Source organism: Colius striatus, chromosome 8 (assembly GCF_028858725.1).
Source record: "Colius striatus isolate bColStr4 chromosome 8, bColStr4.1.hap1, whole genome shotgun sequence".
Classification (NCBI taxonomy): Eukaryota; Metazoa; Chordata; class Aves; order Coliiformes; family Coliidae; genus Colius; species Colius striatus.
Genome location: NC_084766.1, coordinates 37,963,271 through 38,035,068, shown reverse-complemented (window position 1 = coordinate 38,035,068; position 71,798 = coordinate 37,963,271). Strand labels below are relative to the sequence as shown.

General features: G+C 44.7%; 2 protein-coding genes and 1 long non-coding RNA gene across 3 annotated transcripts; 1 reads left to right on the top strand and 2 right to left on the bottom strand.

Moving 5' to 3' along the window:
- Positions 1-29,834: 29,834 nt before the first annotated feature.
- GLRX3 (glutaredoxin 3) lies at positions 29,835-48,906 on the bottom strand. Its single transcript, XM_062001663.1, has 11 exons — positions 48,685-48,906; positions 44,785-44,893; positions 42,050-42,124; positions 41,236-41,437; positions 36,456-36,628; positions 36,300-36,361; positions 34,228-34,285; positions 32,455-32,507; positions 31,606-31,645; positions 31,432-31,524; positions 29,835-30,009 (listed from the first exon to the last, which is right to left on the bottom strand). Exons 1-11 carry the CDS (start codon positions 48,753-48,755, stop codon positions 29,959-29,961), a joined length of 987 nt encoding a protein of 328 aa, XP_061857647.1. The 5' UTR covers positions 48,756-48,906; the 3' UTR covers positions 29,835-29,958.
- A 113-nt stretch (positions 48,907-49,019) lies between these two features.
- LOC133625973 (uncharacterized) lies at positions 49,020-56,918 on the bottom strand. Its single transcript, XR_009819196.1, has 4 exons — positions 56,104-56,918; positions 50,603-50,704; positions 50,297-50,362; positions 49,020-49,327 (listed from the first exon to the last, which is right to left on the bottom strand). It is a non-coding gene; the product is annotated as an uncharacterized LOC133625973 (long non-coding RNA).
- A 73-nt stretch (positions 56,919-56,991) lies between these two features.
- C8H10orf143 (chromosome 8 C10orf143 homolog) lies at positions 56,992-65,779 on the top strand. Its single transcript, XM_062000739.1, has 4 exons — positions 56,992-57,072; positions 60,936-61,073; positions 61,226-61,291; positions 62,267-65,779. Exons 1-4 carry the CDS (start codon positions 56,992-56,994, stop codon positions 62,294-62,296), a joined length of 315 nt encoding a protein of 104 aa, XP_061856723.1. The 3' UTR covers positions 62,297-65,779.
- The last annotated feature ends 6,019 nt before the right edge of the window (positions 65,780-71,798 follow it).

Genomic DNA, 71,798 nt, shown 5'->3' with positions numbered 1-71,798 from the left:
GGGGTTTTTTTCTTCACTGAAACTGTCACATCTTTCAAGGTTGATATCAACAAGTTCAGAGTCTCCCCAAATGTTGCAGTGGCCAGAGGGAGTGAGCAAGTGGTGCCTCTGACACAGGGTCCTTACTGTTTTGACCTAACACTCAGATTAAAGCATTAAAAAAGCCAGTACACAAGTAATAAAAGAATTCTTCATGTAGCTGCTGTGATCTCCACTTCACTCAGCTGAATTGCTCTGAGAAAGATTTTCCTGAAAGAGCTTTACTTGCTTTTGCTGCCAGTAGTAATTAGGAGCACAGAGCTAAGAGCTTGGATTTGTACAAGGACTACTGTCCCTTGTACTTCCAAGACTCTGCCCTACACTGGTTCATTAATTAGTGCAGCTCTAGTAATCAGTGTGAACATGACACTGCTGATGAGAGGCAAACCCAGTCCCCACTTCCCCCAGCAGACAGCCCAGGAGGTCAGTGCACAGCACAGGTACAGAATGAAGCACTCTCTCTTTCTAAGTCACTGCTGTGGCCCTCTTGCTGAAGGCCCATTGCCAGAGGCAGCCAGGGAGCCCTGTCTCGGGGACAGAGCAGAGGGGGTTCCTGGCAGAGGCACAGGCAGGTGTGTGCCCTTTTCCTAGGACCCCCAGACCTGATGCCATGTGGCAGGAGGGCACCTGCAGCACCATGGCACTGCTGTACGTGGAAAGGACCAGCCAGGGCTGACAAGTGATGCCCAACACCACAGCAAAGTCTCTGCCATTACCACTCAGAACATCTTCAGTTCCCCAGGAACCAGGATTTTCATCTCCATTTATCAACACCTGCTCAAAGACACGCAGCTAAGGCAGTATCCCAGAAGCATATCTTGTTTCTATACACTTATTTTCCTCAGAGAGCTGCAGAATTTCTTTTTTGCTTTTCATGCAAACCATGCAGCCAAGGTCCTGAGAGATTCAGCAGCAGCTTTTACAGCATCCCACTCTGCAGAAGACGGGTAGAGAAGCTGCTTCCCAGTCCTGGCCAGGGGTCCATGCTCACTGGCAGCCTCTCCTATAGATGCAGAGCTGTGCTTGTAAGGATCACATGAGGTGGGTTTGCCTATGCTTTTGTTTACTCTCGCTTAACAAATTCCAAAAGCCATTTGAAATTTGGATAGGATTCCCTGCTAATTGCTCTTATCATTTTCCTATCAGCAGGTAGAAAACTCCCTGTCATCAGATGACACACATTTCCATGTGGTGTTTCTTTTCATTGGTCTTTTCCAGGATTACTTTCTCATGGCATTTACAGTGGCAGTGGCATATCACACACTTTGGAGTGCACCAGCACGGCACCAGCCCATGGCTTTTGCCCCTTCCACCATGACAGAGCAAGCTCTTCCCATCCCTTGCTTTTCACTTCTCCATCCCCAAATCTACTCCTGCCTTTCAGATCTCCTCCCAGTTAAATGGAAATTCTAGGCAGGCTTTTAAGCACATGAACTTTAGGGCAGTATGAGCTCACTGTAACATCAGTTTTCCTTAGGTACTTGTAGTTTTGGGGTGAGTGATCACATCAGTGATCCCATACCAGCAGCAGAAAATATGAGTGACAGAACCCCTCAGCCATTATTAACCATATGGTTAACATATCCACCAACAAATTTGCTAAAAACCAAAAGCAGCTAAACCAGAGCCCTGCTGGCCAGAAGCCTGGATGTCCCCACCTCCAACCCCCCATCCCTTGTGGTGGGAAGCCACACAGATGATCAAAGGCTGCATGGGAGATGTGCCCCTTCCACCCAGCCCTGCCCTCCTCTGTGCTCACAGGCTCTGCACTCCAATGCACAGAGACAGGAGAGGTCTACTCAACCTCACACACACACATACACACACACAGAGCATTTTTGCCAGGGAACAGGGGTGCCCATCACATACACCCTACATTCTTGGAAGCAGATGGCATGGCAGTGCCCAAAGACATCACAATTTAAACACTCCTCCATTCCCAATTTACAACAGACCTCATGTCATCTCAACGATTATTTTTCATAACAGAAAGCTCAGCTTTTACTCAACAGATTTGCAGCAATTAAATCACACTGGCACTTATCTTACATTTCTTACCTAGGGAAATGTCTGTTTGGACCAATAGAGCACCTGCTGTCTTATCAGATGGCCCTGCAGTGAGAGGGAAAAAACAGTGTCTGAATGATGAAGCAAAAAATTATGAACTGTGTTGATTATTTACTGAGAGATTGTACTGCCCAAATTCAGTGGCACTGAAAATTAGACATCAGCATTATAACACCAGTAAGAAGAGTCACAGTTTGAAAAAAAGCCTACCAGATGGTGATGATCAGCAATCCTAATACTGACTGAAGTATGCAAGCCAGGTTTTACTCTTCTATTTACCTCCTCCTGTAAGCATGAAGACACAGATCACTACAAGTTTCAATGAAACACTGGAACAAAGCACAAAACCCAGGAGAACTGGGGCTGGCAGGAGCTCAGATGTCTCTGTCCAACCCTGCTCTCAGCAGGTCCCCGCAGCAAGACACTTGGAGACCCATCCAGGAGGGCTTGAGCATCTCTGAGGACGGAGATGCCACAACCTCTCAATGCCCATCCCTGCTCTGAGAGATGAAGATCCTCAGAGGAATCACAGGTGGTTCCAAGAACTGAATGGATCCACCCTGAACAGCAAACAGTGGGATGTGGCACTGCCCCACCACGCTATCCCACTGCCACACCAGCAGTGCAGGAAGCTTCATTCCTGAAAGGCTGCAAAGCTCGAGCTTTCTGCAATAGTGGCCACGTTCTGAAGATCCTGTACCCACACCCTGACTTTATCCTGGCCCTAGAACCAGGCTCTGCATTTCCAACCCAAACTAAATAAAGACCTGACAAGCACTCAGCTGCCTGGAGCACAGCTCCCTCTGTTCAGTACGTGTTTACCCCAACCTGCCTGTCCTCCACACATCCCTCTCCAGTGATCAACACAACATCCCATCAGTGCACAGGAACTGGTGTTCTTTTCCCTTACCCCCCCTCCTTTTCAACCTAAATCGTTCCCTCTGTACTTCCACAACTCAGAAATGACAGCAACCATCTGCTGGTTTGGGGCTTTCCCTTCCATTTTAAAATTGCTTTTGAATTGTGACCTTGAATACCAAGATTTTGCCTAAAGCAAGATTTTATTGCCATGTTATCAACTCCAGAAAATAAAACCTTCACATTATAAAAAGAAACAGACCTTTAATTAACTATAATGATAGTTCTGGGTACCATTATCACACATTTTAGCTACAATAAAAAGCTTCTAAGAGAGTTGGCAGCAAGTTCAGCCCATATTTCTCCTTCCTTCCCAGCACCCAGACTCAAAGGAGGCAAGCTCTCAGCTCCCTCCACAAAAAGGCTCTGAAACCTCTCAGACATTGGTGTGGTTGCAGTGAGTGCTGTGTTAGACCCACACAAGCTCACAGGCTGGGCTGACAGCACGGGTAGCTCCATGGCAAAACTGATAGAAGATAGAGGAGTTTGTCCAAAGGATAATAAATATAAATCAATAAATCAGCCCCACGGTGATAAACACTCCTGTCTGTATCCTGAAGAGCAATGGCTTGGGGAAGGGTGGCCCCAGGCAAGTCCCTCTCCAGGTCACATCTCAGTTCTGGTTTTCCATCAAGATTTTGCAATAATTCCATTTCTTACCCCCAGCCCTTTGGGAAAAAAGAATCCAGGTAAGAAGTGCCATCTAACATCATTCCAGTTGCAGCCTGGGGTGGAACAGGCAAACCTCCTGAAAAACCCTTTTCCTGGAGAGCATTCCGACTCCCAGGTTTTGGATTTTGACATAATCTGGGCAGAGGGAATTGCTTGCCACTAGCTTTCAGTTTTTCAACTCCCAGCCACAGATGAGTTATTTCTCTCCTCCATCTGCAAGTTTTTTGGGGGTGAGTGGGAAAGCATTGATGCCCACAGCCAAGGTCCCACCTGAGGCTGCAGCAGCAGCAGCTGATGGTGGAGCATCATCACTTTTCACAGTCATGGGTCAAGGTTGGATGGGATGGCAGGAGGACATCTGGTCCAACCCAACTCCTTGGTTGCACAAAAGAACCTTCCTCAAAACACTTCCTGCAGATAGCAACAGCTTTTATCCACTCTAAAGAAAGGCAAATCACTACTTACTTTGATTACAGCCAACTGCATCACCAGGTGCTGGGTGTCATCCCCTCCGGGCTGCTTTTCCAGGCACAGTGTGCAGTGCAGCAGGAGCAAAAGCCACTGCCCTTCAATACAGCAAATGCCAGATTCCCCCCCTGCCCTGATGGCAAAGCATCTTCTGAATTTTCCATTCTATCATCAAGATGGTTAGCATGCAAATTCTAATTTGTGTCACCATTTTTTGCAGGCGACAATTACACGGTACAAAACGTGTTTACATGCTGGATGCAACCGAACCGCAGGACTGAAATTACAGATCAGCCTCAGCATTTAATTGGACACAGTAAATTTAATGAATAAAAAGGACTAAGGCAGCATCAAAACAGCAACATTTAGCACATAAAAATTAGCATGTATGCAAAGAGGAACTGCTAGGAAAGGCTCTGCTAATGAAGAGACATTTGTTCACAGCGAACCATGAGAATAGCACAGGTCAGAGAAAACACCAAGCAACACCAAATAGCTGTTTAGCTTTATGTCTCATTATCTGTACTTTGGCTATACCAGAAATCTTTGCAGACACAAGGGAACTGAACCTTGATCATCTGTGGAACTACCCTGGGCAGCTGATAGGGCTCCTCACGCGACTGCCTGTCCTGCAGCATGCCCCTGAGGAAGGCGTTTTGTTGAGGCTACTCTTCCACGCCTTGGTACTGGTACGTGGGTTTAAACACAAGTGTTTAATGGCCAAACCCACAAAATCTAATTTGAGCTCAAACTAATTTCTTCAGCTAGCTTGCCCTATAGGTGAGCAGTCTTTGCTAAGCAATAATGCAAAAGGAGCAAGAGAGAGGGATGAAAGCCAGTCTGCTCTTCCCTGACCCATGTTTTCCTGACTCCTCCCTCTCTGGGGGAGGCCCGTGGGGTTTTCCCGTCTCCCACACACAGTGAATTCTGGCTGAGACTGCTTCAACTTTTTAATGAAAGTTGCTGCAGAAGCCATGATGACCATAAAAAGTTTATCTTGTCCTTTTACCCCTGTTTTCTGTGACTTTGCTGGTTTGGATAGAAGGAGACTTTCCCTTGCAGCTGATAATGAAAGCCACAAAACAAGCAACAAAGATCTGTTCTTATTGACGTTAGAGATCCCCCACACCCTGGCAGTCTGGTTTGAAAGCAAAAGTAACTACAGTCTAGAATATTGATGCATATCTCAAATTTGTTTTGGCTTTCCCAAGTCACTTATATGCCAAGTAATAATCATTACTTATGTGCTTCTCTAATCAAATGGTCGGGTAATCTAGACAATAACTCCAGGTGGACACTCTCTGGAGGGATTCCAGTCCGAACTGTGAGGCTCCCCAGGTGTTGTAGCCCCATTCTCTGCCACAGGTCAGGACAGAGGTGACTTTACCCAGCACTGCAGCTCCTTCACAGCTAATCTCTCAGCGATTGTTGCCAGCACAGTAAGAAATATCAGTAGCAATTTATTTTCTTAATCTACATCAAAACCTTCCAAAACAGCCGAAAACAGATTTTTAGTGCTCCAAGATTGCTCCAGCATCAACACGGAGGAAACCCCTGCTACTCCTGAAATGAATGGTTTCATTTTCTAGCAACCCCAGCATCTGAGTCAGAGGAAACAACAGAGGCATTACCAGAAAATGCACTACTTGACCAGAAGGAAAGCACTTCAATATTATGCAGGAAAGTGTCTCAAAGGGCACACTGGGGTAAAATATGTATATGGTTAAACATGAGTCATACTGTGGTATGTTAGCCAGAAACAGAACAATCAATAACAGCAGTTTAAGTTTGCAACCAAGAGAAAAAGCCATGGTTGAGTGAGCGTTGAGAATGCTCCACTTGCTGCTCGGAGTGCTTCATTAGGTACTTGTGGATGCTGCCTTTGAGGAGCTACAGAAGTTCAATGGGACAGTAAGGATCCAGAGCTGTGGGACCCTTTGATAACTTTTCTCAATCCAGAGCATCATTTTTTAAACAGTACCCAGAGCAGAAGTGTGCCTTTCTGGCATTTTGTGAGCTGGGTTGCACCTCATTGTACCACGATTCAGAACTGGGCATGTTCAGCTGCTGTGTTTCACTCATTTAAAAACAAAACAGTTCAAGTGATTGCAAATACTTCTGGTTTAAATTGAGAATGGCAACAGAGGCCCTGCACTCTTCTCTCTGGAGTACACTTAAGCTATATCATTCTAATAGAGTCCTCAGTTGCCTTCCATCTTTTTGAGCCCTGTCACTTAAAGCAAAGAGACATCTTGATCCCAAGACCCCCTGTCCCCAGCCCTCAGCAGCTCTCTGTGTCTGTGCTAGAGGTGCACAGTCACACTCACATTCTCACTGTATTTCACTGGTTTCCACCTTGCTGTTTCAGAGCTACTCAAGATAAATGCTAGCACAGCAATGTGATCTACACTCACCTCCAACTTTGGAACCCACACACTAGCTAGTGTGTTCCATCAGACACCAGCCACAGCTGATATCCAACACATCATTACTTTTCCAACAGCCTCAGAGAGCATTGCATGAAGTCAGTTCTCCAAAGAGGCCAACAGGAACACAAAGACAACATTGGGCTAGGCTGGGAAGAACTAATTCCTTTGCCACAGAGTTTGCAACACTTGCAGAATCTAAAGAAAGAAGAAGGTATTTGTATAATTAGAGAACACAGACACCAGCTGATACAGACACTGTCCCTCAGCAGTCTGCAAGAAATTCCTGCCAACCAAAGTAATCACCCCTGACTTCAGAGAAAGCCAAACACCTGGAGAAACAGTATGAAAGGTGGAGCTGTTTTTCTTGCCAGTATTAATAAAACCAGGCCTCAAAGGTGAAGCTAGTCACTGGGAACAATTATGCTGAACCCATGAAAAGGCACAGCAGCACTTGCAAGCTGAAAGGGCCAGATCAACATTGTTGAGCTGCATTATTTCCTGAACGTCTTAGAAGTGCATGAGAGAAGTGATAAACTCTAGTAGTTTCATTTCAAGGCAGGAGTGGCAAGGCCATTACTTCCTCACTCCCAGCACTTTCTATTACCTTGCAGCCTTCCTTAGCTGCAGTAAATGCTCTTCTCCAGAAGCACTAATAGAAGACTGAAAGCAAGTTTCTAACTGCTGCTGTGTTCTTATCCACCTTCCAAAGGATTGCTAAAACAAAGCATTCCCCAAGCATCTTTGCCTAAGAGAGACAATATTGATGGTATCTTTGGTAACTTAAAACTATCTTGAAGCCCAAAAGTCAAGTTGGAGCAGTACAGAGGGAACAGCAGTCAGCTAGGCACCATTAGTTGTGATGAAAGAAGTTGCCACGACTTAAAAGCAGAAGGACAGGGCAATCCTTGGGTAATTGGCTCGCTCTGAGCCAGTGACTTGTTCTGTGGCTTTCAGGCTCACACCCATATCACTGACAGCTTGTAACACCTGAAAACCTGCCCCTTAGAAATATTATGCATTAATAGGTCTTTAAGTGCTGAGTTCTAGGGTAGAGCAGAGATCCCCTCTTGCATATCTCTGTTACTAAGCACAAAATAGCTTCAAAGATGTTAACCTTTTGCACCGCTTTCCTTTTTACTTCTGCCACAGTCTATGAAGACACAGCTAGGTAAACACACAATCCACCAGTCTCTGGCTGAAGGAGGTCTTTTCATCCAGCACTTCCCCAGCCTCACAGTGCTCAGTGTAATGCACTTCCATACAAAGCAGTGGTGGAGGCCAATATTGAACAAACCCAAAGTGTCAGAGGCCATCAGTGGAAAATCAACAGCACGTTCCCAAACCTGGTTTTACAGGGAACAAGATCAACAGACAAAACCCAGAAGTAGATAAGTGCCACAGAAAATAAAAGGCAAAGACACAAGAAAGTGTTTAAATACCTTTATGAAATGATGTTGGTCTTGAAGTGGAATGCAGAAAAAAGTGTTTGTGAAGACTAGCTATAAAGCTTTTAAGGAGACACTGAGAAAGAAAGAGCATCACATCAAATGGACTGGGCAGGGAGAAAACAATTAATTACTGCAATAACAGAAAGCATGATTCAAAGTATCTTCTAGGTCTGCTCACTCAGTGAGGGGGCTTCAACTTTCTACTTGTCTTTGAAAGATACTTTGTATGATAGCAGTGGCTTTTGCAGTTCTTGCTGAGTAGCACTTAGTATTCAGCTTGGTATTTCAATACTAAGGGTACATTTCTAAAGATGCCCTTGCCTGCTTTTAAAAGAATAAACTGTCCAGAAGAAACCTCTCATAGGAGTTCCCCAAAGTCACTTTTACCTTCTCTGAGGAGAGGACCAATATCTAAACTTCTGTTGTTGAGTCAAGAAGTGACAGATGTGGAGTACTGATATGGGCCGTTGCTGCCCACCTCCTGACACATTCGTCCTCTCCACAGTGTAAACATCTCACAGGAGGGATCGTGAGTATCTCCTCATTAAAATCCTTCATTTTCTCTGTGACTTACTCATGTTACTGACAGTTCCTCCTGGCAATTACATATGTGCTGTTGACCTCATGTTCAGTGAGCAACGAGGTATGTTCTGCACATAAACAGCCCTTCAGATTTGTGAGGTAAAATCAAGTCAACACAAAGAGACTCTAGATAACCTGACCATAAACCACAGACACCTCAAAGTGCCTGACCAACCTCACCGAGGCCAACGCTAAGCATCTGCCAATGTGGCAGCAGTTTCACGGCTGCACGTGTTCCCCAGCAGTACAGCACGAGCAACACAAATTCAGTCCCTTGCTCACATCTACCAGGAGAAGAGTCCCTCCACCACAGCCCTCTGCAATTCACTGACTTTCTGCTTTCTCTACACATACTTTTTTCCCCCCAGAGATTCGAGTGAAGCTGCTGGTCAGAAGCACTGTCAATTCAAACCAAATTCTTTTTGGTTCAAACCTTCCTTCGTGGGAAACCTGTCCAGCTGAGTCACACACCTTTTCCAACCCTCTCTACGGTAGAAGCAACAAAAGTGATCAGATGTCAGGTGACACATGCTCTGTAGTACTTTGCCTGCATCTCTGCAGTTCTACAGCTTAATAGGAAATCAAAGCATCCAGAGACACCTCAGTGGTCCCTGGTGGTACTCCAGAACCTACAAAGTCTAAATTAAAAGTGATTTTACACTGCAATAGCACAGCATGTTCTGAGGATAGTTATGCCTTACTCTCATCTGTACAGACAATCATTAAAAGAACCCAGATACATTACTGAATTCTCTATGATCATAGTACAGAGCAAAGATTGAGGTGAAACACTGAGAGATGCAGCATCTGGCCTGTCCTCAGTGAGGAGATCCCCTGCTGAGTAGCGCCAACACCATTCTTCTGCAAACAGGCTCATTGGCAGCAAGACCTGCACATGTGGGTCACGTTCATATTTGGTCAATACCTGGCTGAACATGAGCCAGCAGCGTGCCCAGGTGGCCAAGAAGGCCTGTGGCATCCTGGCTTGTATCAGCACTAGTGTGGCAGCAGGAGCAGGGCAGTAACCATGCCCTTCATGAGGCTGCAGCTCCAGGGCTGTGTTCAGTGCTGGGCTCCTCACTCACTGCCACAGGGACACTGAAGGGCTGCAGCTCCAGGGCTGTGTTCAGTGCTGGGCTCCTCACTCACTGCCACAGGGACACTGAAGGGCTGCAGCGTGGCCAGAGCTGGGCACAGAGCTGGGGAAGGGGCTGGAGCACAAGGGGCTGGGGAGGGGCTGAGGGAATGGGGGTGTTCAGCCTGGACCTCAGGTGTGAGGTGTGTCGGGCTTAAAGGTCTTTTCCAACTGAAAGGATTCTCTGATTCCTATTATGGATGCCTCAGGACAACAGCACATGAAAGGGTGTCTGATCCCAACTACAGCAGCCTCATGCATTCCCCCTGCAAGGTGAGTGAGGACACTGACCTTGGTCAGGGGCCAGCAGGCAAGTCCCATGCAGCTCTCCATCAGGTTTTCTGGGGGCTTTTAAAAAACAATATAACCACCTTTTGAAATGTTTTCAGGACACAGGTAAAGCCCACTTACAAAGTACCACAGACCAAAGCGTCTGCCTTCCATGGCACTATTACTCACCCAAGCTCAACACTGTCTGTAGGCCTATGAATCAAGTATAATCAACTTCTGTTCTGAAAAGAAACAGCTGCTTTTCAGTTTAGTACTTCCTGGCCTCCCACACTACAGAACCTGACGTAGGAAAAGTTAGATTTATTATGTGCTCAGGAATTATTCCACTGTATTAAGTACCAATATCAAGTGGTCTCGTTGGAGACTGTATTACCATACGAGCACTTCAGCATCTGCATGATACAGTGTATTCTAGGCCCTTAGAGAGGTAAATAATTGATAGGAAACAACTCATTTTTCATCTTTGCAGGTTTTTAAATCCCTTTTTAATGTACATCAGAGCATTCCTAGGGCACCACAGTGCTAAAGGAGGCAAGTTTTGTTCAGGCAACTAGCTAATCAGCACTGTGGCAAAAAAAGCGTGTCACGGGCTGGGTATTTTGATGGGTGCTTAGCAACATGGTCATAGCTAGCTTTATTTTTATTATGGCATTTCCCAGAATTACTATGTGTGCTAGCAAAGCAGGAAATTGAATATTAGCTACATATGCCAAATGAGGAAATTACTCTGAAAGCTCTTTGAGAAGCGTAAATCTGCTGCCAGCTAGGACACAGCATGGGTACCGAGACACACCACAGAGCAAAAGCAAGTCCTCTGTTTTGGGGGAACACTGAGCTTTTGGAAGACACTGAAGAACTTGTAAACAACTGCAAAAAAACCATAAAACTGAAAGGTTATCTCTTCCTGCTTTCCCATTGCCTCTCCTGACCTTTGGTTAGTATGGAGCAAGTATGTGAAAGAGGAAAAAACACCCCACAAACCACAAAAGGCACAAAATGACAAACAAACCACCCCCAAAACCTCACCAACAGAAAAAGTTAAAAAAAAAACAAGTTAGAGAGGTAAAAGAACTTGTGAGAGAAGAGTGAAGGCCGTGTTAGAGAGAAACAGAGCAGAGTGGCTGATCAGATTTCCTCTGTGGTAGCGTTAGGAAGAAAAAACACAGTGTTGTATAAAGGATCAACCAGACTATCTGCACTTCTGATCAACCTACCCTTCAGAGAGACTACAGAAAAAATCAGGCCATTAGCAATTCACTCTGTGCTCCGTAGGAACCCTAATTACACAGGCTGCTCCCAAGCAAGCTCCCTCTCCCCCATCACAGCCGAGGAGCTGCATCTCCCCCGGAGCGGCTGCGTGTGCCGTGCTTTACACTTCACCCACCGCGACTCCCCGCAGCCCTTTGAAATGCACAGAAATCACATCAGCTCTTCCCTGGCCTCTTGCTTCAAGAGTAATAATTTTGCTCCTATAAAGTTCATAAAACCTAATTGTGGGGGGAGAAAAGGGCACCCATGTCACTAAAATGTTGTCTTCTCCAATGATAATTAGCAACCATGAGTTAAAGTCCCATCTTGTTTACATCCTAACACACACCTCGCCAATTAACTGGATCTGACACAGCTTGCTCAGTACGGTTTCTCAGGACCCTGCTCCTGTTTCTGTTTCTCTCACATTTCCATTTTATTTCCTGAGTCTATCCTGATGTTGTGCAGCACATGACAAGCCACTGAAGAGCCCTAGATCTCAGGGCTTTGAATTGCACAAGAGTCAAACCCCTCCTGACAAGTCCCCAGCTCCTCCTGCCTGGTCTTATGGACAAGTTAAATCTTCTCTCTCCTCCTACAGCTTTCTGAGCTCCCCTGGTGACAAAGGTGAGGATGTATGTAGAGGTGAGGACAACTATGTATCTTGTTACTCTGCCCTTCTCCATCCAGGTCAGTAAAATGTCTTATCCCTAAAGCCCCTGGAGATCTTCAGAAGTCTCCAAGGGAGACACACAGAGCAGTAATAAATGAGCAAGGGTTGAATACCCAAAACCTCTGAACTCACTGCGGTGTGAGTTTTTCATCACTTGTACCTGACACTCAGTTCCTTCCCTTACCTGCATCATCTGCCAGGAATGAAGTGCAAATGTGCAGGGATGTCAGGAATTGCAGTAGCGCCTTAGGTCGCTTTTCCTCAGCACAGAAGCTACATAATCCCTCACCAGCAACTCAAATCAATTAAGGGACAGCAGAGCGTGAGGTATTTTTGTGTTTTCTTCAAGTGAGAGGGCTTAGTCCCTCTGAGCACAAATGAAGACTATAACTGGGATTAAATCTCTCAGACTATTAGACAAATGAAATTTCTTTCTGTGCTGTCAGCTCCTCTGGCCTTTCATCCACTACTGTCAAACAGCAGCACACCTTGCATGCCTAATGCCAGCCCCCACTGCTCAGAACAAACCTGGAGCTGCGCAGCCAGGCTGGATGAATCTGGCTCATGATATTCCTGGGACTCCTGAACTCTGCCATCAGGTCTAATTGCATGTTTTCACCTCAAATGAGAAATTACCCATTCATCAGCTTTATGAACCAGAGCTACCATAGATAATCTATTTTGTTCCCACAATACATCTTTCTTCTAAATAAGAAACTGTTCATCAGTCTACCTTTAAAATCAGATCTACTTCTCTCTGTATTGGAGAAAGAAGACTGATTACTCATAATGGTGTCTTGTATCCCATTACAAAAGCCCCAGGAGATGTGAAATGAACAGAGCTATATGTAACCAAACGCGGGGAGTAGGCTCACTGAGTTAAAAAGGAGTCTAGAGGGACTTTGTGATTTATAAAATGATACCAGTAATGCTAAAGAAGAAAGTTGAGCCATGAAATGAAGACACTTCTCTTTAAGATAAATTTAATTTCCCTGTCTTCTAATGACTGGGAATACCTAAAGAGTCTGTCTTATGGAGGACATGTCCCTTCAGCTAAGAGAAAAAGAAGATGGGAAATCTGAAATCCAAACACACTGCGGCCAGGCAACCAGTGGCAGGAGATCACCTGCCCCATACAGGGGCACCCAGTTCAACCAGTGGCACCCATCACAAGCACAGGACTGGGTGGCACTCGTACCTTCAGATGCCTTTATTTACTCATCTGTACAGCATGAATACAATCAGAGGTGAACTCACAGCCCTTCAAAAGCTCCTTGTTTTAGTACCAGCCTGAGACTCCATCACCCTGCAGTTGCTCTATCTTCAGAGAGGCTTTCTAGATTTACTTTTTTGTTATCCCTTGTCCTTTGTTCTACTTTGTTTTGCAGGCAGCTGGAAGCTTACTATTGCCTGTGTTCATTCCTGCAAGGTAAGAAATATGTTTGAATCCCATCTGTGCATGAGACTGCAAATAGCAGCAGGGATCTGTGCCAAGGCAGAGGGGACACAAGCAGGACATTGCCGCTCCAAGTAAGGCTGTGTTTCAAGGGAGACACAATTAAGAGCAAAATCAAAAGGAAACAGAATCAAAGCTGCCCCTCAGTAATCTGGCCTTGAACAGGCTGTATTTGTACAGTATGGAATGGAAAATCAGGTGGCTTTCAAGCCTGACTAAAAAGGTGTTTGCTCAGATTTCTTTCTAATGCCTTTAAAGATCAGAAGTGACAATGGAAATGAAAAATCAGGCTGCCCATGCTGAAACCACAGAGCAGATGAGGTTGGAAGGAACCTGTGGAGATCACTGCTCCAAATCACAGCACCACAGTAATATTTTCTTCTACATCACAGGTGAACACCTATTTTCTCTTTCCCTTATAATAAATCACACTTCCAGTTTTGGACTGTAACTGCAAACTGATTATTTCCCTCCCACTACCCTCAATCCAGGGACAAGCTGACTCTTCACGTGTTCCTCATAGGTGACTGGAGCTGTTTGCTATGGCAGTTTAACATCTCAGGTTCTATTTATAGCTTTAAAACCCATACACTTTTAAATCAGCTCCTTCCCTTTGTTGACTATGCTTTGTTGTTCATTTATTGTTGCAGGTGAAGCCCTCTCATGTACATCTCATAATAATCTGTTTAATAAAGGTTTGGTTATGCCATTGTGTCTAATAACTCTTCCCTTGAGAACTGCATTTGAACAGCTTCCTCAAATATTTTTAATCTCAAATGGACAGTAGACAGGCAAATTTCTGATCTCAAAGTCCAGAATTTGGGATAACTCCCACAACAACTCCAGCTCCCTTTGCAGAATGGCATCACAGAAGATGACACATCCTTCTGTATGCCACACAGGTGTGCTGGGGAGTCCCAGAGGTAAGTGGATTACAGCAGATGCCATAATCCCCATCCTGCATTAATGCAGTGTTTTATCACTAGAAAGACCAGGGAGAACTCCAGCTGTGTATGCTTTGCTTATCTCTAGAGCACTGCCTCACAGTGTGTCAATTTTTGTGCCTTTAGTAAAACAGATCACTGAACCACGGAAAAGAATTGCTGCAGCCCAGCAGAGCACACAGCATCTCTGGCAGGCAGTGCCCCTTCAGTGCCACACAGTGACCAGCCATTCTCACTGAGTGCTGCAGCCACCAGCACTGGGAGCAGCAGCAGCAGGCTGAGGCAAACGGACCACGTTTTCCAACCACTCCTGCACCAACAGCTGCATCCACCACTGCCCTTGGTGCCAGGCACTTTCGTGGGGGTTGGGGTTGACCATCCCAGTGCAAGCCTAAAGCAAATCAAATGACTCTTTCTCAAGCAGATGACCTATACAGGAATGACCCTATCTAAAGGGGCACCTGTGGCATATCCAGCCCTGCAGACAGAAAATGAGTTAACGTTGGCCTTTAGAAAGGCTCACAGCTCCTCCCTGCTCACCTTGGACACAGGTGAAGCCAAATGCTCACAGTTTTCAAAAGCTTGTGTTGGCTTTTACTTTTCAGTAAGAGCTTTCCCGAGGGCAGCAGTAGGAACAGGGTACCCACTCCCTTCTGTTTCCTGCTGGAGATAAAAAAGCCCTAACACCCAATACTAACTTCTCTTTACTTCTGTTATTAATATTAGCTGACTGTAACTATAAACAGACAGGGGCACAAATATGAAGAGAATCACTGCATCTTCCAGGCTAGTTCCAGTGGCTTAACAAGATTGTTTCTCCCTTCAACATCTTTATATTTTGGTACACTGATAAAATTCCTCTTCATTTATTCAGTCGTGTCACATACATCCTGCTTTGTGCACTCTGCGTATTTGCAACTGTGCTAATCATCTCAGTCTATTCTGCTTTAGGCTTGAATGAGATGTACTACATTAATCAGTTGATTGTTATTAACCCAGTTACATTGTATCTTTGCATAATGCTGCTCCATCTCTAAATCCACGGTCTAATCGGGTATTACGACATACATTTAATTATGTTACTTGTGTACTTCATAATAATCCTCTTATTAAGTGATGGGGGTTGTATGACTTCAGTCTTATGAAGCTGCAGCTAGCCAAGGGGTGGGAAGGCTGGGTTATGGGTCAGGATCAGGTACCTCACAGATAAGGCTGCTCTGCATTGAAAAAACAACCAACCAAACCACCCTCATGTAACACAATCCCTGAGGGCAGAAAAACAGCACTCCCTCTGTCACTCCTACATCCAGGCCAGAATAGGCAAATGTCCACTTCAGTTCTGCTGAAAACACACATCTGGGGTTGCTCAGCTGAACAGCAGCCCAATCAACACTGTCTGTGGACAAAGACAAAGCAAACACTGCACATCCAGCTCCTCAGTCCCTATCCTTTCAGTGGCAAAGGAAACAAATATAGGTTTATTTTGTCCAGGTAGTAGAAAATCAGGTTTATCTCTTCCAGGGTAAATCAGTTAATGAGAGATATTAACAGCTGGGCTGGATCCATAACAACAGTGTTTGCACTGGGGCAAACTGAAACATAAGTAGCCAGAGCTAAAACAAACCCACAGTGAGCTGAGAAGATAAGCCATGTTGTTCCCCAGCAAGCAATGCCCTCCAGGAAGCAGCATGCACTGGAAATTGATGGACACAAAGAGAAACATAATATGAACTGCAGCTAAGTCCTAAAGAAATGAAAACAAGGTTCAGCCAGAGATCAACACACTTTGTGTTTCCACCTCTGAAGCCTGGCCATAACTACCCATTACACAGATACTCCTGTTTAACTCAGTGGAAAGCTCCAATACTTGAAGACACGTGGTTGCCCAACTACAGCCAAGATCAGGTTGTACATGTGTTATTCCTTCCCTTCTTTTATCTGAGCTTTCATCTAACTATGCAAATCTGGAAGGACCCCGCAGCTTCAGTCAAATAAACACCTCTGTTGACTTGGGTGGTAATTCCTCAGCACAGTTCATGCATCTAGGGGCACTGTCTTAAATAATAAGCTATTTGAACCAAATAAACCTCTCCTTATGCATCTTTCCATAGCGTTCAGACACATGAAAAGCCCAAGTTATGTTGGCAGTATTTTCACTTGTTTGGAAGAGCCTAGTTTAAAATATGCCCAGCTGTTTGCAGGGTTCTGGCACACACAGACAGCCATAATGTGCTGATATATTTGTGGATAATGTTCCTCATACCGCAGCGCAAAGTGAAAATATATTTACACCATCAGCCCCATCTTTTTACATATTTTTGCTGTAGACATGCCACTAAGATCATTTACAGAAGCAGATTATTTTGTTCGCATGTGCTTTAAATATTTCATTTTTCATCTTATTACCTGCAAGTCTGATCTGACTTTTCCCAGTGTAGGGTCTGATAACAAACAATTTGGCTACCAGACAGCTTCAGTCCCACAAAATGATTTCCAGAAAGTGCACAGTAAGTGACACATTAAGAGTGCACTTTACAGAGAATTAACTTTATGTGGGGTTTTTTTTTTGTTGTAAAACATGCAATTGCTCTGAGTACACAAAAAACATTCCACTCTTGGAAAAAGGATCTGTACCAGCTACATGAACTTTCTTGGCATCATGAATGTATTTTAATAACTACTGCCAAATTAACCATAGGCACACGATACAATGTAGACACTGTTTAATTATTAATATGTTTACAATGATTTTTGCAAATAATGAGCTAATTACTACAATTATGTATTTTCACATCTCCTGAAACTGCTCAGCTCCCCTTTAGGCAAGGAGGGAAGGTATGGCTTGGCTGCACGCTCTGCACCCTGAGCACAGCTTCAGTGGTGGGACCCAAGGTGACACCTGAAAGGCCACATGGATGGACTGTGGGTGCCACACACAGCTGCTAGGAGCTTGCTCAGATACCTGGGGCAGGGGCAGCTCCATGGCACATGTGGGAGCAGGACAGGCAATCCCAGCAAAAGCAGTAGCAGAGCCTCTATTTCCCAGGCTGCTCTTTACATCTGTTGACTATTGGGTTTATGCCAGAATTTAGGAGGAATCAGTTTTAACTGATAGTCAAGCACCACACCTCAGCCACCTGCCTGCAGTACTCCAGTGCTTCGGAAGGGACTGGCTTCAGTACAAAAACAGCTGACCAGTCAAATACAAAGTGAAATACTTCACTGTGGCGGTTCACTTATGACACTTCTGCTACACTTGGACTGCTGCAGGACGAAGAAACTCTGTGCTGCTATAAATAAGCAGGATATAGCACAGATGCAGCTGGCTTTCCCACCCCTTAAACTGCTGTTTCATCCTGCAGGCTGCTATGAAATAGAGAGCTGTCACAAGTTTTTTGGTGTGGACTTAAAAACAGTAATAATAGGATAAGGCTAGTCTGTAGGTGAGGCAGGTGTAAGAGAACCAGGGCAATCTTAAAGAGAAGGAGAGGAGACAGGTTTGAGTCACAAATGATCATGATTACTCACTGCTTACTATTCCTTTTGCAGTGGGGGCATAGGGCATTAAGTGAAACTGCTTTTGTTTAACAGCATTTACTGCCAGGAAAAGTGGGAAAATAAGTTTGAGTTTTAGCATTTGGAAATACATGTCATTAATATAATGTGCTCAAGTTGATAATAAGCTGAGTTTGTCCAGGTTAGTCTCTGTTCCATGCTATATCCACTCTGTGTGTATGTAGTAGGGATTATACAGTGCACTGTGTATTTGTATATACACAAACACTGAAGATAGCCATGTAAAAGCCCAAGCCAAGAACTGGAAGAGAGACCTTCCTGAGGTGCCAGAAACACAAGCTTTCTTCTAAGCAATCTGCTCTACTGCATGAGCGCTTTTCTTTTCCTTTTTTGGCATAGGAATAAAGGAAAATTCATTGTTCAGTAGAGACAGAGGGGAAAGGCAGGCTATGTCAATGAAAAACGGCACTAGTGTCCATCCTTTGTAGGGGTAACGCAATTTTAGTTTCCTTTAGGTCTCATTTGTCAGGAGCTCCTTTAACACAAGCTAAAACAGAAGCAGATGTGTCTTAACATCCATGGAATGCTCCAAGTGGACCTTTTCCTCCCTAAGGACACCAAACCCAGACCCAATCATCACATCCAGGCAGAGGGGTGAAATAAATCTAAACAGGAACAGGAATCAGAAAGTCAACAGAAGGAACAATGCCAACCTCCTTTAGGAAGAAATGCTTATTTTACTCCTAAGGAAGGACACAGCAGCACAGAACCCTGGCTCTGTCTTTTGGGCTCAGATGACCAGCGGAGCAGTGATGCTGGAAGAGGACACTGCCCCCTGTAGTAGTTGAAATGCAACATGAATCTCAACTGAGGTGGTCTAGGGCTTCAGGGGTGTTGAAAGAACAAGCATGAAACGAAATCCAGAGGAGTAGGAGAAGTCTCACATGCTGTTTCTCAGGAGCAGACACTAGTCAGGCTCAGTAAATGCCAACACCTGATGAGCACACTCTGCTCAGCACGGGTTGTGAAAGCTCAGAGGAGATCAAGCAGAAGAAAAGATAAAGATCTCAGTAGATAAGCATCAGTGAGACAGTCATTAGGATCTGCTCTCAGGCTATTTCAAACTGATTCACCAAAGGAGATGCACGTAAAAAGCTCTTCAGTAGATGACTGTTATAAACAGCCCAGTAACACTTTATGTCCAGAATAAACTGATCAATTAAAAACGTGAAGAAATTTAGAAGAGGAGAATGGCTTTGGAAATATGCTTTGGAAAGCATTGCCACTAGTGTTAAGTGGCATAAGAGACCTCTTAGGCTGAGGAACCTCAAAAGACAGGGAAGAGGACGTGGAACTGGCCTGCTGAAGATTAAAAGATACTCCCTCATTTAACTCATTCCCAATGAGCACTTCCCAAAGAAAAGGAAGAATGAGTTAGAATACAGCACAGAAGAACAGAGGGGGTTACTGTGCCAATTTATTCACATGACTCTGTAAAATCCTGCAGTAGAGACAAGTGTCTCTATCTTTGCAGAGCACAAGAGTCACAAAGAAACCTTCAGGTCTAAAAATAATATTTTCTTCTCCCAGCTAAGATCAGTCCAGGCTGACAACTTGATTTTGTCACATCCCATTCTGGATGACTAAAGGGCAGAAGTGTTATTACAGAGATAATGACCAGGATTTTGCAAAGCTCTTGGGGAGAAAAATGTTGGCAGATGCTGTAACTTCAAATACTGTTCATGAGAGGAGGAAAACAAAAAAGCTTCTGTGACATAAGGATACATCCTAATAACAGTTTACCTTTTGGAGGAAAGTAAGTAAAGTTGGATGTAATAAACAACTTTTGATCTCAGAACATGTAATCAAGATAGAAAAGTGCACAAGGATGGGTGCAGAAGTTATGTGCATTTTCCCCTGAACATTCAGGGCTAAACTCAGCCAGTAAAGAGAAGGAGTTTCATCCACTAAATACAGTGTCATAAATTCCCCAGAAATCTCTAGATCCTCATCTCTTTCAGATGAAAAGATAACAGCTGGCACCACACAATTAGGTTGTGTGTGGGAGTGGCACTTGGGAAAACATGAGGCCAGGCAGGCTGTGGTGGAGAGCGACGGGTGGATACAGACATGGCCTTGCCCGTGAGCTGGGCTGCACTGCCTGGGATGCTCCCTCTGCTTCCAGTAGTTAAAATGGGCCTCATAAATTCTTCCTACTATGCTTGTTTGGAACACAGAAGTAATATTTTGACTTTGCATTTCTGAAGCCTGAAATTGCTGCTGTTTGTTAAGTAAACAGAACGTCTCTGCTTTCCCTGCCTCTTTTGACACAATGAACATCACAAGATGGTGAAGCCAAGCCCCAGCTGTCGAGGAAAGGAATGAACTGGTCATGCTCTTCTCTCCTAATAGACTTGACATAAACACAACATTGTCTGGACTATGTCTCAAAAACCTCACTGCCTACAGCGTTCCTATATGGGAGTAAACCAGAATTTCAGTGTCCCTCCAAGCAAAGGCACAGTCTAATCTCTGACTTGTGTCTTGGGTTTCCTTCTTAACACTAAGGAAAATTATTTTCTTTTTCGTTTGTTCCTGTGATAAGTGTCTCAGCTTAAAGGGCTCTGAGGCCCCAGAAGGCATCAAGAGACCTTTGGGGTTCGTTACCAGTCATCAGAGCTGACAGGCTGCTCCAGCTCTTGCTGTAAGTGACAGCAGGAAGATGGTGAGCAGCATCCCGGGTGAGGAGCAGAGCAACGTGGGCCTGAGTTTTAAAGGAGATGATTTCTATAACAAACACTAAGATTACTTAATATCAGATTTAAATATTAGTTCTGTGGATAAACATGCTGAGTCTTGATTCTTCATCTATCAAAGTTCAGGGTAAACTATGAGAAGCTACATGGTTTCCCAGGATGATCCATCAGCAAGCAGAGGAGAGATCTGCACACAGATTCTGAGGGATCCTATAAGAATACTGGGGCCTGAAATGAATGTCACCAAGCACACTGCAAGCGTGAAATTTATGATGGGCCCTGTAATTTTCTGTTATGTTATATTTTCCTCTGGCTAGAGAAAGCCCTAGTACATGACACAATTTGTCCCTGGGAACATTAATTGTCTAACATCATATTTTAATGAGCTTTCAGCATCAAAAAGAGAAAAATTCTGCCCCTAGCAGAAATAACTTCCTATTTACAGGAAAAACACAGCCAGAAGAGAGCTCTGAAGACTGAAATCGCATTTCCTCAAGCCAATCATTTCCTGAACTTTCTGAACACGGTGCACAAGGGAATTTTTTTTGTTGTCTGATATTTTGGTTTGGTGGTTGGCCAAAGCCCTGACATCTACTACACAAATGCAGAGACTCTCCATGCCAACACACCAGCCCTTCTCCCTGCACAAGGCACAGACTGCCAGGCAGTGACAGAGGCTCCAGCGCCAGAATGAGATCACAATTATTTCGCTGCATGTGCACCAACCTGGGGTTGTTTTTTAGAAGTATTCCAAAGAACCTAAAATCTTAATAAATTCCTGTGCTTCATCTGAAAGTCCTAGGCATGGCTGCAGAGCTGTGCAGGTCTGCAAGTGCAGATGACACCATCAAATTCCAGCCAAGAGGCAGAGCAGTGAAATCCAGATCTCTGTTACTTGGAGGAAAACCAACTTATCTTTTGTTGCTCTTTAAATTCTCAGGAACATTAAATGAAATAAAGGCATTTTATAAAATAAAAGGAACTTTATTTTCAAGTATGTTGGATATCTGAGGGCAAACAAGGATCTACCAGTTCATAATCTTCAGCCACCTCAGCAGCACTTTGTCATACTCCTCATGACTGAGGTAAATCAGGACTTCCATCAGCTCCCTGAACACAATCTCCAGACACACACTCCCCTATCTTCTCCTTTTTTCCCTTCTCTGTATCCATCATGTTACCAAGAAAGCATCCCATGCTTCCATTTCCAAAGCACTTCATCAGGAGTCCAGAGCCCACGTTTCTCCATCTGATTCTAAGTCGCTTCCCTTTCCACAAGTTTTCTTGTAAGGGGGCTGCACATCCATCGTTGCCCCAACATGGGCAACACACACTTCTAGTAAAACTCAGGTACTTACAGTCACAAGAGACAGGAACCAATGAACGGATGTGATTTCTTCAGCTCCTCTGCATCCTTAGTAAGTCAGCAGGGTTTTGTGTGATAGCAGGACTAAGCACACACCCTGGACACAGCACACAAGCTGCTACAGCATGTGAAAAGCTGGAAACCAAAGGAAAATAAAAGGCAGACCTCTCTCTCACATTCTACATGTGTAACTTCATCCAGCCAAGAAAGAGTAGAATACAGCTCCCTGAATGGAAGTAAACCAACCACAGCACTTCATCCTTGGAATGCAGCTGACATCACAGATGCAGCTTCAGCCACAAGAACAGCACTGCCAGTCTGTAAACTCCTGCCTCCTCACAACCCAAGCACAGGCAGGAAGACAGGCTGCACAGAGCACAGGTGGTTTCTTACAAGCACATGATCTTGCTCACTCTGGTAACACAGATTTACTGGCAGAACAAGAAGTGTTAATTATCTTAACTTTGGTTTCTTTCTTTGTTGAGAGACAGTTGGCAAAGGCTCAGACACAAGTTGCAGCGTCCCTTCGTTCCATGCCCAAGACAGACTGCCCCTGACCACAGCCATCCAGACCAGTGAAAAGAAATCTCATTGTTCCCATAGGATTACTTTGTTTCCTCTGCTTAATCAAAACTCAAGGTAGCCAGAAGCCAGGAGACAATTTCCAGTCTGGACATTCAGAAGAAGCACAAGTCAGGAGCTGACTTTTAGGATCTTTTGGTATCTGCACATTTCCCAGCACTGCTCTGAAAGCACTTCCTTGCTGGCATTTCTACAATACAGAATTCTCAAATGACACCCCAGATCAGCAACAAGGATCCACACCTCCTCTGCTCACTGGGAGCCTTTCACGCAGCAAAAGGGCCACAACCTGAAAGAGAACTGGGAGGTGTGACAGGGTCAGTTATTCCAAGGCATTTGATGAAGTTCCTGCCTCACTAGAGGCTGCAGAGGAAACACGGCTACCAGCAGGTGAGCAATGAAGTCTTGTCATGGCTTAAAATAAGTTAAGAGATAGGAAAGAGAATAGGAATAAATGGCCAACTCTCAGCATGGAGAAAGGTTAATAGTGTAGTGACCTAGGGATCAGTCTTCAGGCTGGTGTTTTTCAATCTGTTCATTAACAGCCTACAAGAGGTGGCGCATGGCGAGGCAGCAAGAGCGCCTGACAGAACTGCTGTAGGTCAGTGAGCAGCAGGGAGGAGAGGCTGCAGAGGAGCAACCACCAGCACACACACACAGAGCAACCCTGGCTCTGCTCCCCAGTGTGGCAGTGGGGAGGTGGCACCGAGGCCTCGGGGCACCCAGTACTGCCAGAGAGCTGTAACCACGCAGCAAAACAGCCAATAGCCCTGAAAGAAATCACCTAACGTTCCATCTGATATTGTGCCACGTATTTTGTGTGGCCAAAGACAGGCAACAAAGGTGGTGAAGGGTCTGGAGCACAAGTCCTGTGGGAGCAGTTGAGGGGCCTAGGGGTGTTCAGCCTGGAGAAAAGGAGGTTGGAGCAGACACGCAGCTGGAGGAGAAAGCAACAACAACTTCAGGGATGGAGGATGAATGTCAGCTTTGACAGATTACTTTTTCAATTGTCTGTAGTAATCTTTGCAAAGGCCACTGACAAACTCCAAGCAGCAGATGAAAGCCAAGCTCACCTGAAAAATCCAGGGAAAGCTGCTCGACACACAGGGCTGCCTATCTGATGGCTCAGGCTGTGCCACACAAGCTCAGAACGACACAGGTTAATCCAGGTGGGTCAGGAGAAATGTCTTTATTCTGAATTACAGAAATTCACCAAGAACTTAACATCCTGTTGCTACTCCATTCCATCTAGAAGGCAAAATACTACACTGTGGATTATTTTGTTGTTGTTTTCTACTCCTTCGTGTTACTTTACTTGATTGAACCCATCAACCAAAACCTCATCAAGTCTTTCTCGGTTGGCTGGTGAGCAGAGGAACTACAGGCAGTGATTATTTCTCACTGAAAAGAGACTCTCAGCCCCTTTCACAGACTGAATGGAAAAGCCCACAGCAGCCTCTCCTGTTCCATCTCTCACTGCAATAATGCAATTAAACTAGTGGCCTATGGAGTGCTTTAGCAAAGCATATCAAGGTAGGAAAAGACTTTCTAAACATGTCAACCTTTTTCTAAGCCATTAAGAAGCACGTGGCTAATTGCTTAAGCCTCAGAACTGTAAAAGTATGTCCTTACATGCAGGAGTATGAAAGACTTCATTTTTCTGGTTTTCCACTAAAGAGGCTCTATGAAGTGATTTGAGTCCATTCATTGGGAACTATCAGCTAATCCCAGAATGGAAGGGACCTTACAGATAGTCAAATTTCACCCTCTCTGCCACAGGCAGCGACAGCTTCCACCAGCCCAGGTTGCCCAATGTCCTATCCAACCTGCCCTTGGACACTGCCAGGGATGGGGCAGCCACAGCCTCTCTGGGCAGCCTGTGCCAGGGCCTCACCACCCTCACAGGGAAGAGCTGCTTCCTTCCATCCGATCTCAATCTCCCCTCTCTCAGTCTGAAGTCATTACCCCTGTCACTACCTGTCCCTGTAAAAGTCTTTTGCTTCACAGGTCCTGTCCTTTGTATGACACCCTGCATGCCCCCGTTTTCCCTAAGAACTTCTCTTTCAGTTACCACTCTCTGTACAAACATGCGTATTTTGCCCCAAAATTGGTTTATATTTGCATTTTCTCAGTACCCTAGAATCATCCTCTATTTCAGCAAGATCCACTAGTTGTTTATCTGCAGTCTAAAACTCACAAAGAATAATTAAGAGGACACAGTTCGTTTCATAATGATGTTGCAATTTCGTCTTCTTGGAAACTAGTATTCTGTGATCTGCCTCCCTGGTTCCTTCCAGGCTGTGTGTGTGTGCACAGAATGCTGACACCCCTCTGCTTCCGTGAGAACAGCAGGGGAAGAGCTGCTCAGCACCACCCCCACGCCGCTGCGTCACTCGGCCGGATCGGCAGCGTGGCACTACAGCGCTCCCCCAAAGCCCAAACACTAAATAATCCCCTTCTGCTTATTATAGAGGTGTCAAATCCAGCACATTTTGAACAATTTTCCTAAGAAAGTTGGCTGCAAATGGCTGTGGAAAGCCAGACGTCTGAAGGACAGGAACAACTCAAGGAACAGGAACAATACAAGTGTATTAGAATTGCTGCATACACCATCTTTAACACTATAACCACCCTAACTCTTAGTTCTGATGCATTTTGCCTGCAAAGGGGAACACCGCAAGGCTTTTGCCCTCTGTAGGAGTAAGAAGGAATTTCCCAGCACGTTTTTCCCATGCAATGCCACCCTCACATGGACACGTTTTCCCAAGACTGCTGGAGTGCAGAATGCCGCTCTGAGCATTTCCACCTCCTCCGCTCCTCCGGCGCACAGAAGGCTCCATCTAGTGTTGCAAACACATAATCCCAGGGAAAAGGAGAGGGGGAAAAAAGCAGTTGATAAAAATTGCTGTAGATTTTTAAGTTGTCCAACAAAATAACCACCTTTCCTGCCTGTGCTTTCCCATGCTTGCTTTGCTGTCCACCTGGAGGCTGAGTCCAGCCTGGAAAGCAATAAAATCCAAAAAGAGGGCGCAGACTAATACACAGAGCTCTCCAGGTCCTTGCCTAAACCTCTCACACACAGACAATCTCATTTAACAACACAGCAATGGGAAAGGAGTTAGAATTTACACCAAGGGGGAATGGGGACAGGAATTGGCTTTGCACTTGTTTTTAGGAGCACGGCTGTGCTGTGGCTTCTCTCTCTTCACATGAGGAATGTCCCCTTTGGGCAGTGGCTGTGGGGTGTTCAGGGTTGCAGGGCTCCAGTCAGAGACAGCAACAGCACATCCTGCACCTTGAACCTGGGAGTCACACCATGGGTAAGAGACCATGGCAGCTCCAGTCAAAGAGAGTCAGCTGAGCAGCAGCTCTCCCGCCCTGGCCTGCACACAACACCAGCAGTTCTGCTGCCATCACTCCAGCACACTGAAAGTCGCACCATAACCTGCTTTGGAATGCAATTGGAATACAACTGGTTTCTGCACACAGCCAAGCTGTGAGAGTGCAGTGCTGGGCAGGCAGACTGGCATCCCAAAGCCATGGGTCAGAGCTGAGGCAGCTCAGCTGATGGATTACGCCAGGCACTGAGCAGGCACAAATGCCAGACTGACTCTGCCAGCAGCCTCAGCATCCCAGGGCTTATGCAAGAGCTTCAGTCCTCATGACAGCCTCAGTCAGCCTGATGCTAGTCTTCATTTCAACCAAATCTAAGTTGCAAGAAAACCTTGTGTGCCCATCCTTCCTTCAGAAGCACACGTGACAGGCCTTCACTGCCACCACATCACATCACTTCCACAGGGGTTGCTGCCACTCTTCGCCCAGGTCACGCTTGACATCTACCTAATTCCTCAACATCCCTTAGCTTCACTTTGTCTTGGTTTACATTGCCTCTGCTCCCTTCCCAAGCAGCCCCAGCCCTGCAGACACCCTCTCTGTCCCCCTTGCCCCCAGATTTCCTCACTTGCAGGCTCCCACATCTCCTCTCACACTGCTGCTTCACCTGCCACCATCTCTCAAGCTAGGGCTGTCTTAAGTAGTTATGTCTTTATCTCCAGTATAACTAGGCACTGTGCAGCATTCCCTGACAACAACCACCTGGGGCTTCACCAGTGACCACATGCAGATTATTACTCCTACAGAAGTGTAAAAAAAAAAGCTGAAAGTCTCAACTTTGCCTTTGTGAAGAGCCACCTAGTTTTAGCTTTAAACTTAAAAATCTCCACTATAGCAACCCCTGAATGAGCTCACCATAAACCCAGTAGTCATCCAAGATCACCATTGAGCTCCCAGACTCCCAGCAGCTGCCTTCAAGCCACCCTTCATCCCCCCATGGGGCACTTCCTCACCCCCCTGCTTCCACACCATGCACCACCCCCCCATTGCCAGCCTCAGCACCCCACTGGGATGCAGTTAATCACTGCAGCAGGGCTCTCACCTTTGGCCCTGAAAGGGAGCCCTGGGTACTACTCTGCACTCTTCACTATCCCCTAACACTTGACTACTGTGTCATTCAAAAACAGACTGACCCAGCTCCCCCTGGCTGAGGCGGGTCGGACTGCAGGGCTGCAGCTCCTGCAACACCCGTTCTGCCACGGAGCGGCAGCCTCTGCACACACAAACTTCCCTTTGCCCAGCTCACAACCAAACCTAAGCAAAGTCACAGCTGCACCACCGCAAAGCCCACCTACACGCTCAGGACACATTTTTAACTCATCAGCTGCGGGGATGTCCGTACAAACGCAGCAGTGCAAGCCCTAGGCAGAAATACGCTCCTGTCACCAGTGTGAAATGCACATGTGATGTCCCGTTTGCACCACTGAACTGCTGCATGCTGAGATTACTCACCTGCAGGGGCTTCCCCAGTGGGCCAGGGGCATTCTGAGCTCATTGCAAAGCCAATTTGCCCGTGGCTGCCAAAGTGCTTGTCTCCACAACGCCCACAGAGACACCACAGTACCGTTTTCCTGAGCAGGTTTGCAATGAATTCTGACAAAAGAGTAGTACTTAAAATCCCAAGTGGTGCCACAATTACCAAAGCTGGAGACCCTTGGTTGAGCGTGGTGGGACGTGAACAGTCACCGAATGCCAACAGCAGCACAAGAGTCTCACCTCAAGAATAATTTCCATACCAGTGTAAGAAGTATAGCACTAGAATATATGGAATCTAAACATACAAGTTGTCAGATAAACAACTGTTACTTCCTGGTGGTCTGTTGCTCTTCTATAAATACATTTAACCTCAGGTAGTTAAATATCACTGCAGTAAATTTTGAAGGAAAGCTACTGCAGAAGAAATAGCACTTTGTATTTAGTCTTGTTTTAATTACAGCTTCTAACCCCTAATTTTACCATAAGCATGTCACTTTTTGGTGTTTATTGTTTTCTAAATCAAATAGGTTATGATTACTGCTGACAATTGTCTAGATGCATCTGCAGTTCACTGTGGCAGATTAATTAAAGCTTGTTTTCATGAGAGGGACAAGATTATTTGTAGCGATTAAAACTGATTTTAAAGTTACAATAGATTCTATTTTATAGTAATTACTGAAATTATACCTAGAAAATTAACACCTGGATTGAGTTAAATATCAATCACTAAAAGCTCTGTAACACATATAAGTACCTTATTCTCTGCAGCCAACTTTTACTAGTTTGTTACCAGGTCCAGTAACAGTCTTGCTTCTGGTTCCAGTGTACTTAGATTCTATTCAGGATTCAAGCAAAGCAGCCCAAACTTGCTCCCAGAATCTTCTTAGCTGCTGCCTAAAACTTTTTATCATTTAATTCATCAGGCATCCCATTTCCAGGCACATTGTGAAGCGCACTTAGACAGTCCTGACCCTTCCCAACAAGGAAGCAACTCCTCAGAAGAGTTTCTGACATGAGCAGACACAGGTGTTTTTCTGCAAGCACAACCAACACACAAAGCAGTGAGGAAAAGGCTTTTGGCAACACCTCTCTGTTCAGAATGGGTTACTGAGGAGGCTCGGGCAGCACTTTTCTGCTCACCATTGCTTCATTTTCTGGCCCCTCTTCGGGTTCTAGACCTCCCTAAGAATATGGTGTCCTTGACCTCTTTGCTGTGTACAGCCAATGCACTCGCAGCTTAAAAAAGTATTTCACAGCCAGCAGTCAGCAGCAGCCGACCCTGCTGCCACATACAGCAGCCTACACCCTCCTGCACCTATTTGCAAGAGCGCCTGGGCTATAGCTGGTTTGGTGGCCAGCCTATTCATAGAATCACAGAATGATGGGGGTTGGAAGGGACCTCTAGAGACCATCCAGTCCAACCCCCCTACAGAAGCAGGGTCACCTAGATCAGGTCACATAGGAACATGTCCAGGTGGGTCTTGAAGACCTCCAAGGAAGGAGCCTCCACAACTCCTCTGGGCAGCCTGTGCCAGGGCTCCCTCACCTCACAGGGAAATAGTTTTTTCTTATGTTTAAGTGGAACTTTTTGTGTTCCAGCTTCATCCTGTTACTATCTACTACAGTAAAAAGGGATGTCCCAGCCTCCTGACACCCACCCTTTAGATATTATTAGAGTCCATTGTATTTCAGAACAATACAGGTATTCAAAAAACCATTAAAACCAAATTAAATCCTTTGAATCACAGAAGTGAAACATTCATATATTAACATGATGACTTAAATCAAAGTCTAGCCTGGAAGGCAAATCTGCCCATCTAACTGCAGGAGCACTGACAATACACCACCAGACAGGCCTAATCACTGTTTATTGGCTCATTTCCACTGCAATTTAAATATGTCCAAAAAGCTACCTTAAAATAGGTTGAACATCTGAAATTAACAATTACTGTACCTGCTTAGATAATGAAGATGCATAGTACACAGCTGAAACTCATTCATAACTTCCTAATGGTGCGCTGGGTTAAGGTTTCAACAGTATTTTTCTTGCTCGCTAGACATGAAAACGATTATTAATGGGAGCAGGAAATTATTATGCTCCATACCACAGAGGCAGACCCATTCATATTCTCCTAATGAGAACTAAGCCCTCCCAAAAGATGCCATGGAGCCCTATATATAAGGTACTGCAATGGATAGCAGTGCCACTAATCAATTCTTAAACATCTAGATACAACAAATACGCAGAAGGAGCGTAATAACAAACCCAGAGCTCCTCAGCAGTGTAATTTAATTGAATCTGAAGGTCTCGACATTTTCCTGTCTTCAGTGGAAACACATTCGCATATGTAGCACGCTCAAGTGAAACACACACAGTACATAAGCTGCCTTTATTTACTCCTGATGGGTTCCACAGGGCTAAGCTGCATACTGCTCCAACAGAACCTATACATGAATAATGGTTCAAAGTACTTCAGTTCCCGTTGATGTCCTTTCCCATTAATTTTCTCCCTTCAGAACAGGCAACAATTCACCACTTTCCTTCAACTCCTGTAAAGAAACACACAGAGCAGTTATTCTCTCTATACACTTTGTGATCATGCTAAAAAGACTTCTTCAGATACAGGCTGGGATAGGGAAACCTGTCCTCCAGCTGGTAAGAGATTGCAGCAGCTGCTCCACTAGAGGCCGCTCTCGGCCAAGACACTGAAGTTCAATGTGAGATTTGAATTCCAGTTTGTCTCTATTTAGTGAGAGAAGAAAGTACTTCAGTGATATTCCTTTCAGTGAAAAGATAACAATTATTTTAAAGGTGTATCAGCTGTACCAAGTAAATCTCTTGGGATATCTCCTTCTCAGTGTAATTCAAGATGTATTTTAGGCACACATGAATTTTACAACATCCCACAAATGAAGAAGTGATCACCAGTTAATAGATTTTTGTTACTACCACATATTAAAACAAGACAGTAAGAGGAGGAGCTTGCCTATATCATCCTGATGATTTAAATTAAAACAAGGCCATTAACTTGGAGAGTTAGGGAACACCAGGAAACAGTTTTAAAATAATGTGTTGTGGATTAGATACTCTTTTCCCACATCTCAAGAGAAACTGTCTCCATTTGTTGTTTCTTTTTAACATTATGCAGGCGTTTTAAAACACTGACAACATTCATCTACCCAAACAAGTTAGTGTGAACTGAATACAGTCCAACCATGCAAAGAGACAAATTACATTTAAATACCACTGAGAGAAGCATTTTGCAGTATCTCCACAATGCCCAAGACTATACTTACTCATCACTGAAATAACCCACACACTTGTTAAATAAATAAAATTAAAGTAATCTATATAATTTAAGTAATACCAGTACTTCTAGAACTAAATGAGATTTATTGATTGTCTCTTCCCTGGAGTTACAGCGTCTGAGGAATTGGCTATAAAACATTCAGACAAGAATGGGCTCCAGAGTATTTGGGGTTTAGAACAGTGTGCCTGCCCTGTTACAAAAATCAAAAACGAGAGTAAGAGATGCAGATCTATTTTTGTTGCTCCAGGGTCTGTTCAAACAACTACAATAAACCCTACTTTCTTCCAGGAATGAGAGACTGTTTGCTAGGAAAAAATGTCTCACCCACCTTATTTGAGAAAAGCAATGTCAGAAGTAAAACTAGGAAGAGAAACCAGTAAAAATGCACCCGGGGGTAAAAATGGTCTTTACTGTAACAGTAACTGACTGCTGTCAAGAAAATACATTTCACTGCTAAATCTTAGCATCTGAGAATGCTCGAGATTTAGAGCTCCCTTCAACTGCATGTTGAGCTAATAGAAGTCACAGCAAAGGCAACCAAGCCACCAAGTTTCAAGGTCTAGGACCACTACACAGCAATGTGTGCTATGGGCAGAAAACATTTCTACAGTTTTAAACAAACAGCCAATTTACATCTCAAACAAGATTCTCTCATCCCTACCTTGACAATGTCCAGCCCTCCAACAAGTTCCCCTTTCACATACAGCTGAGGGTACGTTGGCCAGTTCGAAAAGGTTTTTAATCCTTGCCGCACCTAAGAAGAGTAATTTTAAATGTAAACACCAACTTTGGTAAAGCAACAAGGAAATCCTCAAGGATGGAGAAGCTTAATTACCTCTTCATCTTCCAGGATGTCAAATGTCTCGTAATCAATGCTAGGGAAAAACAAAACAAAACAAAATCATCTCCTGTGGAGTTTTGCAATGCAAGACCCTAAAAAATTCAATGTGGACACATTTACAAGGGAGCTCCCACATCACTCAGAATTCACAGGAAAAACATCAGTGCCTTCTGCACCAAGCACTGCAATGTAGCAACTCCTTACAATGCACAGCTGCCAAGGAGCAATGATCCGAGTAACTGCTACTTATTTATGAGTTGTATATTGATATATACAGTTATCCATCACCTCACAAAGCCCATTCTAACATCTAGTAATCAAGACAACTGCTTAACCTCTAAGTAGCAGGACAAATGAAACAACAGTTTATTCAAAGGATGACGATTCTAATCTCTTTTGTTACAGAAGGAACTGCTTTGAAGAGGAAAACTGAGGCTAGGTAACATGAGAGATTCCAAGATTACGGAACGAGATCAAGAGGGACCTCTCTAAGAGGAGTTCCTTATCAGAGTGGAAGGATTTCTTTCATGTCAACAATCACAGCAAATAAAGGAAAAAAAAGTCACTGTTGCAATAAGCTCCTGAACCCAAGGAGACAATCACTATGTAGCAGTACTAAAGCAGCTCAAGATCTGACACATCACGTCTGACTTGGTATCAAATGAGTGTAGTAGCAATTTACACTATGGGCTTTCACATACAGGTCTTTTTCAAAACTCATAAACAAAGAAAATCACATTTGGGGAAGGCTTCCATGAATATTTACCAAACTCCTTACTCATAACATTTAGTTTTTAAAATAGAACTGGCTTCCTAAAATCAATAAAAAGGCCACTTACATACCCAGTACCATTGAGGATTTCTATAATTTGCTTGCTGAATCCACATTTTGCCACCTAGAACACAAAACATACATGTGTTAAATATACCTCTGCTGTATTTAATCCACAAAACTCCATGTGTTTAAGCTGCACTGAAGCTATTGCCTATTTATTGCTAGGGATGACCTTACCAATGAGCAATACTGCTAGTCCTTTATCATCTTTGAGTTTTAAACAGTGCTCAATGTCTCTCTGCTGAAATAAATGAAGACACTGAGAACATGAAACACTTTCCTCAGTTGTGGTATGAGATGATACAAGGCAAGTCTTTTTCCAGGTTAGACAGGTAAGATGGGTATAAATGCCTTATGTGTATTTGTAAAATAGATATGCTTTATTTTGAGACGCACATCACCCTTTATTTACCATTCTGGAGAGAGCAGTGACCTGTGATGAACTGATAAATCAGTTGCACATACAGAAGCTCCCAACTGAAATTAGTAATTGCAAGTACCTACTGCAAACTCTTCCTACTGATGGCATAAGGACACAGGACACTCATCCTTCTCTAGACACTGAATTTTTGATCCAGGCTATCCCTTCTTATTGGTGATTTCACTCCCCCGGTAGTTCAAGCCAAACTGAAACATGTTAAGCAACCCCCACAAACTCTTGCTTTCTGCAGGCATGACAGGTTTTTAAGGAAACAGAATGCATCTGTTTAGAAGGCCTAAGCCCAACTAGCTCATCCCCAGTGTGTCAGTGAGCAAGCACAACCCACAGGGTTCCTTCCCATGGCTAATAGGAAGGCTCAGGTAACAAAGGAGAAAACAAAATGGAAAGAAAGTTGCATAAAGGAGCTCAGTCTCTGACCTCTGTATCCCCTTAAAAATATCACATAAGCTACTTATAACCTGCAAGCACAAGCTGCAATTATTGTTTAGGGTACGACTCCAATGAAACATACAAGTTAAGTGCCACTCAAGTTAATTTTGACAGGAAGAATTGCAGTGTCTTGTTGTTCAAATGGGAATAATTTATCCTCTGGCTGCTTTGTTTGAGCATGTAACCCAAAGCAACAGACTGACCTTTTGGTTTACAGCCATTTGTTATTATTTTAATCCTAACTGTTAGCAGTTGTCTGTCTCAGTCACTGTATTTCAGTGAGCAAGATAATTAAGGGCAGTTTAATGAGAGCAGGCACAGACCATCCCATGCATGTGAGTGGATCACTTATAGTATGTGGCATTGTACTTTAGTCCTAAAAACATAGAGCAGTTTTGGGTTGTTTTTTTTTTAAATGTAGTTGTAAAGGCGCACAAAAGTCAGAGAAATGAAAAAGGATAAGGCATCCAGCCCAATTAGGTCAGAGGGAAACTTCAAGAAACATGCACCTAGAGATAAAGTTGTGAGCAATGCTCAAAGTGTATGCCTCAAGTAGGATAGCCATCAGGGGCAAGTGCTCAGAACATCAGAAGGAAATCCATTATCTGCAGAGACAATCAATAACTAAGACCAAAAGGACATATACAGTTCTTCCATTCATTCCTGAACTGTGGATCAATTGACAGACATTGCTGCAGGGCATCAAACCCCTGATTTTACTGTAACATAGCTACCAGAACTGTAGCAACATATATTCATCAGGGAAAATGGGGACTGCTCTTCTCTGGCTTATGGAAACACCAAATCAAAAAGACAAACTTCCCAGCACCACTACTTTTCATGAATGAAAAAGGTAATTGTGACTGTTTAAAAACACGTTTAAATAACACATTCTGCAATACAATCTTACCTGTTTGCTTCCCTTCATAAAAAGCATCACAGGAGCTTTGTTTATCAGGATTTTAAGCCTACAGAAGGCCCAAAAGAGACATAAAACAGCTCAGTTATTATCCCAAGCTTTGTTTTGATAGGAAAAACAAAACGCAAAAGTGAAAAGACAGCATCTTATAGCTTTACCAAACACATTACTGTAAGCAATTCTTTTCATTTAAGTTGCTTACTATAAACTAGTGAATGAAGCTGAACCATTCTGTAACTTTTAGAGCAACAATTTACATTTCTAGATTGACCTACAAACACCAAGCAGCAATAAGCTTAAGGAGTAATACAACTTTAGGATATTTTAAATACAATGTCTAGTGACATATTTTTTTCCCATACTGAATATTACACTTGGCATCTCTCATTCTCCACATGACAATGCCTTTTGCAGAGTAAGTGGCATACCTATTGTCCGTCGGTTCTAAGATGGATGGGCTTGCAGACTAACCACCTTATGGAGTAAGGACTAATCACTCCTGAAATTCCACAACAGGTCTGGTTTGACCCTTTGTACTATTTGCTTCTGTTCTGCCCACACAACCCTCAGACACTCTTTTTAGGAAAAGTTTTCTGTGACAGCTGATGGAGGAAGTTGGCAAAGACTCCTGTCCAACAGTTTCTGCCTAAGGGCAAACCACCCTGGATAAAATGCCCAACAGCTGATCATTTCCTGTAAAAGGAAACCACTTTGCACCACTCATGCTAATCCACGGTCCTTGCAAAACAAAGCTAAACAAAGTTTTATTGTTAACCTATGGCCTTTGACCATGTAACCTCAAAACTTCTTTCCAACCAAGTTGTCTCTTTGTCAAAAAGCAAGAGCAAAACTTACAGCCACAGCAAGGGTGAGCTACGGTAAGCTGAGCTGGCTCCTCAGCTGCCAGGTCTGGTTTGTGAAACCAAGTCAATATTCAAGGGTATTTTTGATGCAAAGATGATGAGAAGAGAGTAAAGGACCTGCTACTGATACTCCTTCGTTTTATTATTTTAACATGTTTGAATAGCTACACATAGGGTTTTTCTTATGAGTGACTGATCTTTACCTACAATTTAATCACAAACTGCAAAACGTAGTGATTGTTCTCTGTGGCCTTGGTGAAGCAGTTTACAGGTTACTCTAGTAGAGTAACAGAAGCCTCAGAACAAATTAAAATGGAATGAATAAACATGCAGCTGTAAAAGTCAGTATACTGAATCACTATATCAAAATGGCTTGCATTAAATTATTCATTCATTATGCTGAGAAGGCAAAAGAACCAGAACCAGTCACATCTAGAGCACTATAAAACTTGCTCTTACCATCCTCAGACAACAGGAGGGAATCTATGCAAACACATTTGCCTTCAAGGTACATGCTACCTTCTTGTAAACCAGGCCTCCTCTGCACATCTTAATGGCACTATTCACATAAAAACTAGGAAAAAAGCCACATCTACTAGCAACTTCTCAAACAGAATGGCTTGTCAGATATCTAGAGCTTGACTGCCTGAGGCAGGTCAGAATTTCAAACAAGAGCAGATCTTCCAATGTGAAGGTCAAAGGAGGACAAATTGGTTTCTAGATATTACATCTGATTCAGGATGCAACACACTTCCCACTGTTGCAGCATATATTTATGTTGCCAAGGTGAGAGAAAACAGTAACAGAAGGACAAGAGGAATCAAGAAAAAGGAGGAGCCAAGTCTACGTATTTTCTCCACTGACATGATAGTTATGATGTATGTGACAAATGAAGCTAACCAAAGCTACTAATGTTTAAAACATTCCTTCCTCTGTTTCTTAAAAGGGAGACAAGAAAGAATCTATATACTTCTGCTATAACTAGAAGTTAAACTACAAATACAACTGAAGCCTATTTTAACACTAGCTTTTTATATAAAGTAATGCTTACTGAACAGAAAATGCAACATTAAACAACTGCAGGAGGTTTGTAAGTGAAAAAAATCGACACACTTCTGATAAAGGACACGAATTTATACAGGTTCCCCCTAGATAAACTAACATACAGGAAACTTCAAAAATAAACTGAACCCATCACACCTGTCCTCCAGCTTCTGTGCCTTCGGACAGACTGTGTCCAGTTCTCCAGACGCCTCGAGCTCCTGTGGAGATTGGTGAGAAGAAAACACAGATGTAAAAAGCAAGAAAAACATGCTTCTGACAACTATGAAGATTAACAATTTCTCAGTCTCTAACCTTGATAATATCAAGTCCACCTATAAGCTCTCCAGCTACATACAGCTGTGGATAGGTTGGCCAATTGGAATATGTTTTCAGTCCCTGACGAACTTCTTCATCAGAAAAAATATCAAAACTGCTAAACGAAATAGCGTGCTTGTTCAGTATCTCCACCATTTGTTTGCTGAAACCTGCAAACACAAAAAGAGGAATTAGCTATAAACAAACTATTTCCATGTCTGTACTAAACTTTATTAACTTAAAAAATGCAATTCTTCCAGAGAGTAAGTTCAAAGCAGCTCTAGTGTGTTATTTTTTGTCCTACCAGGACCCTCAAATGTCATCAAGGGTCAAAAAAAATACGTTACTGAGATCACAAAACCACAGTATATGGACAGCTTGGTGAGCCTGGTGCTTCTCTATTCAGAGAGCCACCCAGTAAGTAACATTCCTATAAACCCCTCTGTTATTCCAATTTGCAGTTGAGTAAAATGGAAGTGTTACTTTCAAACAACTCTCTTTCTACGCTATTTTAAATTCACCAAGTAAAACATTAAAATTGATCTTTTTTAAAAGAAGATAAAAGTGTTTAAATCATTAGTCTCTGTAGAAACTCTTCAAAATCACTTCAAAAACCAAGACACAGACAGACAACATTACCCACCCCTAGGCTCTACCCTTTATGTCAACAAGTCCATTCTTGATGATGCAACCTGAAAGAAAAACTTAGACTGACGTTCAAAGTCACCTCCATCAACTAAGGCTTCCACTAACAGATGCACAGACCTTCCTCCAGAGGAGACATCAACCTACAGGATGTTTCACAGTGTGTTGCAGGTATTTACTCCGTGAGAAAACAGATGAGCTCTGCTGTACTCTACCACACAAGGAAGCCAACTACTTGATCTTTAGGACTGATGATCAGACCTTGACTCACAGCTTCACTGGTCCTCCACAACCTATTTTCTCTGCTATGAAAGCTATGCCAATGAAAAAAAGAAATGCCAAGTATGTTGGAACACAGTGGAAGAATTTGGAATTCTGCTTCATTTCTAAAACATGGTCCTTATCCTAAAGTATTTCAACACCTGTCACTGCCGCTTGCATGCACATCCTTAAGTAGACACCTCCTAGAGAACACTATCGTATGGTTTGTAACACAGATCCACAAGAATTTGTCCATAAATCCGTGTGATAATAATCTTTTAAATCTTTGCAAACTCATTCTGGTTTGGATTCAAATGCCCTTTCAATCCTGCCAATTCCCTCAAAGAATTCCAACAAATGCTGTGCAGACAAATGAAAACCTCTACACAAATATTAAAAAAGAGAGACGATGCTTAAAGGCTTTAATAAAGGAATAAAAAAATAAAGCAGCTTTAAATGGGAAAAAGAATCAAAGTGCCATAGAAGAATAACCTTTGATTTCAGCTCGCAAGACCACCTACTAGTTTTTGAAATATGGATTTTTACTGCAGCTCTCTGCAGTTTTCATGATCTGCAATTTATTGAGATATGAAGTAACAGTATTTATATGTATGGCATCTAAGTTGCTTTTCTTTCTACAGCTGAAGTGTTAAGTTCATGTACAGCCTGAAGTAAAACATAGATTCAGAAATTTTTCATACATCTGGGAGTTCATTAGTAAACAGCTAAAGGCTGATTGCTGATGGTTATTCCATCACCAATATATTAACTCACTTCTACTGTAAGGAACTGGAGGGGAAAAAAAAAGCTTTATTTTAGCTGTAGGCAATTACATGCAAACTAGAAAGATTGATTGGTTGTGTTTCATTTTGAAGGGCTATGGTAGTAGTCTGCAAGTGTTATGCTTAGGGATAAAGTGCCAGAACAGCTTTACTTTCATAACAAAAGATTTGGGTTGAATTTCTGAAGGAATGCCATACATGCAATACAAGGAATAATTAAACTGCTAGCAAAATGCTTTAAGCTGTTATCTGGATGATCACAAATGCCACTCCAGATTCTACACCAATAAAAGCACCCTACGAAAGTTACAGTATTGACAAGGCAAATAAACAAATATCACCACAGTTCAAATTAAGCTGCTGAAATAACACAACATATGTAGCAATCACATACAATTGCCAGTAAACACTAAACCAAGGAGACAAATCTGACTTTACACTCTGCTTAGCTGGCTCTTCCAATACAGAAATCATGAACTACAAGATGATCCCAAAATACATTGTTGGAGAAGGTTCCCTCTACTTGACAGCTGCACCAAAGACTCCAGTGCAAGTCTATTAGTTGTATCAAAACAGACAATTCAAAAGTATCTTCACCTTTAAACAAGCATGGCTCCTTTTATTTAATTCTATTTTTATTACTCCTGTTCAGACAGATCCACAACATCTCTGACAACACGTTAAATCACCTCCACCTTGAAAGAGACTTTATTCTAGGAAGTTCAGTGAAGACAGCTTACTGGCATTTCCCAACCACTGCCACAAGCTCTCCCAGCCTAAAACAGGCATGGTATTTAACTGCAGAATTCAGAACTGTAAGTTCAAATGATTACATTTCACTATTTCCAATGTTAATAAATACTTCTATTTATGTAAGTACCTCCCCTATGCACTTCTCATGGGGTACCAGGGATCAACTGTAAGAACTGAAAGCTTGAAGAAATATCTACTTTATCATATTAAGACATGCAAATACATCTGTTACACTCTTAAATTGCTTTCCATATTGAGTTTATTATAAAGTATTTAACTACTCTTAACCTCGACGCTTTCATTTTGGTTTGTGGAGTTTTTTTTAATAACCTCACAATTCTCTCCTATCAAAAATTCAAACACATAAGAAACAGCAATGGGTCTTTTCTCCACAGTTTTAAAATCTGCCCATCCTTGTGCTCCTTTAGAAAGCCAGCTCTCCACTGAATGCCCACAAACACCCAAAGAAGCCAAGTGGTGTGTAAGGGCAGTCCAAGCACACAGCAGTACCAGGGAGACCAGCCCCTGCCTGCCCTGCCCCTGGGAGCTCATCACATGCATTGCAAAACCAGGTGCTTCTCTCACAGCTTGCCACCCACCTCCTGAACAACCCACAGCGGGTTCACTGACAGGAGTGCCACAGCAGCACCCAACATCACAAAACGTAGGGCACGCAGAACTGAACAACCTAAGCTGTAGATACTCCAAATGTATTTACAAATTAGTACCTCAGAGCAGTGCTCTTCTACACACAGGTATTACAAGATCTAGCAGTGGATGCACTTCAGTAGTCTATCCCAGAACAAGGCAAAATTCCCTTTCCTACAAAAGTTATATATCATTCCTATGATGATATGTAGCTTTCACACACCTATAACCATGATACAAATACAGAATTATCTATACCTAAATAGATGGCACTTCATCAGCTCATCACAGGACCAAATGCCTATGCACAAACTGGAAGAATCCCAAGCTAATACACAACAGCAGAATGAATGCGAAAGTTACGAAGTCTGGTTATTTATGAAACTAATGCTACCGACATGATTCTGGGACCCATTAGTGCATTGAAATGAAACAGTAGCCATGAAACCAGAAAGGGAAAAAGAAAGAGAAGAAATAGTGTGGCTAGATAGACACACAGAAGTGCAGTACAGCATGAGAAGCCTCAGTACATACAGGATCTTGCACTTCCCCTCGTATTTCTAGCACTTTTTTACAGTAATATCTGAAAAAGCAGACTGTAAAATGGCCAAATGAAACAAGAGGTCAAACCAAGCACTGGTGGACTCCTCACCTGACACAAGCAGCACTGCTTTGTCCCTAGGCTGCACCTCCTGGGCCCTTACCCGAAGGATTTCAAAAAGAACAGTTCCACAAGTCCTCATTTACCTCCTCAAAGTACTTTAAACATATGTAGTTCACATGCATCTCTGCCATGATATAGAAACATCTTTCAAGCCTGTCCATGCTACTGTAACTCATGCACAGATTGACAAAACACACATTTTCATTATTTGTTTTCAGACAAATAAGTGAGGTTTTGTATGACCCTGTAACTTTTTGAGCACCTGTCATCTCTTCATTGGTTCTGTCAACATATGGCACAGGCCTTTCCTTGAAGCTTGACTGTAAAGAGCTACCTATAGCTAATTTGTTTCTTATTCTCCTGTTCTGCTTTACAATTTCTTCATCTCTTTGGTCCAGCAACATAGCTGTGATCTGCCTCACGGGATACATTTGCTTAGCAAAGGAACCAACGCAACTTCTTGAGCCTGTGTGAGGTAGCTTCATGGTACTTGAAAAACTTTGTCTTTTAACATTTGTTCATGTGCTTTCCATATAGATCAACACTTCAAGTTATTTGTGAATCAAGCACTCTAAACAGTCAGCAAGAGAACCTGGTTTAAGAAAAGACATTTCCACTGCAGCAGAAACACGTGCTACTGACTTGGCAATTTTACCAGCCAGGACAGTTTTATTTTCATTTTCCCAATGGCAACAGTAATCCTTGATGTTAGCCAAGTCTTTGATATTCTGAAATATCATAACAAACATTCTCTTCAGACTATTTTACCCTCACAACATGCATAATTTGATGACCAAAACGTGTCACAAAAACAGGGAGCTACCTCTGGAAAAGTGTCTTACTGTGTTTAAAAGTCCCTAATCTCTGTGATTCCATTGCCAAAATTTTACTTAATTCTCAGCAACATGAAAATACTTTCCTTAGTGCCTCTAAGCATACAAGACACTCTTGGGATAGATCTCCTCAAAACTAAGTGTGACACGTAACACAAAGGAAGCAAACGCCAACTTCAGAAACTCCTTACCGCAGCGAGGCTCCTTGGGAGAGCCTTTCATAAACAGCATGCAAGGGGCAGCGTTGATGAGCTTCTTCAGACGCACGTTGAGGTCTTCTTTCGCACCCTCACTGGAGACAGCGGAAACGGAACTGCTGGATGCGTGGCGCTGCACTTTTTTGGTCAGCTCTGGGGCATGTGCTCCATCTAATCTGTCAACTTTCTGAGAGTTCTAAGAAAACCAAAACATAGGACAAGGTTAAAGGATTAAATTCAGAGTTTGTACTGTAATAAAATAGTAAAACTACCATATAAAGTATAGATTTTCGGATGCAGGGTGGATTAGTGTATTGATCTGTTGCCAGCCTTCAATTCCGAGACTCACAGCACTCTGCTGGCTGGCTACTGTTGATGCTGGCACGTTTGCTATGGCAAGAGTTTATTAAAGAAAATATTTTAAGTTTTATCCTCACAGGCAAAGGTGACCTGAACAGACTTGTCATTTCTACCAAAAGATTATTAACTTGGGTTTTGGTATGCGTCAGAATTGTAGCCAGACAATGAAACTTTACTCCAAGAAATCTGACGCAGCACAAGGTATGAAAACTAAAATATAAACTAAGAAACTCAAAGTAATAATACGTAGTATTTCAGACTTTCCTTAAAGTGGAAGAATCATTTCTATCTGTTTTAGGTTCCACTGAATAGACTTTAATTAGATACACAAGTGTTTCTTCACTGGGAAAGTTCTTAAGGCTCCGCTCTTCTCACAGTAGTATTACAAAAGTATACATATTAAGAGTCCACATGGAATCCACTGGCTCTTAAACCCATTTTCTTTTACCTTAAAGAACAAGAACGTTGGAACAGAACTAATTCCGTATTTTTCAGATACTTCAGGCACAGCTTCAGCTTCCAGCTAAAAAACCAAAATACAAAAAAAAAGAGAGAGAGATTATTTTCATAATCTTCTTTAAAGTTTGACTGTGGATGGCAATCCTGTCTAGAATGTTCTTCTAGGCATTTGATGCATTTAAAAAGGATCTGATGCAGAAGTTTGTGACACATTTGCATTTAAATGAGACTCAGTGGGTTGGCGTGTCATCCACTGAGCCTACACAGTGTCAAAACAGGTTCAGAGGTTTTTATTTTGTTGCACATTTCAAAAGATGCCTGGAGGCTGAGAATAAAATTTTTGGTGCACTACTGACCTAGTAAATTTTCAATCATATGCAGCTACTACTATATTGAAATCCATAAATCATTGACCCCAGTTATGTCATGATTACAGTGCTTATTTTCTGCCCACAGCAATTCTTGCTGTTTGCTCTATTGACTAATTTCAAGGGGCAGTACATCATGACTGACATTTGCAGCCTTCTGCAAATTATGAAGAAAAAAGGAGTGTTTCTTCAATAAGCTATTGATGTCTACTCAATTTCACTTTTAACTCCTGCGAGGCTAAAGAGGATGGAGTGGCAATCTTACTATTTCTAATTTTATTAAACATTCAAATGCATACCTTGAAATTACATGTGATCATCAGCCAGAACACATATCTTAAGTCAAATTTGCAATTTTCTGTGCACACACTAAAAGCATTCACTAAAAGTGACAGAAATTCTAATACAAGGTTGTTCACGACGGGAGTTCTGTAAGAACTGCAGTTAGTGGGTAAAAAAGTGCTAATAGATCTAAATGCTTCAAACAGAAACATGCAATCCAGCACACAGGCGAAAAGGCCTGTCCCATCCTCCTTAAGCATTCTAGAAAATGCTGTGATTGCACTCATTGGTAACTGAAAGCAGTGAACCTCTGAATATTTTAGTACTATAGCACGTTTTGATTAGCTCCAGCTATATGGGTTCTTCATGAACTCACTAAACACAGAAGCAGTCCAGCAGAGCAAGTCAGAAGCGACAGTTTGAGCTTCACCTGTATTTCTGTAAATCTATGCTCCGACGGGACCAATGGAGAAACCAAAGCTATACCTTCAAAACTGTAAATAGACTACAATTACTTATTCCCTTTGAAGTGGGAAATGATTCAATGACTTCTACCCATTACATTAATTTTCTTTTCCAGTAAAACTTATTTTACTTGGCTACTTACATTCCACCCTGGTGAGGTTCACACATACAGAACAGATTCATTTCATATTTCAGTAACTTGCTCTTATTGGCACAACTTTCCAAAACATTGTTTCTAACTGTTTCTGGATATAATTTGCACAGTGGAACACTAGTCTTGCTCAGCCATCTGTAGCCATCTGATGACTTTACAGGTTCTTGCCAATTAAAAGGCAGACTGACTATTCTGGAAAACAGACCAAAATCCCACAAAGACCTTTTGAAATCAAATATATTCCCCATGAAGAGCCCCTCCCCAAAAAACATCAAAAATTCACACAAGCCTTTCAGTAGCTCATTTTCTCTAAACAAGTATACCAGTAATATTGAGGAGCAGGAGCTGCCACTGTCTTGGTTTTACAACATTTACCGATGAATAAAAGGGTTATAAAATAATACATGGATATGAATAAGAAAAAGGCAAGTGAGAGTTTTGAAACTTTCTTAGGCCTACTAAAACCTACAGCAACTCTATATAAATTTAAGCACCTTGAATTTTCAAAACATTGAAAATTAGTCTTTTGAAGCTCTAAGTAATAAAACACTACCATTAAAATAGTTCTGTCCTTCTGTTTTACAGAAGGAAATACCAAGTGAGAGGAATCATTAAAAAAATCCACAAAACCTAAAGGCTGTAAGAAATCAAACTAAAATACTCACACACAGCTGGCTGCTCCATTACTCCCTGCCCTCATAATCACACAAGTGTCTCATTAACAAGAGCAAGTTGTTTTAAAACTAACAGCATGCTGATGATGTGTGTTCATTTCTTCCTCCACATTGGCTCTTCTACCAGGATGTGCAGTCAATTTCGCAAAAATATAGCCTCTCATTTCTCTTGATATCATCCAGCACTGTATGACTGTCATCTTAAGAGTGACAATATTGCCTAGACTTAAATTTACCTTCCTTGAAACTTCAAAGAGATTACTGTTCATCTTTATTAGCAGACAGAAAATCTCCATGCATTCTGAGATCTGGTTACCTAAACCAATAACATCATGGGAATAAATGAAAACTCCAGCAAACCTGAAAAGAACAGTGTTGCCAAATTAATCTCAAATCCAGGGATAAAAATGAAGCTTCAAAAATATGGCTAGCTCCAACTGAAAGACTGGGACCTTGCAGTCACAGAGAAATTTAAAATCTTATTTGTTAGCAAGAATGGTTGGGAGGGAAAAAACCTTAATTGTATCTTAGTAGATTGTTTTTTTCTTTCTTTCCGCCCCCCCCCCTCCCCTTTAAATAGCAAAATAAAACTAAGTTTGCAATACCAAGTTTGGAGAGATGAACCCGGAACTTTCACTCCACAAACTTCTGATGCATCTCATGCTTATGTCCAACTCACATCTTTAAATGTGAAGCCATAAAGGAACTTCAAAACCACTTCATTCATGTTTTGTAATAATGTCTCTCCTCTGTTTAAAAGCAGCTCAACTGCCTGACTTACCTTCACAAACGTAACCTGCATGTGTTCCTTTGCTAGTGCTGCCATAACCTCATTCATCTGAGCACACTGAGGAGCCCATGGTGCCCAGAAGTGGACAACTACAAGGGACCTATAAAAATAAGTAGGAACAATATTTATTTTTCAAAAAGAATCATGCACATTTAGAAGTTTGATATGCCATGCCAAAAAATGCAACTCACACACAAAAACCCAACCACTCACTGAGTCTTCCTGAGGAAAAAAAAGAAAATCAAACCAGTGAAACATTTTCTACACCTTGCCTAGAGGAGGATTTTAACATGTTTTCAGAAAATGCTCCAAAACCCAGCCAGCACTGTTAAGGTAATGCAATAAAAAGGAAAACGTTATCCTGTATTTTCATGGTAACAGATCATTCCATATGAGTGGCAGAACAACAAGCAGAAACACTGAATATCGAGTCATACACCACAGGATGCAGAGTTTCACGCTGTCAGCTTTGCCCTTGAGTATCCCACCTCTCTTCCCAAGCAAGCCGTCCCTCTTCAGAAGCTCTGGGTGCTCCAAAGCCTAGTAGCTTCACACCAGAGACTGCACCATTGCTCTTCTCTCAGTGCCACTGCTGCCTCTTTACTACTCATCCAGGAAACAAGGTAGTAAGTTCAAATCTATTGGGACTTTTCTAAAAATACAGTATTCTTATGCTTTTACTACTTTTATTAGTCTCAACTACTTAATCCTCTTCCAGCTTCTATATAGTTTCCTCAAGTGCTTGGTATTGATTACACATAGCATTTAAAGATGAGAAGTCACACAAACAGAACACATCAAACTGGGTACCATGAGGCAGTTCTCATGAGCTTAAACAAACACACTTTGATGACAACAGTGATATTTGCATCTAATTTTCTATTCCATTTTCCAGGTTTGCTGAAGTCAAACCCACTAGACCATAACAGAAAAAGAATAAAAGATATAATAACATACTAGTTATAATCTACTTAGAAAGAGATTCAGAAACCAAGTCAACCATGCCACAGAAGCCATTTGCTGTCTTTTACAATTAAATAAAGGAAGTTCATTATCAATTCTGGTAGCCATGTGGGCAGCAGGACGTTCACACTGGAACAGTTAACAGCTGTGTTATCTGACCACACTCCGAATATGGCACTAAACTCATTGCTTATGAAGAGGCTTTGGTACAGACTTCTTGAGAAACTTGAGACCACATCTCACCACTGAGACTACAACTCGAACTGCAAAACTCTGTTTTGGTCTGTAATCTTCCATGGCAGTGCTCTTTGTGAGGCCCAGCTACAGAGCAGAGGCAGACTACAGCACAGGCAGCTGGTGCAGGAGCTTTATCTGCCCCCACAGCAGACACGGCTCCCAATCATCACTCCAGCTGCCAGCTCACACAGACTCATTTTAGTTAAGACTTTAGTTAAGATCTACTCAGATGTACTACCACTTTAACGATTACAGAGAATGAAATTATCAAGTTGCCACAATGCCTTACATTTAACAAAGTAATTTTTACATCTATTAGACTACAAGCAGGCCAAGAGAATACTTGTACTGGCTTAAAACAGTGGAAGAAAGGAGAACAGAGCACAGAAGTGGACAGTAGCTACACATCAGACCAAAGCACCAATAAATGACTTGATGCTCTCTCCCTCCCGTCACCTCCCATCAGGGCCGCAATGCATACCCTTCCCCAAAGCCAACAAGCATTTCACAAATGTTCGGTTTAATTCAGTATGCATAGCAGGACACATCACATGCACATTAGCTCAGGACACGTAGAGGAGGAATAATCACATGGTTATTTAATCCTCATTCCATCAGACTCTATTCATTCCTTAAGAACACACAGCTGCAATGCAGCTTATTTTACCTTCATGAAGAACATACTTTAAATTAACTTGTACCAACAGCTTTGGGATTTGGGGTTTTTTTGACAAATCCATTCACAGAACAAGTCTAATTTTGCAGTTAGTCTGCCCTCTTGGTATATGAGCACTTTAAATTAAACTTGCAAAGTAGCAAGAGTAATTTAAATCATTAAGAAGAGTTAGCAAAACGAAGCATTATGAGTTTAAACAAGGCATTTCTTACATTCACCAAGACACTCCTACAAACTCTGCTATTACTTACAAAAGATGATTGTAACAAAAAACCTATGATAAGTCTCAAACTTTCTCCTCCTGTATTATTATTAAAACTGAAAGTCATGGAGCAAGTTTTGAAGAATCTAGTTTCTTCTCCCCATAATCAAAACTTCTCTGTTTCCTTACATTGTCTTAAGGAATGTGATGCTGGTAGTTTCATCATTCCTTTTTTTTAACACTATTCCTTTAATCAGTTTTCTCCCCTCATCCATTTAAAAGTCACTTGCTAATGCAGCAGTTAAAAGACATGGAAATGTTTATGACCCAACACCTTTCTTTTAAGTGTGTTACAAGTCCTAGTTAAATACATACTCAATGGATTAAGACTACAGTAACAGTTGCTACACCTTAGATTCAACAATACAGACAAGCAAAGCTCATAACCAAACCTGTCTTTCTCCAGTAAGGCACTTGAGCAGCTGTTCATCTTTAATTCCAGCAGTAAATTCTTTCCTACCACAGTAAATGACATGTGCATTTTTCCCCCAAAAACCTCAGTGCTCAAGACTTCCAATGCTACATCAAGAGCGGCTAACCAGTGGCTACAAAGCATCAGTGGTCCATGATGAGAGATGCCAACAGAAAGAGAGCCCCATTGTTCATCATTAGAGCAATTAATGAGAAACCAACCCTGTTCCACAAGAGATGAACAACATAGTTTTCCAACGGATCATCTAGTGCTGCTGTTTTCATTGAAAACGTTGTATGGTAATTGTTTGTTGACACCTCGGTGCTCAGTTAAAAAGAACAATCCTTAGTTTGCAGCAAGGTTGCGTCTCGTGTAGCTTTCCTGCCGATGTGGCCCTTCAGGCTCCTCGACCCCCTCAGAAGGTTTTGCCACCGCAGCAGCCCTGCCTACCCGGGAGCCTGAGAGCTCACAGCTGCCCTGAGAAAATGGGCGCTTCTCAAGAAAGAAACCTAAAATCCTTTTCCAACCTACGTAGAGGTTTACTTCCCTGTAAGGGTTTCACGCCGCTCCGAGGCAGTACCTGCCCTGCCTTCTTCAGTCTTTTACACGAAACTCGGGCCAAACGCAACGAGCCACGTTCTGGTATAGAACGGGTCAGATCCATGAGCGTCTTTTTCCCACGGGGCCTGCCGCTTCGAGACCTTCCACAACTACTCACCGGGATGCCCACGCTCTCTCGGGATACGATGCAGCAGAGAAGCGGCGAGGTCAGACTACCCCAGCCAGGCCACCCCCGGCACGGCCCGCGCTGCCTCAGCCCCCTCAGCGAGCCCGGCACGGCCCGCGCTGCCTCAGCCCCCTCAGCGAGCCCGGCACGGCACGGCCCGCGCTGCCTCAGCCCCCTCAGCGAGCCCGGCACGGCACGGCCCGCGCTGCCTCATCCCCCTCAGCGAGCCCGGCACGGCCCGCGCTGCCTCAGCCCCCTCAGCGAGCCCGGCACGGCCCGCGCTGCCTCAGCCCCCTCAGCGAGCCCGGCACGGCCCGCGCTGCCTCAGCCCCCTCAGCGAGCCCGGCACGGCCCGCGCTGCCTCAGCCCCCTCAGCGAGCCCGGCACGGCCCGCGCTGCCTCATCCCCCTCAGCGAGCCCGGCACGGCCCGCGCTGCCTCATCCCCCTCAGCGAGCCCGGCACGGCCCGCGCTGCCTCATCCCCCTCAGCGAGCCCGGCACGGCACGGCCCGCGCTGCCTCAGCCCCCTCAGCGAGCCCGGCACGGCCCGCGCTGCCTCAGCCCCCTCAGCGAGCCCGGCGGGACGCAGCCCATCCCTCCCAGCCCCACCTCACCTGTCCTTCTGCTGCAGCAGCTGCTGGAAGTGCTCGGCGGAGCCGGCCGCCGCTACCTCCCCCGCCGCCATGGCCGCGCCGCCGCCGCAGGAAGGGGCAGAAGTAGAGGAGGCGCCGGGTCACGGGGCGGTGCCGGGTCACGGGGCGGTGCCGGGTCACGGGGCGGTGCCGGGTCACGGGGCGGTGCCGGCTCACGGGGCGGTGCCGGCTCACGGGGCGGTGCCGGGTCACGGCGAGGTGCCGGGTCACGGGGCGGTGCCGCGCAGGCGCCACAGCGGCCGCGCCTCCCGCGCACGCGCCGCCCCCCTCGCGCAGGCGCGGAGCTGTGCCTGCCGTGTCGGGCCGTGTCCCGCAGCCCCGGGCACAGGCCGCGGTGTGGCAGCGACGGAGCCGCTCCTCAGCTGAGCTTCGTCGGGTTGATAATTCTGACAGGAGAGTGTGTGCCGGCTGTGATCTGGAGGCGCTGCTCCCCTGCCCCTTCACAACCTTCAGGCCCTGCGAGAAGTGCCACACGGATTCGTCAGCACGCATCTCCAGGTAATGCCCTCATGGACAGTCATGAAGGCGTTCAGATGAGGGTAGTGTTGCCTTCTGCACACCCGCTGCACTCGTTAATGGCTCTACGTGGGGCAGCGGGTACAAGCTGGAACAAAAGAGGTTGCAAAGAAACACAAGGTAAAACTCCTTCCCTGTTGAGGTGAGGGAGCACTGGCAGGGGCTGCCCAGATGGGCCGTGGAGGCTCCTTCTCTGGAGACATTCCAACCCAGCTGGATGAGTCCCTGTGTGCCCTGCTCTAGGTGGTGCTGCTCTGGCAGGAGGGTTGCACTGGATGAGCTTTAGATGTCCCTTCCAGCCCTTCAGATCCTGTTCTACACAGTCATCACCTACATCTGGTTACATCAGCAGAGAGCAGACCCTCCATCTGCTTTGTTCAGTGAATGAGGGAAGCAGCCTCATTTTCCAAATGTCTTAGACTCTTTTTTAAGTAAAATCAAAAAGCTTTGCCAGTGCTCTATCTAAATACAGAGATAATTCTGTTATTCATGAAGGGTCCCTTTCATGGTGTGATTACCAAACTGTGACCACTTCAATTCTGGATGAAATTATCCATAATGTTTGAATACCATATAGAAAATCCATCTCAAATATAGAATCTGCCAATTCAAACAAGATCTTAGGTTTGTCTTCATTACCGAAATAACTCACCTTCTATTCCTAGCAAAGAAATATGGTAAAGGTTACACAGCAATGTAACTGGCATAACAAAGGAACCCAGATGTTTATAGTAATTAAGATGTTCTGTATTAGCACAAAAAGCTGGGGGGAAAAAAAAGCCTAATTTGGACATAAGAGGACTCAAAAGCTTGTGCCCACATTCAGATGTAGATCAGATTCAGGGGATGGGATGGGATGGGATGGGATGGGATGGGATGGGATGGGATGGGATGGGATGGGATGGGATGGCAGACTGTGTGTGCTCATCAAAGCAGTAATTTTAGCAAAGAGCTTGACACAGGAATGTTCACACATAAAGGAACGGCAGGTCATTTAAAATATACCCTTAAAAAAGACCAGCAAGGTATGATAGGGCAGGTTGACTATAGTTCTTACCATTCATATCAGATTGCTGTTCAGGACCAACACATTACCATTTTCCTTCGTATTTGCCAAGATAGTCTGTTGAAAAGAATCAGATATAATGTCAAGCTGAAATTAGATTTTCACTCCTTGAGCTTGCTGCCCATAAATATGCAGCTGTTACAATTCGTGCCACTGCAACCAGGATTACCCCTGGTGACGGGGAATCACATTGTGAAGAATGGAAGAGGATAAGAGTGAATATCTTATTTTGTCTAATAATACTTATGTCCTTTTGATGCGGAAAGAGAAGGAATGTAATCCAAAATAGTGCCTTACCTCTGTGCTGTTGGGGTGCTCATAAAGGGTCCTGAAGACTGTTTACCGTTCTTATAAATGTGATCAAAAGTTCTGACACGTTAATCATCCACAATCTTTCACCTGAAATCTCAAAAAGCACAACAAAAATTACTCCAAAACAAAACATTAACAACTCCACAGTTACTGTCTAGTCTCAAATCATATTTCTAAGAAAACAAAAGCATGTAAGTACTCTTCAAGGGAAATTTAGAGATGTAAAAAAATACATGCTTTGTATAAACAAATTCTAGCTGACATAAACTACATTGCTACCATGTGGCACAAAGAGCCACTCAGGGGAAAGACCTGAAGTCCACCATAGCAGAGCATCAGGCCAACTGAAAATAGACTTGACTTTAAGGTTGTTGTCAGCCCACCCTAAATATTCATTGTTCAACAGTGCAGTCGTTTGTCAGTTACTTTTGGAAGGCTGCAAGTGGAGGATGTACCCAAAACTTTTCATGAAGTCTTCTTCATGGTGTACCTGTTCAATGCTTAGTAACTGGCTAGCAGAGAGGGGGAAAAATAGTTCACAAACAAACTTTTGCAATCAATTACAAGTATTTTAACAAAATTGTAACCAAAGTGTCCCAGTCAGGAGGTGAGGTCACCACATAACACTCAGAGGTGTGTCTTGCCTGGCTCTGTGATAAAAGCAGCGATTCAAACAGATTTCACGGGCACAGGAAGAAGTATGAGAACCTCATCTGTGTTTACTGATGGCTACATCTCTCAGATGATTTGGGATGAGCAGAGGGATGAAAGTCTAAGGCTGTATGTTTTCTCTGACATTTGAACCCGGTAGAAGAACAGTGGCACAGTCAGAAATTTGTAAGTGTAAAAGGTCTCTAGGAGGAGCATATTTGGGGTTTTGCACCATATTTTGATGAGTTTCAGAGCTTTTTTAAATGACTGTTCTTTTTGGTCACAAAACAAGGAAAACACAGATTTTTTTCTGCCACATAAAATGCTCGTTTCAGAGAAGACAATTTTGTGTACATTTCAGAGTCTCCTATTGGACAAATAAGCCCCACAGACTGCTCGTTTTTATTGTACATTTCATACCATCAAAAAAATCCCACATGAAATAAACTAGAACATCAAGCAAATAGCAGAGAGCATCCTGCTGCAGCTCATGCATGACTAATGGGAAGCCTCAGACAGTGTAGAGTGGCACAGGATGCAGTGCTGTGCCATCAGCAAGGCTGAAGTATGGCACTCCACAAACAAATCTGTCTTCTCATGGTGAATTCTCTTGGCTCTGAAGTTCCCTGGTACCACACATTGTGTGCTCTGATTGACCAGGGCATTCCTGCTGTGTTACAGCCAGCCTGTGGTAACATTGGCAATAAGGAACCACACCGTTACAGCCTCATCAACTCTAGTTTGGTTCTTTCTTGTCCCTATTGTTGGTGCCAGTGCCTGACCATTTTCAACAAATGGAGCTGCTGCTTCTGTGCGCAGGAGTTGAGAGGGAGGTGCGGTGTCCTGTACGCTGTCTGGATCCAGGCCATGGGGGATGGGGGGTGCACACGCTGGCTGCTCCCCAGGCCAAAGCTCAGTGACACCGTTGCACTTCAGGAACAACTCGCCCTACATCAGCTGTAGGACACATGTAACTTCTGCAAATAAACGTCCTCCTCTGTAGCCTATGTCAACTACACCTATGTCACATAATTTAGAACCTCATCCTTTAATAAGGTTCACAAGACCTTTTCAAGGTTCATTTGGAAGGTAAAAACAAGAATTGCTGTTAAAAATGTATAGGCCCATTGAGACACAGGAGATCTAAATCTCCCTAACATTAGGCTATATTTCTGGGCATCCCATATGGAGTATTTGGCAGCATGGTCCCAGGGAAACCTGGGGCTGCAATGACTCCAGATTGAACAACAGGCAGCGGGCCAAATTAATCTGGCACGCCTCCCATATTGCCCACTTGATCTACTGCTCACCTCAAGTTGCAAAGAAGTTGATTGCAGAGGCAATACCCAGATGGGGATGAGAGAAAACCTGAAGGCAGGGCCCACCTCTGCAGCATGGGCAGCCACTCCTGTGTGCCACTCCTGTCTTCCAGCCCTGCCTGAATAAATCCCTTAACAAAAGAATTGTGCCTTGGCTTTATATTTGCTAATTACCACATTGTAGTGCTCTCCCCAAGTACTGAAATGCAGATTCCTTACAGACACGGGTTTTATTCTGTTATATTCAAGCTGGGAATTCCCTGTAAAACACATAATTCACACAATAATTCACATAATTCTAGCCAGCTTCCAATCCCAGGGCTTTATATGTAGCAGCAAAGTTACTGGTGCTTCATCCTGCTTTCCTGAGCCCTGCCTAGACAAAGGCACAACAGTAGAGAGACTAATTCCAGATCGAAGAAATGAAAGTGGCTGGAAGTTACTGAGTATTCAGGATCTGTAGAAGCTACATTGTGATACAGAAACGGTGTAAACCAAAAAGCCTAATACCTTTAGAGTACACTTAAGCAACACCTTTTCTCGTATCTGGTTTCATCCTTTCTTTATTCTGATACATCAGCAGCTCTACTTTTGGGAATTTAGTCTGTCCTTTGCTACAAGACTTCTTATTATGCTCTAATTTGGTGTCTTATTCATACAAAGTGATTAAGAATAGCATGTTCTTGATGATTCTTGCAAAAAACCAGCTTCTTGGGCATCTGAACTGGTGAGATTTACTGGAGTGTACACATTAAGATTGATCCTAGGGAAGAACCTCTGGTTAAAGGAGATGGTTGCCTTCAAAGTCAAAGTAAAATTTATACTAAACCAGATTACTTTTATTGATAAAATTCTTTTGAGTATTGGTGTTTCCCTAGGCACCTTGCCTGCGACCACTGATGGTATGATTAACACATCAGGTTCTCTCCCTTCTTAAAAAATCATCGTAAATCAAGGCAGAATAGCTTGCCACGTAGCAACAGATATCCAGGAGTAACAACCCGCTTGCACTGAAGCAAGGATGAAATTCAGTACGTGTGCCACCACCATCTCAGCACCATTCTCCTTGGTTCACAGGAGGAGTCCTTCTTTGCATGGTGAGAATCTATGATTCAGTTACAAAGGGTGAAAATGACAAATGCAGAAGATGAGCATAGAAAACTCCTAACAATTAGAGGGAAGGAGCCAGAAAGAGGGCACTGACAGTTGTAGGAATGCCTAACAGAGTCCTAAGAAAAGCTTTTTGTGAAAAGAAAATCTGTGGTCCGGCAGCATATTTTCACTATGAGATGCCAGATAAGAAATGCTTTGGCTCAGAAGAATGTATAGGATTGGGAGGTGAAGTGTTGTATGAGCACTGCAAAACAAAGGCAAATAGTCTGAAACAAGGCAGGACTTCACTTTAAGATCTGTCAAGTCTTGGTGTAATAGCAGTGGGAAAAGGCTATGACAGGTCACTAGTTTTCTTGATTAAATGTCAGTAAGAGTTGTATACACAGAATAAAACTAAATGAGGGGGGATTTAACAGGGAATCACATACAGCAAACATAGAAATACTGACATTTTCATCTAGGAGAACGATAAAATTAAGGTCTCAGTTGAAGACCTAAAGGTATCAGTTAGCTTTGGACCAAGGGCGTAACAAAGAAGGAACATGTCTGTAATTGCAGAGTTCTCACAGTCACAAGTTGTTCTCTAACAGCACTCAACAAGGTGTGCAGAGAAACAGCTTGGAAGGTGTGATGGATTTGTGATTGCTCAATCTATTTACTAAGGGTAACCATGAACACAAGAAAAGAGGTTTTTACTGTGAGGGCAGCCCACCCAGAGAGGTTATGGAAGCTCCATCCTTGGAGATACTCAAAATCCCAGGGGACACAGTCCTGGGCAACCTGCTCTAGACACCCTGCTTGAGCAGGGGCTTGACTGGATCACCTCCAGACATCCCTTCCAACACAAGTGGTTGAGTGAAATCATTCTCCTTTTAAATTCCCTGGTGCTCCACAAAATGATGGAGTTAACGGCAGCGAAAGCATGGAGAAACATTTAGCAAATCAGCTTAATGGAGGAAAGGGGGAGAATGAGCAGTGGAGAGAAGAATGGGAAGACTTGTGATTCCTCAGTTTCTCAGGATACGACATCAAACCTAAGAGTAGGATTTGGGGGCAGTACAGAGTAATTTATGTGCAAAAAAACCCACAACCAAACCACCAGGTAAACATCAGAAAAGTCCCGAGAGGCAAAGGTCTATGAAGTGAGCAAGTGCAAATACAGCTGATAGTCTGTGGATGGCAACAAGCTCCCTCTGATGACCAAAGTCAATCTCCATTCCTTTGCTGGAGGGGTTTTCTGTTTGGTCAGGTCTCACCTTCACTGAAAACACAAGACATTGCATCTGGAGATGCATTCACACAAACAGCATGTCTTTTATTTCTCAGTTCCTAAGATGTCTTGGAAAGGCTTGCAAATTATATATGGCCTGCCCTTGTTACTGAACACCTAAAATCTGGTGACTGCAGCTTTTGCATTTTCACTCTGGGTCGTGCAGTCCTCACAGCATAAGCAATTAATCACTTCACAAAATCACCCTTTTGGATTTGCACTGCTGTTCCTCACAGCTGACTGCAGTGAGCTCTCCTACCCTTTTTATCAAAGCTTATTCAGAAAAATATCCACGGATGGAGAGGTCGGGTAGTCACTGTGTTCACCCAGGTACCACTCAGCTCCTCAGGCTCTTTTCTATGGCCATTTGCAAAGCTTGCACCCCCTGCCACATGCTGACACATTTAGATGGCCATGTCACGAAATGCAGGGGTTTTATAGCACACCCTGTTGTTCTGAGCCTGTGATTGTGACCAGGAAGCCAGCGCACAGGGCGAGCTCTGCTGGCAGGGCACGTGGATGGGGTGGGATCGGAAGGTGGCTTTGAAATAATTAAATCAATGTGATCCGATGTGAGTGGATTTGGGTTTGGTTCAAACTCTGAAATGATTTATGCTTCAGATGTTCTGCAAACTGGATTACCCAGGTTTAGGGTTATTTTTCTCTCAGGCATGTCAAATGCTAAATTAAAAAAGGAAAAAGAGAAGAATCTGTGGATGAATTTGTTGTGATACGCCCTCGGGCTGGAGGAATGTGACACAGCATTTACTGCGAGTACAACTGGATCCCTAGTGAAGAATAAGCTCTAGAAGGAATGAATGCCAGGAAAAGCTTGGCAATGCATGTTCTCTCCTGCAAAACAGCTTGATTTAGCAGAGCAGAAAAGCACATCTTGCACCCTCCTGACTGAGGATATTGTCCTTTGCTGGTCTCAAGGCCTAGCAAAAGTAAGATGAAGGGCCTCAGATTTTACGAGTGACAAGAACTGTTGAATTCTGCTCAGCCACGTCTCCTCTTTGGCCTTTTGTTTTCCCCCTTTTTGTAGGAGATAAAGGATGCAGCAGACGCTTGCTACATTCATTTTGTATGTAGGGAAGTGGTCTAGTGGTCAATAGGGCTGGGACAAAACTTACAGGTGCTCTTCCAGCTGAAATGGTTCTGTAATTGTATGATTTGAAGAAGGAGCCATCCCCTAGAAAGAAGTCTTCTGTTGGTCGTTTTCAGGACAAATCTGAAACGAGTCTCTGCCAGTTCTGGATTGATGCGTGGTTTGCATGGCCAGCTCTCAGGTCCAAGCCAGCGCTGATGATTTTGGTCTGCTGCTGCCAGGAGTGGGAATTTGCAGATGCTCTTTGGAAGCTTCCGAATGACTCTGGCAATTGGATATTTCTGTATTGCAACTCGGGTACTTTACTGTGAGCGAATCAGAAGGGCAGCTCATTGCCTGTCACCCCAGCCGGAGCTGCTCCAGCCCCAGCCCCTGCTACAGCAGGTTCCCCTCGCTCAGGGGCACAGGAACGCGTCCAGGCGGGTTTGGAAACCTCCCGAGGAGCCTCCACACCCTCCCAGTGCAGCCCGGGCCAGGGCTCCCTCACTCAAACTACTGCCCAGCTTCTAATCCGTTCGTTACCGATTTAAGGAACGCTCTCGGGAAGTTGATGCAACGCCCGTCCGCGAGGCGCGTAGCGGTGCCCGGGCGCCGTGATGTCAGACCGTCCCTCCCCTCCGTGGCGGCCGCGGTCACGTCAGATGCGCGGGGGCCGCGGGAGCGAACCGGCGGTGCCGACCGAGCTCCGCAGGGCCGCGCTCCGCCGCGGGCGCCCGCGCACCAAACGCGCAGCGGCTGCGGGAAGCTCGTGCGGGACGCCGGGCCCCATGTCCCGCGCCCAGGCTCTCGGCTCGACCGAGGGCCGGCCTCCGGGCCCGGCGCGGCCCCGCCCCGCGCGGACAGCGGCAGCAGCGCCCGGGCCGGCGGCGGGACGCGGGGCGCGGGCACAGCGCGGGGGCCGGGCCCGGCCGCCATGGCCGCGCTGCCGCTGCTCGCGCGGGGCCGGCGGGGGCCGCTGCGCGCGCGCGACGCGGAGCCGGGGGAGCCGGAGCGCGTGAGTTCCGCCCGCGCGCGGGGACGGCGGGAACCGCAGGCCCGGCCTCGCGGCACCGGGCCGGGGGGCGGCGAAAGCGGGGCGGCGGGGGGGAGCGGCGGGGAGCGCCTCACACTGCCCGGCTCGGCTCGGCACGGCACGGTTCGGCTCGGCAGCTCCCGGTGCGGCCCGCGCGGCCTTACCGGTGCGCGCAGGCCCCGCGGCCCAGCGCTCCGCCCGGCGGGAAGGCCGCTGCCCTCAGCGCGCCTGCCCGGCCGGGCCGACCGCGCCCCCTGGCGGTGCCACGGCGGCTGTGCCGGGGACGGTGGCGGAACCTTCGGGGCGGCGGCGGGGCCCGGGGACAGCGGCGGGGCCCGGGGACAGCGGCCGGGCCTGGGCAGTCCCCTCAGCCTCGCCAGCCCGCTGTTAACGCGGCTGCCCGCAGCCGTGAGCGGGGCCTGGCACCGCTGCTCAGTTAGTCCTTGGGACAGTCATAATCTGAAGCGGAATGTCACTGTTTAGTGACGTGCTGAGCTTTGTTTCCTTGGTTTTTTGGCTGATCGCTCTTTACCAGCTGGCCCTGTTAATTCTGGTTGCTGCTGTCCCGGCTCCAGGACGTGCCTCAAAAAAGGGGTGTGTTGAAACGTCGCTGTGATGGGCTCCTGGAGTCGTTTTCCATCTCAGCTAAGCCTCTGTGTGCATGCGTTTCTCCACTCAGATTCATTCTGATAAGGTGTCTGCCATCCGCTCTAAGCATCCTTCACCCTGACAAGTGCCAAGCTGTTAACTTTGCAAAAGTTACCAGGAGTTCCAAGAAAAACATATCCTGGTGATCACGCTGTGCACCGCGGTTACTCGATCATCGCTGTCCATGTGTGACACGAGCAAAAGCTTGTATGGGTCAGGGACTGGTCTCATTTATCAGCGAGACGACGCTTGCAGACAAGAGGAGGAATGTCTGTGCTGTGAACTGACTGGGACTGACCAGGTTACATACAAAAGAAGGAATTTCTCCTGGTTTTGAGGTTAGAGAGACAAGTAGTAGCTTTCTTCTGGTTCATGAATTGCACTAAACAAGGTGTTAAGGAGACAGTTGTTTGGAGACCAGATAAAATTCTTCTGACACTTCTATGACAGCAGCCCAGAGTTGGCTCTGTGGGTAGCTGAATACCTGAGTCGAGCTCTCCAAGGTAGCTGAAAAGAGAACTGAACATTTTACAGCTTGAGCATGTTCCATGTCAAGCTGCCCAGACAAACCATTAGAGGTTGATTTTATCCTGTAACAGCAGTCATTACGGTCCAGATTGCAACTGAGTCACCATGGCTTGATGTATTTCAGCAAACAGTTGAGCTGCTGCAGACAGATGCTGTCCAGACACGAGGTGAAACTCCCACCCTTAACCTCCCTGACAGCTGGGGTGACAGGAACAAACCAAACTGCTCTCCACCGTGGTGCAGGGGTTTCTCAGCCAAGTAACTGACAGTTGTTTTCGATTGTAGCTACTGGCAGGAGCCTGTGTGGCAGTGCAGACAGTGTGTGTGCCTTTGTAACTTGTACAGCTGTGATGCTCTACAGAGTTTTGCTGGTTGCAACAGCCACTAGCACTGTATGATAGCAGCAATCAAATAAGGGGATGATTAAGACTCCAAACCCAGGGATTATTCTGACCCTACTTGCTTTGGTTAGTGGAACTGAGTTCTGAGCTCCCTTCCCTGTGCAAGTAATTCAGCAATACCATCTCAGGAAAGGCTGGCTATTGTGTTTGTAACGACCTTGAGGCCCACTGGCTTGAAACGAGACAGGACAGAATGCCAAGGAGAAGAGTGACAAATGTTGTGGTATTAGACCAGTTTAGTTTCACCATTTATGAAAAGCAGCATCTATAAGGCCGTTATGCTCCCAGCACCAGTGAAAATGCATGTGGTTTTCCAGGACTTGCTAGCTGGGGAAGGAAGTTACAGCATACCTTCTCTGCAAAGAGACCTGTTTTCTACCTGACACAGGACAGTGTGTGGCTTGCTGTTGCTTGTACTTGCTTGTAGCACAGTCCTTCCCTATCAAAACTGCTCATTTTGATGAAGTCCTTGCTTGCCTTTTGGCTTGTGAGCTCGTCGGCCCTTTGGAGTCACAGGCTCTTTGAATCCTGCACTAGGTCTGTTCTGTGAGCAGGCAGGATTGATGTATCAACTGTTTCTGTGCTGAGAGAGAGAACTGCAGCCAGTGAAGTCTTCCCTGAAGCCAGGCTCTGCTAGAAACTTCCACAAATTGTCTTGGCGTTGGGAAGATAAGTTTGTCAGCCATCTACTCCGTATGCTGAATTCTTGTCACTGATGCTAAGTACCTTAACCCCCTAAAAAACAATACCTTGAATTTATTTTTAATAAGCCAAATTTCCTCTGATGTGTGGCAGTCAGTAATTCTCTCCCTTTTCTCCTTCATCTCACACGCCTGGCTAGTCACGCTGCTGTACCACCACGCTGTACCTTTTAATAAAGGACGAGTTCTTCAGCAACAAAGGGAAGAGAATGTTTTCCCAGTGGAAGGCAGCCTGTCTTTAGAGGACCTTCTCAGACTTTTTGTTATTGTATTATTCACTTCCTTAGTACAATACATATTTCACTTTTTGATTTAGTTCCCATCCAAATATCTTGTATTCCTTGGCAGTGTTCTCGTTTCAACTGTTTTCCACCGAGGTTCCTGTTGTATTGATCCATTTCATTTTTGCATAACGTATTTGAGTTTTAAGTTTAGTTTCTGTGCTTCAGTAGTCTGTTAGTTCTGTGGCCACACACCTCCTGCCTCTGAAACCACACGCTTGTGAAAGAGACTGAATATTGTTACTCCTTAAACAAAGTTTGTTCAGAAAGGCTTCAGAAGAACAGTTCCAAAGCCTGTGAAACGCCTGTGTCAGTTTGGAAATTCCCTGTTGTTCTGTTAATTTGCTGGTACAACTCCAAGGAGCCCCTGGGATTTAGGTGGCCTTCCCCTTGCACGGGACAGCAGTCACAGGCCAAGGGTATTCTGGAAGTTTCCAGTCAGTGTCTTCTGGAGATTTGCATCTTAACCTTGGCAGTTTTGACCCAGCATAGTAAAGCAGTTTTCTTGGGAGCTTCTGAGCTCAGGCTGGGCCACAGTGAGAGACATCCCCGCTGAGGCCAGCCCTTTCCCCAGAGGGGGATGCCCTTGGTTTGCAGGACATCCCAATGTCCGTCAGTACTAGATGATAACTCAGGTTAGAGCTTCCAGAGCTGGAGCTAATTGATGATATAGCAATGGAAAGCTGTAAAAAGGTGACAGCATTCAGAGAAAGATAAAAAAGTCACTACCCAAATGCGCCTTCATGGCTGTCTGACTTGGCTTCAGGGGCTTCCTTCCGCTGCCTCCATTTAATTAGTCGTTTCACACAGCTTCCTCTGATCCACTCCTTTGATAAACACCACCCTAAATTACACACTAATGGAGGGAGAAGGATGCTCTTTTGCCAGTGGCGTTTTAATGCCCCGTTCATGAAACTGAGGCACAGAGACGGTTAGCGAGACCTGCCGTGCAATCCCCTGCCCAGTTTAGGGAGACCTGCCGTGCAATCCCCTGCCCAGTTTAGGGAGACCTGCCATGCCCAGCTGGCATGAGACACGGTGTGAAGGACGGAGGTGTGGTGTTCTGGCCCGGTGCCTGCTAGTCCCTTCCTGACTTACCGCCCTTCCGAATGAATGCGAGGTCCTTGTGGGCCACACACAATAAAATCCTGAGAGCTGGTATTCAGTGGCACCTGCAAAGACATGTAAATCAACACTGTGAATGTATAGACATGTAAATGTGTACTGTACATTTAAATGCATGTAAATATACAAAGACCCCTAAGTGCTGCTTTTGATTCTTTCAGAAGCGAGTGTGCAAGCCCTCAGAAGCTGTTCCACACCAGGCTGATGCCTGCCTCCTTGATTGTGCCATGGAGCTGGATCCCAAACAGAAAATCCCCACTGACTGTGGTCCTTGGGCTACAAAAACAAAGAGTTCCATGGTATGTTTGTATTGTCAACAACATCTGGTTTTCAGAAGAACACATTTCAAATACATTTTATCATTAAATTGCAAATAATTGCCACCCCCCCCCCCCCCCCAATTTGTTGGGGTTTTTTTTATGGCTTTGTGTATGTTTTTTTTGTTCATTAGATTTCTGAAAACCATGGAAGCAGAGGCACTGCCCAGCCTTGCCCAAGATGTATTGCTGGAGAATCTGTAAGTATATTAACCTTCTCTCTGTGACATAAAAGATAGACTTGTTCTTAAGTATTAGATCCATAAAACATAAAGTTAATAAAAACCCCAATTACATTTCTCAGGAATAAAGCATGTAAATAAAAGAAGGCAGATTGATTTAGCATTTCTGAGGCACGCCAGCAGAGCACAAACTAATATGTTTCCAGCAGCAGTTGGAAAATATGGAGACTGCAAACACATTTTTCAAGCTCACTCTAGAAAGCAGAGTTTAGGAAGGAACCGAAGCAAACGCTCACGTACAACTTCTTCTGCCCTGTTTTTGTATCATCCCTGATTTACTAGATCATAATAAAATGTCCAGGATTCACATTCTGTCTCCTCTTTTTCCCTTTAATTGGATACTTCCTTTCCAATGAGCAGACATAGCCTAAAAATATTACACTGCAGATGTACCAAAGCTAGTTTGGAACGAGCTAACTGAAGAATCAGGAGCAATCAGAGCTTGGCACAGACACTGAAAGAGGTAGCGTGGGTGTGTTTGGACAGCTAAAGGATGCTGACTTCTGAGCTGATTCAGTAATAGGCTCCTCTTGGTGTCCCAAGCAAAACCTGGTTTAAAACAGGTTTCAAACCTGTGTTTATTTATTATTGTTGCATTTCTGTAGGCTGTGGCCACGGCCATGACTTGGCACCTTGTAGAATGCCAGAACTGCAGCAGTAGCACTAGAATCTCCCACAAAGAGATGACTGGGATATTAACCACTGGCTTTTTAGCCCTGAGTAGAAAGCCTAAACCCTCAAGAGATAATGGCTGGTAAGAGGCAAAGAGCTTATGGTATTCCTGCAGTTTTGTTTTTCCCTGAAAATTGTCTAACCAAACCTTGGGAAGTTTCTTAAATAGACGTCCAGGAGCTGCTCTTGACTGTTGAGTACTGAGGGAGTTCTGGTTTTGATGAGATTGGTTTTAGTGATATGAAATCTTTGTCATTTCAGGGGCACTTCAGTCATATCCTGGGCTTCTAGAAATGGAGAGAGGGCAGACCAGCAGCACTGCTTTTCTGTTTAACCTCAGAAGGTGCACCTGTGAGCCCTGTACAGCGGGATCCCTGTACGCTCCCTCGCAGGCTGGATTGGAGTGTGGTGTGCAGCACAGAGCAGTTTGCTGTATGTGTTACTTTCTTTGCACAGTATCTTTGTTTTTACACTTGAAAGGAAAAATGCTTCTGCTTTTAAGGTAGCTCAGTATGTACTTTTTTAAAAAGAGAAAGGCTGATTTATAATGTTATAGACCTGTAAAGCTGAAGGGGCTATGGGCCTAGTCTTCAGCAGAGTGTGTGAATGCAGTAGGTAGGTATCTCATAGAAAAAGGAGTGTTACTTGAACAACCTTCAGTAAAGCAAAGATTCAGCTCTGTGGAGTCCTCACAAAGTTGTTAAGACACTGTCTGAAACTCTCTGGCTCTGTCTTTCCAGTTGCTGTGATATTAGAACAAGTCTGTTTAAAACATCTTGAGCTTACAGCCAACATCATTTCATTGACTTGTCACAAATTATGCTGCCAATATTTAGGACTATATGATTTCTTTTAACACATTCAGATTTTTAGACCCTAAGAGAGCCAAGTTGTGCTGTTTGGGTGTGACACTTCAGTGCCTGCTCTCACTCAGGCAGAAGAGTCCAGAAAGCTCAGAAGAGAATGGCATTGTGGTAACCCTCTGCATTGGAGGGAAATTGCTGTGACCTACCAATGCTCAGAAAACAAGCAACCTCCACTGGAGAACTGCTGAGCTGTAGCTGTGCACTGCAGCCACTCAGCTTTTGGGCAGAGTTCAACCCACAACAGGTAGTGGCAGGTGTGGCAGCACTCAGCCTGTTGTGAGAGCAGCCAGTAGCCAGTTTCAATTAAAATCCTGGCTCCGAGGCTGCAAAAATCTAGTGACAGGCTTTTGGAAGTTGGTTTCCCAGTAGGACTTACCAGACTGCAAAAGCCTTAGACAAAGGTTTTCCCCAGCCCTAGAATGGTTCCCATATTGGGTCAGCCACTGAGTTGCTAGCTGAGATATCCTTCCTAAATACATGACCATCATATAAATACTCCATTAATTTCATTGGTATTGTCAGTATTTAAGAAGTAGTTCCTGTGTGACCAGAATTCCAGGGTGTGAGGATACCCACACTTCATTTGCACAGTCCAAGGGTGCTCTTCCTAGCACTTGTGAAAAAGCAGCAGCTCCCCCTTTGCTGTTTTTCTTGAGTTGGCTTACAGTATTAAAAAAAATACATGAAGAAACCTTTGGGGGGCTGCAGTTCACGGCAGGAGGCAGAATGCACTGCACCTTCTTGTTAGCCCTCTGCATCCTTCCTTGCTGCACAAGTCCTAACAAAACCTCACACGGAGCTGTACTTACATTTCTGGGAATGCTGCTGCCAAGAAAGGGCATTCTGGGTGGATGGACATTTCAGTTACAGTCTGGGGAAGGTGCCCCAAAGTGAGGTAGCTGCCCAGAAATGTGCTTAGCCATTTAGAAACATCATCAGTTCTCTTGACTCTTTCACAGATAAGAATGCACACACCTCTGGATAAAGCTGCAAATGACTCTTTTGCCTGTGCTGTGGTTCCTTACAGCATGCTTTCTGATGGGCTGAGGCAGGCCTTTATAAATCAGCCAGGATGAAAACAAATTGCAGTGTAATGGGTTAATATACTGAGGGTTTATAATCGTGGCAGTGGGGTTAAGTCTACCTACAGTGTTTGTAGTTAGTTGAGGATCTGCCAGAATCACAAAGCCTTTGGGATCATGCCTGTGAACGCTGTACAGGGTAGGACAGGGGAGTGTTTCTTTAAAGCAGGTTTGTGTCAAATCTGCAGCAGAACCACAAAGTTATTTTTGTAAGGCTTTCCTTCACCTTGGATAACAATGACATTTTGCTGTATTGGTAAAAGTTAGAGACTGTTTCTCCTTCCTGCTGCTGTGTTTTGTACACAGAATAACCCCCTGCTACTTTATTTACGTGTATATAGTGAAATAGACAAATGGCCTGGTTTTAATTCCGGTGAAGATGACATAATGTAACACTTTTAACTTTGTATTTTGTAAACTTACTTTCAAAAGCAGAAGCATTAAACACGGCTTTGGCTGCAGTACCAAACAGACTAGAGTTCTGTTATTCCCTTGGTAACTGAGTCGCCTTCTGCAGGCTCTGAGGTGGCAAAGCAAACAAAGCTGTCGGTAGTTTGCATTGGTTACGGTTCTGTTTCTGCAGCACTCCCCCCTCGTGGGACTGGGCCACGAATGAGATGCAGAATCAGGATTTGGGAAGAAAGTCATTCCTCTGCAGGTTTGGTTTAACAGACAGTTACATGTTAATGTTTTTCAGCTGATCCTCCCCACCCGTGTCTCCAGGTTTTGTTTTTCCTCACCTGGTTGCACACATCTGAGGATTAGACCCAAGTTCCTGTAGATCCCCCCGTGGGAGCCTGAACTAGGAGCTGCTCATTTGGGCAACTTCTTCTCAGTTCAGTCCAGTGTAAAACCTCCAGACTATGTCTGCGTAGGGGTAGGGGTCTAAACAGGAGCTGCTGAGTGGGCTCCTCACCTGCTGGTGTCCAGGTGAGCTCAGCTGGTTCCCTCAGCCCCAAGGAGAGCCTGTGGCTTGGTGCTGCAAAGGCTTCTGGCTGTGAGGAGCCTTCATGGGAGCTGCCAGTCTCAATGGGGCTGGCAAACCACAGACAGACCCCACGGACAGGCCCCGTGCTGCCCTCTGAAGCCCTTACCTTCACCTGCCACTTCCCCAGACGTCTTCAAAGGCCAACGTGAAGCTGGTTTGATGAGTAAGCACGCTTTAATTTGCTTGCTTGCCTTTTCCTTCCTGAAGAAAACATGTTTCAGCCTTGGAAAGGTCCGGACATGGCCAGGCAGGACAGGCCGATGCTCCTGGGGAAGGAACAGCAACAGTGAAACCAAGGGGAGAAAGGATGAGGGCATCGATCTTTGCTTACATTTTTTTTCCCCTTTACCACCTGTTCTCACACACACTGAGGGTGAAGGAACTTTGTCTGTTAGTAGGTGGACAGGATTTGGGCTGGTAGGCACTGTACATACATTTTGTATAAAGGCAAGCAGCTGAGGCACGAGACGAGACGAGAATTACTCCCAGTTTGATGTCTGAAGTAGCAAGAAGCATGAGAGCAAATGTGAGGGGGGTGGGAATGTGACGTTGATGAAGATAACAAATACGTTATCTATGTTATGTAAAAGCTTTGTGCCAGGTTCAGTTGCTGTGAACTATGGTATGAGCATTCACCTACTGCTTCATTTGATACTTACACATCAACTTGTCGTATCAACTGCCAAAAAAAGATGGAATATTGAGTTTTGGGGGGGTGGTATGTGGGGTTTAATGGCAGTCTGTATTTGACTAGCCACAAAGACAAGACATTGATACTTGTACAGCAGGTATGTTGAAGATAATGTCTTTAAAATGAATGATGGCGTGTCTAAATTAATTGAGGAAACTGTGTATGTATTAAACCCTCAGCATCTCTCCTGGGAACCCTGCATGGTGGTTCCTGAGAACGTGATGGGATACCTTGTGTTAGTGGATTAACAGTCACACACTAATAATGCCATTTTCCCCTCCATTACTGGCAGTAACTATAAAATCAAGAGTTCCACCTTGGCATGTGATCACACATAACGCTTGCACTCAGGATAACTGCATGCGAACACCACGTGTGCACAAACGTCCATAGCACTCTGAGATGCACCAAGAGCATCCCTGGCTGGGACACAGATGTTTTACCAAGGTGGCTGTTAACAAAAACTGAAATCCACAGGTAGGGTGGGAAAGGTCCCAGGAGGAGGGGCGCTGAGACTCATCCGACGCGCTCTCTTCCCAAGCTATTCCGAACTCTCTCTCAAGTGAGGAGGAAAAGCCTTGGCCATCCTGTTTGCTTGTTAAATGCACACAAACAGGAGAGAAAAAAAACCCCACGAAGATGACATAGGCACCCACTGCTCTGAACCTCATCCTCTGACAAAATAACACGTCCACCAGCTTCCAAAGAGCCCATACGCCATTTGGTGAGGGTGTATGTGTGAGCTCTCCCAGCGCTGACCCCAGCTGTGACCGTGCTGGGCTTTGGGCCTGGCTCTGACTGCCCCAGCTGCCTTACTCTCACGTGGCTCTTCACACCAGCACGCTCTGTGTTCGGCTGCCCCATGGGATGCGGTCCCTGCCCATCCCGACGTGCACGCTTTCCATGCGTGGTGGCTCTTATTCAGCACAAGGGATGTAGTGTGTCAGCTTCTGAAGTCCATGCTATTTCATGGCACCTGCCTGGTAGGATGGGGTGTGGTGATATTTGTGTGTGATTACGGTGTTGTTACTGAAACAATACAGGAATCGCTGCATGATATTTGCTTGCAACACAGGGTGTCATTCATGAGTTATACATAAATGGCAGCTTTACATATTTAAAAGGAACATGGACTGCTTCATATCTGAAGTATGTTTCCCAGGAGATAACACCACCATTTGATCTATTTTTGATTAAAATGTAAAAATTAAAAATTAAATCAAATGGTAGTGTAACTCCTTTGGGAAAACATACTTCAGTTATGAAGTATTCCCCATAGTAACCTTGAGAATCTTACAGCTGTATTGTCTCATCTGTAGGTGGTCTTTTTATGTCTCACATAATTAAAATGAATTGCTGTTAGAGAACCCATACTACTGCATACAGATTTATGAACCTTGAGGCACCTCCATTCACAGACAAACAGGGGTATCAGAAGCTAACCGTGCAGATGCTCTGCACCGAGGCAGGTGCTGCGGGGCCAGGTGCTTACTGGGGACCGCTACCTCCGCCTTCGAAGGGTAAGCACGGAGTGTCCTGCCAAAGAGCACTGTGTTTCCAGGGCAGAACGGCCTCTGAAGAGAGACAACGTGCAGTACAACCACCCTCTGCTACGTGGGGGTGCAGGACACGGTAGCTGAAGTACGCCACGAGCACTTTCTATCCTAAGGAATGGCTAATATGTCACCAGGAAAAAGATTGTGAAATTGGATTTGCTAGGAAAATGTGCTCTACAGAATCTAATGCAACTTGTTTACAGCAAGCTGCTCTGTCAGGCTGACTCGGAATATGGGAATGTATATTTGATAAGATTAGAGAATAGTGGGGATCAGGACAAATAAGACTATAGAATTTGCATTCACATTTTCACACATCTGAAGGACAAAAATGTCATTTATTTTTTGTTTGGTTTTGATTCTCTGAGACCTGCTAATGCAATCCATAGCAATGATTTGTGCCTGTGCATTCTGCTCAGGCTGGAATTAAAACTTCCAGAACGCACATTTCAGTTAAAAAAGAAAAATTAAGCCTGGATTTCATGTTGAAATAGGGAAAGGAACAAAATGCCAACAATGAGAATGGAAAGTCCAAGAGCTCTGTCGTGCCTCGTACAAATGGTTTGTAATAAGCAGCAGGAATGTTCAGATTTCAGTGTAATACTTAAACGAAAACATCTCTGATCTTTGGATTTCTTTATAGAGGGGAGTTTTTAATGTATAATCAGACTAAAATCCTCCTGTAATTGCACAGTGAGAGGCCTGTGAAGTTTCAGGAAGGCTGCAGACGGAATACTGACCTACGGAAGCAAGAAGATTCTTCCTAATGTAGGGGGCCAGCTCTGTGGAATCAGCCAGAGGTTTCCCAAGGCACATGCTCAGCCTGGGCCGTCTCTGCACCAGCCGCCTGGCCAGTCACGGCTCCGAGGCGGCACCTTATGAGCAGTTACAAAGACATGGCCTATCTCGGAACACTAGAGCCATCCCATGCAGTTGGTGTCGCACTTCCTTCCCTTCCCCAGCCTTTCAAGCACTGCAGGTCTGCCTGTGCTGGGGAGTCTGTCAAACTCTTCCCCTCCAGATACACACAGGGTGCAACTAAAGCTTTGCACTGTGTATGATCCCTCACCTCTTGTATTCATGCACTTCTCCAGAGATCCCCTTCCTCCCACCTCTGCTGCTGCAGCAAACTGGCACCCTTCAGTGCATGTCCACAGCCACGGCAGCCTTGGCCAAGCCACAAGTGCAGTGGGTGCATCAGGAAGAGTGTGGGCAGTACGTCAAGGGAGGTTCTCCTTCCCTTCTGCTCTGCCCTGATGAGGCCTCATCGGGAGTACTGTGTCCAGTTCTGGGCTCCCCAGCTCCAGAGGGGCAGAGAAGTGCTGGAGGAGGAGGAGAGGCTGTGAGAACTGGGGCTGTTCAGCCTGGAGAAGAGAAGGCTGAGGGGGAACCTCAGCAATGCTGATCAATATCTACAGGGGAGGTGGTGAGAGGATGGGGCCAGCGACAGGACCAGGGGTAACGGGCACAAGCTGGACGCAGGAACCTCCACTGGAAGTGACAAATGTTTGGAGTCCATGATTCTTTCACAAAGGAAAGAATCTATGAAGCTTTTAAAATGTCAACTTCTGAGTAAAAGCCAAGAAGGAAATGAATTCAGAAGAGTGATTTGTAAAGGGGTTTGTGAGAAAAGGGAAATGGGTACGTGGAGCTATTTAGTATTTAGTGCTACTTCATTGAAGATTAGGCAATTTAGAATAGTGAGTAACCTTCAGAATGTTCTGTCTGCTCTTCATCACCAGGGTTACATCTGTTTGACAATTTTGCTGACAACCCTGTTGAAGCCCTTCCAATTCAGTTAAAAGTCGAGTCACAAAATCCTGCTCTTTATAAACTGACACTTCCTCGGTCTTTATGTGCAGCAAATCACTCTCCCAGATGAGAGGCTGTGACAGTTACTTTCAAAAGGAGGCTAAAAGTTTTTCTCTCTCCTTTCTCAGCACACAGAAAACATTGCTAGCTTATGTTGAAAAGCAGTGGGGGGGATTTGGCTTTAGTGCCAGCCATTATGATGGGGAATTTGGGATTCTTGTTACTAGAGCTGCTGAAGGAATGCTCCAGGGAGAGCCTGTGGGTTAAAGACCTGCTTGACTTGGGCGGATCCTTCCCAGCCCTTGCTGCCCACCGAGGCAGGTGATGAAAGTACATCCTCAGTGCTGCAAGGGCTGCCACAATCACCACACCTGGGAAGAGGCAGCTGGCTTCAGATGAAACTCTGCTGTGTGAGAGGTGCTTATTTCAAAAGGAGCAATTCAGGGAGTATGTACAGTGGCAAATGCCGCCACAAATACGGCTCTGGAGTGGAAAGGAATCAACATTTACTGTGGCTTTATGCCAAAAACAGGGAATGCCTGACAAAGTCTTCAGCAGTTCAGGTGCAGCACGTGTCTAAACCTGAAGGGAAAGCCCAACAGCACCAGTCCTGTAGCACTTCAGAATAGCTACATCCAGGCAAAACGATCTGCTTGGAAACCACCCCTTGGTGTAACCCAGCCCGGCTCAAGCACAGAGCTCAGCCCAACCTTCTGGAATAGCATCGGCAGGTAAAGCCGGCTCCGTGGCTGGAGGGGTTTGAAGAGCAGCCGATTCAACAGCAGGATGGATAAATAATGAAAGAAAGTGAGATGATGGGCTGTGCTTCCCCGTCTGAAAGGACACATCTCCCCTCTCGCCATTAGAAATGCGTTACAAACTTCGGGTCATTTACAAAATAATGGAGCACTTTAAGATTACCCTTAGCTTTATGGAAATGGGGTTTTAATATTCCATCTTCCTTAATTATCTAATCTTGGGAGCAAATAAACTACTGACACAGTTCTGTAGCTATTTTGCCAGCAGGATTTCCTTTGAAGTCGGTGGTGGTTGTAAGAGGAAGTGGATGACAGGACTGAGCCTCACCATCACTTTGAGGGGAAGAGAAACTTCAGCTGCAGCTGAAAATCCAGCCTGTGTGTCAGCACAGAGCTCTTTCTGCACTACCAGAGAGCCACTAGTGCAAGAAATCAGGGTGCATGTTATTCCCCCTGCTCAGCTGTCGAGCCCTGGTCCCAGAAGCACAGGAGGTACATCCATACCAGTGTGTATACCTCTGTTATTGCTCTCGGCAGGGTCTGGATGTGAATGTGTGGTGGGTGAAGGCCACCCCCAGCCCAGGCCACCTCTGCCCAGACCTGCAGCTGCTGGGACAGCCTGGCAGGCTCCCACTGCCAGCCCTGCTGGGCTCCCCTTCCCGTGGCAATACAGCCAAATTCACCCAGCGTGTTTCCTACCTTGTTTTGAATCTTACCCAGCTATATGTGCATATAAATGCCTGTATTAAAAGGAATTCATTAATAACTCATCCTTAGCTTCTTCAGTGCAAAAAGAGCAAAATCAGTACATCAGATAGAAGGAGTCGAGTTCAAAATTACCATCTCCAGCCCAATCAGCAGTAGGTCTGCTAATACTCCCCTCAGAGCTCATCAGCTGAGACAACAGATTTCAAAGTAGGAATCCTGGCATTGCACAACCCCAGGGCTATTCATTACATTATACAGTTTCCCGTCTGCTTTATGAAAGGTAGAGATGTACATTACAGGAGTTTGTGGGCTATAAATGCCATTAATAATCTGATCCATGTCTTTAGATTATTTTAGTAATTACTTCACATAAAAAGACTACTGAGTATGATTACAAATATGTCTTTGTTGTGAGTGTCTGCTTTTGTGGTGAATACCAGATGTCTGAATTCCTTGACTTTGTTTAACAATATAAATAATGTTCACTGAGGTTTCCCAGTGCCTTGCTCTGACCCCAGGAGTATACAACTTAATAATACAACACTCTAATAAACTAATCTGCAAACTGTTCAAAGTTCAGAAATTAAACCTCATTTGCATACAAAAAAATACATCAAAAGAACATTAAGGGCCGGATTCTGCTCTTTTGAAGCTCTGTGTGCACGACTTACTAACTCCTACCGCTCTCTGCATGGTGAGCAGAGCAGGCAGGGCCAGCCCCATGGCCCTTGGCCCCTGCTGCCATGGGGCTGAGAGGTGGCACAGGGTTGGTTGGGCTGCCCATGACCTGGCCTCCTTGCTGGTACCTGCAGCCAGGGTCAGGGATGTACTGTCATCCTTTTGCCCCACTTTTACACGCCTCATGCAAGCCATCAGACCATTGCTGCTTGAAAACATGTCTGATTGCCACAATAACATGGAACTATAGAAGGAACATTCCATGTGTGACCACAGGCCTGGCCAAGAGCTCCTCTGCCACACACAGCCTTGGCCCTCCTATGTGCCTCAGCTCCCGGCACCCGTCACAGCAGACGGCTGCCAGCAGCTCCCTACCCCTCTCCTCCTCTCCTGCAGAGCCACAGGCACCGCAGGGCTGTGCTCTCCTGGCAGTGCTCTGCCTGGGGAAGATGGAGGGTAGCTGTCCAGGCAGATGTGTGCTCAGGCAGGTCCCTGCCCGGCACAAGGCTGGTGGTACATGAGTAACTCATCATTGCCACCACAGGAAGGAGCTCCAGCACTGCTCATGGAGCATCGCTCGCCGTGCTCCCTGCTACCTGGGCTCTCCTCTGCACATACAGCTCTATTTTCTTGACTCTCTTTTAAACCTTCTCC

Coding starts and splice junctions, on each gene's coding strand:
- GLRX3 (XM_062001663.1), bottom strand. CDS start 48,755: ATGGCGGCGGGGGAGGTAGCGGCGGCCGGCTCCGCCGAGCACTTCCAG. Junction 32,508..34,227: donor TTATGAAGGGAAGCAAACAG/GTAAGATTGTAT, acceptor TTTGTGTTCTAG/GTGGCAAAATGTGGATTCAG. Junction 31,646..32,454: donor GAAATCCTCAATGGTACTGG/GTATGTAAGTGG, acceptor GTTTTTCCCTAG/CATTGATTACGAGACATTTG.
- C8H10orf143 (XM_062000739.1), top strand. CDS start 56,992: ATGGCCGCGCTGCCGCTGCTCGCGCGGGGCCGGCGGGGGCCGCTGCGC. Junction 61,074..61,225: donor CAAAAACAAAGAGTTCCATG/GTATGTTTGTAT, acceptor TTTGTTCATTAG/ATTTCTGAAAACCATGGAAG. Junction 61,292..62,266: donor GATGTATTGCTGGAGAATCT/GTAAGTATATTA, acceptor TTGTCATTTCAG/GGGCACTTCAGTCATATCCT.